The sequence below is a fragment of the Sorex fumeus genome, unplaced genomic scaffold (genome assembly GCF_029834395.1).
Source record: "Sorex fumeus unplaced genomic scaffold, SorFum_2.1 ptg000261l, whole genome shotgun sequence".
NCBI classification, from domain to species: Eukaryota; Metazoa; Chordata; class Mammalia; order Eulipotyphla; family Soricidae; genus Sorex; species Sorex fumeus.
The window spans coordinates 83434-154515 of NW_026606318.1; the positions used below are offsets into that span (position 1 = coordinate 83434).

At 51.8% G+C, this 71082-nt stretch overlaps 1 protein-coding gene across 1 annotated transcript; it reads right to left on the reverse strand.

Moving 5' to 3' along the window:
* Positions 1-18532: 18532 nt before the first annotated feature.
* CCND2 (cyclin D2) lies at positions 18533-40398 on the reverse strand. The gene is made up of 5 exons (XM_056109028.1): positions 39955-40398; positions 37862-38077; positions 34818-34977; positions 25843-25991; positions 18533-19237 (listed from the first exon to the last, which is right to left on the reverse strand). Exons 1-5 carry the CDS (start codon positions 40147-40149, stop codon positions 19088-19090), a joined length of 870 nt encoding a protein of 289 aa, XP_055965003.1. The 5' UTR covers positions 40150-40398; the 3' UTR covers positions 18533-19087.
* Between the last annotated feature and the right edge of the window lie 30684 nt (positions 40399-71082).

The following is a 71082-nucleotide window of genomic DNA, read 5'->3' on the forward strand; positions in this document are numbered from 1 at the left end:
CACGCCATTCTTCGAGGTTTGTAGTGGGTCAGTGGTGATACAGGGCAAGTTCAGTGCTAGGAGACCATTGTGGTAAGGTCAGCAGCATGCAAGGCAAGTGCCTACCTTCATAGGATCTCTTCAGGTCTGATGTCTTTGTTTCTTTTGTTGTTGTTGTTGTTGTTTTTCTACTAAAAACTGGTGTTTTATACTTCTTGTGATGGAATCAGAATAAGGGTATGCCCAGGTAAGTAAGTTATCCTAAAAATCTGTGGCTTACCCCATGAGCAGTGATCAGAAATGGTCTTTTCTGGGGCCAGAGTGACAGTACAGTTCAATCCCTGGCATACCATATGGTCCCCCAGGCATCACTAGGAGAGAACCCTGGGAGCAGGACCAAGAGGAAGTCCTGAGCACTGCCAGATGTGGCCCAAAATAAAACTAAAGAGGAAAAGAAAAGGGCAGAAATGTGCTTTTCTCACATTGTTACTCAGGGACAGGTACAGATCTGACAGATACAGTTTTCTGTGGTTTTTTTTTCTCTTATTTTTTCCTGTTTTAGTTTTGGAGGCTGGAGCGATAGCACCGCGGGTAGGGCGTTTGCCTTGCACGCGGCCAACCCAGCCGACCCCGGTTCAATTCCTCCGCCCCTCTCCCAGAATCCGGCAAGTTACCAAGAGCATCTCACCCGCACGGCAAAGCCTGGCAAGCTCCCTGTGACATATTCGATATGCCAAACACAGCAACAATAAGCCTCACAATGGAGATGTTACTGGGCCCGCTCGAGCAAATCGATGAACAACGGGAGGACAGTGCTATAAAGTGCTAGTTTTGGAGGCAACACCTAGTGGTGCTCAGGAATTATTCCTAGCTCAGGAGTGAGCCCTAGTGGCGCTCAGGGGACTACATGCAGTGCCAGGGGATTGGGACCAGGGTGGGCTGCATGCAAGGCAAGAGCCTAAATCCCATCAACTCTCTCTCCAGCCCCATGTGGATCTGTGGGTGCTGGAGTGGAGATGGGAGTGAGAGGTCCAGGCTCCAGTGTTTGCTCCCCTACAGAGCTACGTGGTCTGTGTGAAGGAGCACGTGAGTATTCACTGTATCACGGTCATCCCATTATTCATCGATTTGCTCGAGCGGGCACCAGTAACGTCTGCATTCGTCCTAGCCCTGGGATTTTAGCAGCCTCTCCTTACTCGTCCTTCCCAACGGTGCCTCATTGGAGGTTCTTTCAGGGTCAGGGGAATGAGACCCGTTATTGTTACTGTTTTTGGCATAGCGAATACGCCACGGGAACTTGCCACGGGAACTCTACCGTATGTGAGTATTAGTCCTTATTAATGCTGCAACGGTGTGTGTGTTGCAGTGTTCCATGATCCTGCCTTTGTTTCTCTCCCCCCCCCCACCATTCATCAGACTCCTCGGGGGTCTTAGTCAATGCTAATGCCAATATCCCTTATTTATATTTTCGATCGGGCTGGAGCGATAGCACAGTGGTAGGGCGTTTGCCTTGCATGCAGCCAACATGGCCGACCTGAGTTCGATTCCTCCGCCCCTCTCGGAGAGCCCGGCAAGCTACCGAGAGTATCTCGCCCGCACGGCAGAGCCTGGCAAGCTCCCCGTGACGTATTTGATATGCCAAACACAGTAACAACAAAGTCTCCAATGGAGACGTTACTGGGCCCGCTCAAGCAAATCAATGATCAACGGGAGGGCCTTATTTTTTATTTTTTTTTTTATATTTTCGATCACCGTTTCCAGCTGCACTTCTCATTTATTCAACCGTTTAACTGTTTATCTAGCACCCTCTCTTAGATCTCGAATAAGACATGTCTGGCCAATTTTATCCACATATGACCCTTGGAGGAGGGGGGCTTTGGGGTCACCGCTGGCTTGCTCAGGGCTTGCTCCTGGCTCCATGCTCAGGGATCACTCCTAACAGGACTCAGGGAAGCACATCCAGCACCCTGGATTGAGCCAGGTCAGCTGCATGCAAAGGCAAGCACTGGACTATCTCCCTGATCCTGATTTTGACCTCCAAAGACTCCTTGTTAAGTCTTCCCACGCTCAAATGGCAATACCATCTCTGCACCGTTGCTCCTATAATTCTACATACTTCTCATCGGCCCTCCCCACCAAATTTAGCACCGATTTCTATAGGCTCAATTATTCCTTGCATGTTGGATTGAAGCTCTTGTTTTCCCACAAACCTCTAATTACAAACTGCGCTGAAGATGAGGAAAGAGGAAGTCGCTGATATGCTTGGAATGTGGGTTCAGGGACGACGACAAGAGTGGGGGTTAGGAGTCAAGTTCCCTAAGTAGCATGGTGGCAGGGGGAGAGGGGGCGAATAATTCTAATGTAATCAAACACAGGCTTGCTTGTGAGCTGAAATTGCTGGTTATACGTTTCACCGGTCATTGAAATTTCAAGTCAAATGTTTGGTTATGATTGTTTCAAGTAAAGGGTTTTATTTTCCTTTTTTCTGATAGAATGACAACAATTGTGATCAATTGAAACCTGCAGGACTTTAAAGGTCTTGCACGGACCCCCTTCCCACCCGCTTTTGTTTCTGTTGTGGTGATTAGGAGTTGAGTACACCTGGTCGTGCTGATTACTGGGCCACATTCTTCAATTATGCTGTCAGAGATCAAAGGTGCCGGTGCCATCAGAGTTCACTAAGCATCGGGGTGACTCCAGAGATCAGACTCTGCCTGAAGAGAGACGTGCACTTTACCACTGAATTCTATATCCCTGGACCCCCTCAAGAGCCTTTACTGTGGCAGGGTTTATTTGGGGTTTGATTTTATTCAGGGAGGGGTGTTTGGTGTTTGTTTTTCAGTGTCAAGTCTGTAATAGAAACTCAATCAGTATTTGTCCCGTTAGAAATCAAACTGAAAATATGGGAATATTCCCCTCATCTGTGATTTTTTAATTTTTTAAATTTTTTGATTTTTTTTTTGTGATACCCAGTGATGCTCATGGGTTACTCCTGGCTCTGCACTCAGGAATCACTCCTGGCAGTGCTTGGGGGACCATATGGGATGCCAGGGATCAAACCTGAGTTGGCCATGTGCAAGGCAAATAAATGCCCTCCCTGCTGTACTATTGCTCTGGTCCTCATCTGTGATTTAATGAGAAAAAGGAAACAGGAAGATAGAAAACTATTGTAAGAGGGGCTGGAGCAGTAGCATAGCGGATTAGGGAGTTTGCCTTGCATGCAGCCAACCTGGGTTCGATTCCCAGCATCTCATATGGTCCCCTGAGCACCACCAGGAGTAATTCCTTAGTGCAAAGCCAGGAATAACCTCTGTACTCCTGTGCATCACCAGGTGTGACCCAAAAAGCCAAGAAAAGAAAGAAAAAAAACAACGAAAGAAAGAAGAAAACTATTGTAAGAAAAGAGAGACGTGCATTAAAAGACAAGAGTCTGAAGATGAAACTCAGACTGCTTGTATGTATTGAATTTGATCTCAGCACCACCACCACCCCCCCCCACACACACACACGGCATTTATGTCAAATGTTTTTCTAACGGGCCATTTATGTTAAAAAATGTTTGTGCTGAGGGCTGGGGAGATTATACAGTAGGCTGAGACCAAGCATTTACCTTGCATGTGGACAACCCCAGCTAAATTCTCAGACTGCATATGGTCTCCAAGCACTTCCAGGGGGCACTTCTGAGCACAGAGTCAGGAATAGCCTCTGAGCACTGCTGGGTATGGTCCCCCAAAAGCCAAAATCGATAAAGAAATGAAAATGCTTGTGTTGAAAAAAATGCTGGCACTTTTCTATTAAGAATTGACCCCCAGTACAAAATAGAAGATTAATACCCAAGAATAGCCAAGATAAGTACCAGGAGGATTACTCCATGGCCTAGAGGCCAGCCGGACATTCTAAGGGAAAGGGAAGCTCAGATAGAGAGGGGAGCACCAAATAAAGGGTGTTTGGAGGATCCTCCCAGGAAGGGAGATGCATGTTGAAAGTAGACTGTGGACTGAACATGATTGCCACTCAATGCCTCTTTTGCAGACTGCAACACCCAAAAGGAGAGAGAGAACAAGGGGGAATGCCCTGCCACAGAGGCAGGGTGGGATGGGGGGGTGTGGGAGGGGTACTGGGATCCATGGTGGTGGAAAATGGGCACTGGTGGAAGGATGGGTATTTGATCATTGTATAATTGAAACCCAAGCACAAAAAATTTGTAAATCTACAACTGTACCTCATGGTGTTTCACTAATAAAAATTTAAAAAAAAAAGAATTTACCCCCAGAAAAAAAAAATACACATACAATCAAGCAAGATGTCCTGCACAGAGAAACTCATCTAGGAACTGGCTAGCAGCAAACATGTGTGTATCATTCATGTCTGTGGAGCTCACACGTGCTAAGGCAAGCTGACATATTGTTGTAATTATTTAATTGAGCCCAAGCCGGAATGTTGGAAAGGAAATCTTGGTTGATGAGTGTGTGGTTTCTTGGTATTAGTTCTGCTTGCCGGATCAGGACACTTTATAATTCTAAGCTAAAGCTCTTTATGACTCACCAGAACAGAGAGAGGAAACGGGGAAGTTCAAGGGAAAGGAGACAGACAAGGCCGATGGCAGCAATGAGGAGGCGTTGAGTCTTGAACCCCACCCAACCCCCAAGAACTGTGATGTTGCACTTGTCCCAGCATCCTAGGTCCTTTGCGCTTTTCCTTCTGTGGCGTTCAAGTTGGCATTCAGAGTGAGTTATGCAAATTTAATGAAAGCAAGCCCTGGATTCTTCTCCTGGCAGGGATTGCCTGGCACCACCCACTGTCATAAGTGATTACATGCTGTACCCTGATGGCAGAACAGAATTTCTCAGCCAACCGAACATCGTGGATGCACGGCAAACCATCTGCTTTGTCCAGTGACTGAGAAATAATAATGTGACCGATGATCCAAGGGAGCAGGAGCTGCCCGCCCGACTGGGCCCCCATCCTCCATCCGTTCCGTGCCTGAAGGTGGAGGGAGATTTGTTTTGGCAGCAACTCCGCCGACATCTGACATCTGCCACCCAGTGGTCCCCATTATTGCTGCCCCCCAATCAGATCTGCCACTTGAAGGGCTTTGCCACTGATGGAGGGCTGAAAGATGCTTTCTCGCCTGCCGGGCTGCAGGGGCACTTCCCTGGATTTGGAGCCCCGCGGCCACTAATCCCTTTTCATGCCCTGCCTTCCTGCCTGTCACCAAGTGGGGACAGAAACTCCTCCAAGCCCAATTGCTGTTGGGAAGAGGAAGTGAATGGGAGAGGTAGATGCTTATGGTTCTGCCGCCGTGGTGTCGAGGATTCATCAGGATTCACAGAATGACCCTCTTCCATCTTTGGATATGAGAGAGAGAGAGAGAGAGAGAGAGAGAGAGAGAGAGAGAGAGAGAGAGGGCAGAAACAGACGGAGAGGATGGGTAGTTTATGATATTCTTTTTTTTTTTTTTTTGCTTTTTGGGTCACATCCAGTGATGCATAGGGGTTAACTCCCGGCTCTGCACGCAGGAATTACTCCTGGTGGTGCTCATGGGACCCTATGGGATGCTGGGAATCGAACCTGGATTGGCCACAAGCAAGGCAAACGCCCTACCCGCTGTGCTATCGCTCCAGTCCTATGAAACTCTTTAACTCAGAATGCCGGCGCCCAAGAGAGAATGCTTTCCTGGTGAGGTTCTGTATTTGCTCTATCTGTGCTCCCTCTTCCAGAAGAATCTTCCCCTTGATAAAGCCCCTTACAAACAGTATGGTCCCAAGATACTAAGGCCCTCGGATGCATAAAAGTCTAAGCCGGAGAGATGAAGATAGGGCGTTTGGACCAAAGAGTGTTGTTCTTCTGGTTATTCCTGGTCTAAGCAATAACTATTGCGGGCAGATAATAGTGGAGGCTAAGACCCCTGATCCCATGGTCTTTGAGGCTATGAAGCTGAGCCCCCGATCCCATGGTCTTTCTCTCTTATTTCTGTCTCCTTTTGTTTCATTATTTTTGGTGTTTGGGTCACACCTGGTATTTGGGTCACACGCAGGTATTACTCCTGGATCTGCATTCAGGAACTGCTCCTAGCAGTGTTAGGGGGACCCTATGGGGTTCCGGGGGTCGAACCCTGGTCAGCCGCCTGCAAGACAAGTACCCTCTCCTCTGTACTATCACTCTAGCCCCTCTCTCTCTCTTTTTTTTTTTTTGCTTTTTGGGTCACACCCGGCGATGCTCAGGGGTTACTCCTGGCTCATGCACTCAGGAATTACTCCTGGCGGTGCTCAGGGGACCATATGGGATGCTGGGAGTCGAACCCAGGTCGGTCGCATGCAAGGCAAACGTCCTACCCGCTGTGCTATCACTCCAGCCCCTCTGTCTCTCTTCTTGATTCTCGCAGCATCCCTGCTTCAAGCCTATTCTCCCGGGGCTGGTCTCAAGCAGTAAATGCTTGTGGTTCTGCTGCATGGAGTCACGGGGGAGGTTCCTCCATCAGGATCCACAGGAGAAGGCTCTCCCCTTCCACTCCTCTCCTCGGAGAAAAATGAACATCTGTGGGGACACCACTTTTCAAAAGAGTCCACAGAAGGTTCCGTATATTTGTGTCTACCTTGAGGGTCTGATCTTGAAGCTTTCTAGGGATGAGGCACTTGACCAGCCTGTCTCGTCTCATCCCTTAAATAGCTCAGAAAGGGCTCTTTTTGTTTTTGTTTTTGTTTTGGGGGGAGTCACACCCGGTGATTCTCAGAGGATACTCCTGGCTCTGCACTCAGGAATTACTCCTGGCGGTGCTCGGGGGACCATATGGGATGCTGGGGATCGAACTCGGTTTGGCCGCGTGCCAGGCAAACACCCTACCCGCTGTACTATGGCTCTGGCCCCAAAAGAGGGCTCTTTCTATTTTATGCCATTTTTATTTTGGTTTCAGACCACACCTGATTGCTCAGAACTTACTCCTGGCTCTGTGCTCAGGGATCATTCCTGGCAGAGCTCAGGGATGAAACTGGGTCAAGCCATGTGCAAGGCAAGCACTTTACCAGCGGTACTATCTCTCAGGCCCTGATAAAAGAACAAGCAGCGGCCATGGAATCCAGCCTGCCAGTGAGGGAGGGTGCTGGGTGCCGAGTCCAAATCTCACTGAAGTTTAACTCTCTTTCCGTGCTCTCCACAGCAGCCTTCTGTCACTCCCCGGATCCTTTGTGTGCCAATGGGTGTGATCTGTCCACGAGTGACCCAGTCAGCCGTGCACCCACAAACAGCAGGCATGGGGGTGGGAGGTACTGATCAAGAAGGTCAAGTGTCTCGATTCTCCCAGAGCACCGAGACAGTTCTATACAAGGACGTGGACCCCCAGCATCCTGGTCGATGGCCTTAGGGCCGGTTGAAGGTTTAAGGTATGAAGCAAATGAGGCAGTGGGAAGTGTCAGATCAAAGCAAACCTTCTGTAAAACCTCTTAGATTTGCAGAGAGCCGTTAAAAAGATAAATTAAAATGGAATATTATGCAACAACAAATAAGGATAAAATCATGCAAATTGGTGTAACTTGGATGGAACTGGAGGTTAGCAAGCCAGAGAAGGACAAATACCAGTGATCTCACTTATCTGTGGAATATCTAATAACAGGACCAGGTGTTGAAGGAGAGATACCTAAATTATTCTGCATCCTAGAAACGAGAAGGAAGTCAGAGAGAGAGAGAGAGAGAGAGAGTCAGACATAAAATGACCATGTTCATTTGCTGGGTATAAAAAACATGAGAACAACACCCAAAGACTGTAGAAACAAGGGCCCAGGAGGACTTGTCTATGGTAGGAGGTTTACCACAAGTGGTAAGGTGATAGAGGGCAGTTAGGATAGAGAATGGACCACTATGACCACGGGAGTTGGAAATGATCACTCTGGTCAAGAACTGAGTGCTAAAAGGAGGTAAAGGGATATGCATGCAAACCAGTGCCTAAAAGAAAAATGGAGAGAGAGAGAGAGAGAGAGAGAGAGAGAGAGAGAGAGAAAGGTGGGGTGGGAGGGGAAACTGGGGGGCCATTGATGGTGAGAAATGAAAAATGTACACTGGTGAAGGGATGGGTGTTGGAGCACTGTATGACTGAAACCCCAATCATGAACAACTTTGTAACTGTGTGTCTCATGGTGATTCAATGAAAAAAATTAGAGTCATTCTCAATCCTTTAAATATAAATAAATGAGAAGGATGGGGAAGGAAAGAATGGGGGGGAGTAAGAGGTAGATGGTCCCTTCCCTATCCTACCTGCTCTTCATCCCCAGACTTCCTGTGGCTAGTGGACTCTCTAGTGGAAAGGCCTCCTCAGCAGTGTCCAGGACCCCATGGGGGCCACTCCCAGCCATGCTTGGGGGAGCCTCTAGGTGGGTATGTGGGTCAAACTGGGGCCCTGATGTAATTCAAGGTACACACTTCAGCACTCTGAGCTCCCTCCTGACTTTTGATTGTCGAGGACCTGCGTTTGGAAGGGGAGTACTTGGGGCCACACCTGGCCAAGCTCAGAGGAGATTTCCAGCTCAGTGCTCAGAGATCTCTACTGGTGATGCTGGTGTGTATGTGTGTGTGTGGGGGGGGGCGTACTGGGATGAACCCCAGGGATTCCGCACACAGAGCATGCGTTCCCACTCCAAGAGCCATCTCTCTGACCCTGTTTCTCAACTGACCGTGGAAACTGACACTTGACTAACTTCCGGTTCTGAAATAAGATTTCACCGGAAGAAAGTGAAGCCTCTTGGACTATGCGGCCACATTTGCAGTCACGTGACACTTCGTACCACACACCCTACCCATACTCCAAGTGTGTCGCACTACATTTGGTGGAGTTCAAAGTAAGAGGCAACCAATCTTAGAGGGAAATTTTTTTCATATATATATTACACTTGCTCGAGCGGGCCCAGTAACGTCTCCATTGGAGACTTTGTTGTTACTGTGTCTGGCATATCCAATACTCTAGGTAGCTTGCCGGGCTGGACCGATAGCACAGCAGGTAGGGCGTTTGCCTTACAAGCGGCCAACATGGCCGACCCGAGTTCGATTCCTCCGCCTCTCTCGGAGAGCCCGGCAAGCTACCGAGAGTATTCGATATGCCAGACACAGTAACAACAAAGTCTCCAATGGAGACGTTACTGGGCCCGCTCGAGCAAATCGACGATCAACGGGAGGGCCTTTACCTTTACCTATATTACACTTGATCTTAGCCAAAAGGCCGAGAAGCGATAGCACAGTGGGTAGGGCATTTGCCTTGCACGCAGCCAACATGGCCGACCCGAGTTCGATTTCTCTGCCCCTCTCGGAGAGCCCGGCAAGCTACCGAGAGTATCTCGCCTGCACGGCAGAACCTGGCAAGCTACCCGTGACGTATTCAATATGCCAAACACAGTAACCACAAGCCTCACGAAGGAGACGTTACTGGGCCCGCTCGAGCAAATCGATGAACAACGGGAGGACCGTGACTGTGACCGTGACCGTGATATATATATATATATATATATATATATATATATATTCAAAAGCACACAAGGCTCAACCTCTAACAGCATGTTAGTGATCTCTTATAGAAGGGCTTAATGCCCCCTGGATGAAATACAACAATCTTCACCCTCTTTCCTCTAAGGATACTTTTTAGTAGCATCTTTAGTAATTTTCATAACAAACAATAAAAAATATGTTATTTCAGTTCTACTTTGAGCCAGGGATTGGGGTTCAGGATGGAAACATCCAGAATATGGCGGTGGGATTGGTGTTTGAATATTGGAAGTAATGAAATATTGTGAATTACTTTATAAAATTTAAAAAAATAAACAAACTGATATAAAAAAAAAATGGGGGGTGGTGGCTGGAGCTATAGCACATTGGGTAGGACATTAGCCTTGCACGCTGCTGACCGGAGTTTGATTCCCAGCATCCCATATGGTCCCCGAACACCGCCAGGAGTAATTCCTGAGTGCATAAACCAGGAGTAACTCCTGTGCATCGCCGGGTGTGACCCAAAAAGCCAAAAAAAAAAAAAAGAAAAAGAGCTCACAGTACCACAGGGACCTGCCTCCTAGTTACGAGTTCTGAGTGAGGAAGCACTACAGAAACCTCTTTTGAAATGTGTCTAGAACATTTCCTATTTGCTCAGGGAAGCCCAGAGAATTACTGCATTTCTTTTTTTTAGGGACGTTGCCTTTTTTAAAGCTGACAGTCTGGGCTCCGATAACCAGTACAGCAGGTAGTACTTGCTTTCCACATAACCTACCAGGGTTCAATCCCCCGCACCACCAGATGTGATTCAAACCCCACCCCCCTTCAGAGCTAAAGAAAGCTGATGGTCTGTCTCCCAGGGATCTTATCTTGCAAAAGGGCTATCCACCTCCAATCCACACACCTTGATTTGAAAGTCTCCTTGTGGTTGGATTCCTTTAGCAGCGAAGTGAGACTGTAACAAGTTCCTGGATTCTGAGGATCGCCTGAAACACTGTGTAATTCTCCTGAAACACTGTGTAATTCTCCGCAGAATTGAACTCAGATGGTTTTGGTATTCGGCTGGATGGTTCAATGGTCTAGGCCAGCAGGAGCAGGGGATAAAACCAAGGCTTCCTCGGTAGAATTCAAGAGATTGTGCAGTGCCAGGGATCAAACACAGGACTTGACATATGCAAAGCCAGCACCAGGGACCCCTGAGTTATCTCGCTGACGCACCCTCCACCCCTCTCCCCTCTCAAAAAAAAAAAAAATTTAAGGAAGTGATGACCGAAACCTAGCCTGGGGATTTGTACTGTTCAACACTTTAAACATCCCTTTTACCTTCTCTTGGGGTATTTACTCCTGAAACAAATGAACAAATAATAAGGGAATTGTTGATCTTGGCCCCAACCCACACTTAGTCCTCCTACAGCCTTCTGGAGTCTTAAAATTGGGGGGGGAGGTTCTTTTTTGAACTTTTTTTTTTTAAAATTGAATCATGGTGAGATACACAGTTACAAAGTTGTCCCTGATTGGGCTTCAGCCATACAATGTTCCGATACCCATCCCTGCCTTCACCAGTGTATATTTCCCACCACCAATGTCCCCATTTCCCTCCCCCCACCTCCATCCCCACTCTCCCTGCCTGCCCACAAGGCTGGATTTCATTCAGCGACACACACACATACACACACACATCATTTAGGGCTACACACACACATACACACACACATACACACACACAGAGACTACAGACAGCCTTTCTGGGTAGGCTAGATTTCATTCGGCGACACACACACACACACAAACATCATTTGGCGCTACATACACACACATACAGGCTACAGACAGCCTTTCTGGATAGGCTAGATTTCATTCTATCCCCCCGCCCCCCAAACACACACATACATCATTTGGCACCACACACACACACACATCATTCGGTGCTACACATACACACACATCATTCAGGGCTACACACACACACACACACACACACACACACACACACACATACACAGGCAGCCTTTCTGGATAGGCTAGATTTCATTCTGTCCCCCCCCCCTCCAAACACACACATACATCATTTGGCACCACACACTCACACACACACACACATCATTCGGTGCTACACATACACACACACATCATTCAGGGCTACACACACACACACACACACACACACACATACACAGAGGCTACAGGCAGCCTTTCTGGATAGGCTAGATTTCATTCGGCGCCACACACACACACACACACACACACACATCATTTGGTGCTACACACACACACACACACAGGCAACAGACAGCCTTTCTGGGTAGGCTAGATTTCATTCTGTCCCCCCGCCTCCAAACACACACATACGTCATTTGGCGCCACACACACACACACACACACACACACACACACACACACACACATCATTTGGTGCTACACACACACACCAGGCTACAGACAGCCTTTCTGGATAGGACAGACCTCACCCCGTTTTCCTGCAGTTCCAGTACTTGAAGCCAGGGCCTCCCACTAGACAAGTGCTTTACCATTGAGCTACACAGTTAGGAGGGCAGACACTTGGCAGTGCTTCAGGGTCCCCCTAGGGCTTTCCCTGAAGTCTGGGTACCCGGAAAGGCAGTGCCAGGAGCAAACCAAGGGTCTCCCACGTGCTCTACCACTTGAGCCACACACCTGGCTCATGCAGCGCTTACTCTTTGGATGAGCAGGGGAAAAAGGAAACTGTTCAATGTCATGTTCGGTTTGAATATTTGCTTCATGACAGAGACGGAGAATGGCAGGAAACCTCGATCCACCCCAGAAAGTATGATTTCGATGTTCCATGAATAAAAATGTAAGTCCCCAACCCCTGGGAAGTCATTAGAAGCCCCATTGAGCTCTTGGAGTCCCCCAAAAGAAAACTGTCAAGGTGTCCAGGTCTTCGTTCCATCACCGACTTCCGGGTCCAGAAAAGGGAACTTCCTGGTGAAGTTGGAGCGTTCGGCTTGTAGACAACCTTTCCAAGAGCAGGAAACAGACCTGGAGATGAACCATGCACCAGCTGTGAGGAGTCGGGTGTCTGTGTGTTCTCATCACAGCCCTGAGCTTCCAGCTGTGACTGGTGACTGTGGGAGTGGCAGAGTTGCGGGCGTATTCTTACCAGGGTGGCAACCGCCACACAGGGCTGGGAAGGGGGGAGGGGCGAGATCTTGGAGGAGACTTCCCAGGAGGGTTTGGAGAGGCCACTAGAGGCTGGGGAACCCCCCCTCACCCAGAGGTTCAGCCGACTCCCCCAAAGGTACTCCCTGTTGGCCCCCAACAACAATGAATATGGGGGCTGGAGTGATAGCACAACCGGGAGGGCGTTTGTCTTGCACGCGGCCAACCTGGGGTCGATTCCCAGCATCCCACAGGGTCCCCTGAGCACTGCCAGGAGTGATTTCTGAGTGCATGAGCCAGGAGGAACCCCTGTGCATCACTGGATGTGATCCAAAAAGAAAAAAAAAATACAATGGATACGAATAGCGGCAAAGCGGGACTTTCTTAGGGTCCCGACCTATGAAGTGGGGTTCCTTGAATGGGGTTTGGCTTCACTGGGACTTTCCCAAAGGCCAGTCTCATCCAGACTCTTGCAAACAGGTCAGGATGAAACCAGAAAGCAGCTTTCCAGGACTCTCACAGTCGGGAGCCATGCAGACAAATTTTTCTAGCAACACTACTGGAGTGATAAGGCTATCTTGGGCAGCTACACTTGGCTCCTGGGTAAGGAGCCGGGCTGAGGAGAGGAGGTCCAGCAGGAATTAGGGCAACCTGGAGATGTGTTCAAGGGCTGACCCTCCCACCCAGTACCCTTACCGCTTGCCTTAGTGCCCGCCACCAACAATAGCTGTGGCCTGGGACCACCCCAGCCCACATTCCTACCCACCCCCCTGCCTCTAGGTCCAGGTGAACCCCATGAGACCCAAGCCCCTTCCAAAGCTCCTCGTCCCCAGCCAAGATGACTAGTTGCTGGTAACCACCATCCTAAAACCAGTGACTGACCCAGGCTACACAGGGGGACAGAGCGTTTTTTTTGTGGGCGATCTCAAAGGATTAAGAAACGGCTCTAACTCCATCCATGGCGGTGACAACACTGCACCTAGACCCTGTGACTCTCAAGCCACCACCAGTTCCCACCAATAGAGTTCAGAGCCCAGGAAGACTTTGTCCCATTCTGCAGAGAGACAAATCCAGACAGCCAAGAGCGTTAGGTCAAGGTGAGTTTATTGTCCAAATAGCATAACCTAATTGCATCCCAAACCATTTTCAAATCCATCATATTTTTGTTGTTTTTGTTTTTTTAAGCTAGTCAGAATAACAGGTTATTTTAAAAATCACTTTAACACTGAACAGATAGGATCTCTTAAATGGCAGCTGACTACCATGTCACCATCATCAATAAAACATTATTTTTTTTCCTTCTTTCCATCCTAAAAACCTTGTTTAGACTGATCATGCTACTTTAGCATTCGCTAGCATTCCCGACCGAATAAACACCCACACCTCTTATAGAGTTACATTGTGAGAGAATAACATTGACTCTATATGGCATCACACTCGTTTTTTTTTTAAAGCAAAACAAAAAATAATAATAATAATGATAAAAAGAAGTTCAAGATGAGGAACTGTAACTGAGAAAGAGAGATCTGAGGTACACGGTAAATGAACTAATTGGAAAAAAATTCAATGGCCTAGAGAAATGCAGGGGAATCAGAGTTCCCACGCAGTAAGAATAAAACCCCATAATCATTAAAAAAAAAAAAACCAAAAAAACAGAAAACAAAATAACAACAAAACCCAAAATCAAGTGTTTTTTTTTTAAAGGACAGACATCTGTCAAAATATATGGGACACCATAAAGGGTACAGTCAGTAAGGCACTTTTTCCCCCAAAGTAGGCTGCAGCAAACACCCTACAAGATGTGATGACGCCTGCGTAGTATAGACCCTTGAGCTTGGCTTGTGCCAAGTAACAGGTGTAGAATCCAGCGAGTCTATAAAGCAGAGACACACACGTGGCATCGTGGTTCTGACTGAAAAGGACCCCCCAACCCCCCATCCCCACCCCACCCGCTTGTGGAGAATCCCGAATCCCACAGAACCATGCGGACCAGAGAAGCTTGTGGATGGTGCCCTCCTCTGCTGGATTCTTGCCTCCGCAACCCCCGGGGTCCACATGAACCCCAACCCCCCAATGCAGACAACTCTGGGAAACTGCTCCCGGCCCTCACCGAGGAAAGCGACCAGCGCTGGATGACTTCAGGGCTCGGCTCAGCACTCATTTCCCTTTTAAAGCTAATTCTCAGGGTCCGACTGTCTCAAAGATAAACACGGAGGAATCCTTTGGGCTCCCAAGTCCCACAGGCTCGAAACAGGACCTCCTGGAACTCCCTCAGCTTTTATTTACAGGAGATTAAGGTGTTAAGTCTCTTTTCCCCAGGCCTCTCGGAGAAACCATCTGATCCTGCCTGACTGGGTGGATCAGGCGAGTACCAGAGTTCCTGGGACAGGGAGGTCAATTATCCCCTAAGAGAAGCCCCCCCACCGCCACCCCCTCCCCATGAACCCATTCTGAGTGCAGAGACCATGTGAAACAGAGGGTGACAGAAAGACCTTGGTGGGGGGATTGCTGCAGGGGTCATGGAGCAGTCCTAGAATTAGAAGACCCCTGAAACGGTGGACAGTGGGGGGGGGGGAGGGACGGGCAGCTAACTGTGCCCGCAACACCAGCTTTGGGGCTGTTCAGAATCCGCATGGCATTCGGTCCTGCTGAGCACATATTTTTGGCATACTAGGAATTCCCACCCCCACCCCCCCACCCCCTTACAATTCGGCCAAGACTAGGGGAAAGGAAGAAAATTTGGCAAGTTAGGGGAACAACTGGGTACCCCCCCAACCCCTGCTGATTGAGAAAAACACCCCCCACCTCAGAGATAATGAAGGAGAGAAAAGACGTCACCAAAGTTAAAAAGATCAGAATTGGTGGAGAACCCCTTTTTAAATGTGGGAGATGAGAGAAACAGAAAAAAAAATTCAAATTAAAAAAAAAAAGAAAGAAAAAAAAATTAACAAATCCCAGGGGAGAATGGAACTCACTCCCTGGTCCAAAAACTCCTACCAAGGAAACCAAGATCCAAGGTCAGGGTTGTCTCACCCCAATAAAGCACATCCAGGGTGCTGCCTACCCCCACCAGTGTCAAGAGGGCAGGGATCTTCCTGACCAGCAAACCCAGCCCCAGGAAGGAGCTGAGCAGCCGTGTTCCCTGGCGCTCCAGGGAAAGCATCAAATTCCAGACTGCAGCCCTTTCTGGACAGGCCTGTTCCTTGGCTGTCCTGTGGGGTCCCTGGGAACTGATTTTAAGCCTGGCTGTCTCTTCAGGCAATAGGGCCATGCCTCCTCCATAGACTTTTGCAAGGAGGAGGACACTAAGCATCTCGGCTCTCCTCTCCGAAACGGCTCCCACACATCTCACCACTTTCTATTCCACCGGAAACTCCCTAGTAGATTTTAGGGTCATGCTAACTCACCAAGTCCAAAAGCCTTCTACCAAAACAATCAAAAACACGCACACATAAAAAAAAAAAAAAGAAACACCCTTCAAGAGAGACAGACTCCTCCATCTCTGGAGAGAACCGGCCCCTCGCCATCTCCTGTCCAATCCTCATCACACCTAATTCTTCCAATCCTGCCTGCTCAATGCCATCAAAACCCGAAGACCATTTCAGAGCCGCTCTGCCGAGATCTGGGCCGTCGGGGCACCTGCCCCGCTGCAGTCAAAGGTGGGTGCACCCGGCTACCTGCACCCCAGGGTGCTGCAGGCTCAGTTGCCCACACCACCATGAAGACTGAGAAAGATCTCTGAGAGTATCCGAACCTGGGCCTGGCCAGGTCCGGGAAGGGAAAAAAAGACGGGGTAAGGGATGCAAGACGGAAGGTCCTGGCAGGTCGAGGAAGCCCCCTGCTGTGGAAAGGGCTGGAGGGAGAGGGGTTTCCCAGGAGCCTGCTGGAATTTCCTTTCCGTCTCTACCTGCTCCCTGGCATACTGAGGTGCAGCCAAGTCTGGGTACCACGGCGGCTGCCGCAGTGGGGAGCGAGAACCCCTTGTTCTATCGTCACTTTCCCATCTAGAGGAGAACAGACCAGAGTCAAGACGGAAGCCTGCTGACCTTCTGACCTTGGTGGCCGGAAAGACCCCTGGGCTGAGACCCGGGGGGGCCCAAATCCAGGTGGCCTTCCACTCTCGGAGGGGGGGTCCGTTACAGCTCACCCCACCCCACCTCATTTCCAGCACCCTGGGCTCCCAAGCAGAAACTATAACTAACAAACTGTGAGGTATTATGAAAACAAAAATGTGAATCATTTTCTTTTGTAGCTATTGATTTTATCCAGTAAACCTGAGGTAAAAGAATACTCTGTCTTTGAAGAATGTGACCAGAGAGGAAAAATAAAATAAACTGAACCCAACAAAAGAAAAAAAAAAGCACCCCCCCCCCCCCCAAATAAAAGAAAACAAAAAACCCAACTGTGGATATGCTACCAAGAAAACAAGACTATGGAAAGGTTTTCCAGTATGAAAAACTCAAATCTCAACCATCGACTATTTCAGGACGTTAAGCAGTAAAATAATATATTATAAAAATGTTTATAAGATAGCAGCACACTGTAAAAACATTACAGCTAGGTACTGTTAATGGGAAGGATGAATGTAGCTTCTTAGCAGCGCAAAAAAAAAAATTAAAAAAAAAAAAAACCGAACACAATAAAATGAAAAACAAAATAGAGACCCTTAAGAATTTTCTCCATCTTTCAACCCTCAAACTACAAAACCAGGCAGAATCGGTGTATAAAATAAAGTTTTCAAGAAGCCCTGTTCTGGATTTTGCTGGTTTTCTTTTTTTCCCCCCCATAGAGAAGGCAGATATTTTAACACATAGCTTCATTACCTGTCAATTGTAACTGTGCAAAAAAAAAAAAATTATTGTTGCTCTAACCTCTTTGCCGACTGAATGCCTCCAAAGAAGTAGAGGGGCAGGGGGCGGGGATGGAGTAGTAATTCAAGTACGCTGAACACAATCTTGCTATGAAATGAACCGAAGAAAAATAAAAACAGAAACAAGCCAAAAAAAAAAAATAATGGAAAAGGGAGCAATGTTCCAGGCTGATGGGATGCCACTTTCCATGTCCAAAGGCGAAGGCTAGCGCGGTGGAAATGGTGACCCTCTAGCCATCCCAAAAATGCTAACAGAGCTTTTTAAATTTAGGCTTTGCTGAGGAATGTTGTGATGGGAATATCAGCGGAAAGGGGTGTCTCTAAATCCTGCTAAGGGCTCCCCAGAACTAGGTACCAGAGCCTGTCAGAGAGAGCCCAGAGGGGAAATAGAACCAAGCGTGGGGCAGGGACACCAGACGACGTGGGTCTGGGGTCTCCTTTCAGCACGATTTGCATAAACCATCCCATCTAATCCCTCGGGGAAACAATGTTTGAAAGTGCTTTTTCGAATGGAATGGTTTATAACAATGCTACACTGTTGACCAGACACGCCAATCAGCACCAAAAAAAAAAAAAAGTTTTTTTTTTTCCCTAATAAAGGATGCCAAGGTCACATTACTCTCTTTAACATACAAAGAGAAATGATTCCGTTCCAGATCCCACCCGAACACACGTGTTTTGGTTATGGCCCAATTACAAGATGGCCCCTTCGGGTACAAATAAGGAGGGGGGGGTGGGGGTGTCTGCGTAGAACCCAGTTTGGAAGAAGCAGCCATAAATGATAACTCAATGCAGGAAACCCAAGATCTTGGCACCTGGGTCCAACTGGCGAAATCCAACATCTTTTTTTTTTTTTTTTTTGTAGGTAGCAGCTATTGTAAACAGCAAAGGGTGTGGAATTTTGAGATGCGCCAATGTCTCTGTGTCAGTGCCTGCATTGCTTCCCATGCGTGGTGGGCAGCAAGAAAGTTGGTGCGTCTCCGTCCAAACTGGTCCAGGGGCATCGGACAGACTGATTCCTGCCCCCTCTCCCCCCCCCCCCCCCACCGCCCCCGACCTCTCCTGCTCTTGATTTCTGGTTCCTTCTGGAGTTCATTGCTTTGCAATCTCACTGTGTCATACATGACACATGCAGTTCCTTGACATTATCCTAAAAGGGATGTATGGGCTAGTTTGTGATATGAAAACAAATAATAACAACAACAGCAACAACAACAACAAAAAAAAAACAAAGAAAGCCTCCTCTAACTTGTCCCATATTGCAAGCATACATTTTTCACTAGCTACTCGCGGGTTTTCCTGTAAGCACTTGACTATTAACTGCTCGCATAAACAAGGGATTCCCTTTCTTGCTGTACTTCAAATAGGCACCAGATCACCAAATGCTTCGAACGATTCCGTTTTCTTTTTTATATAGGGCCCTTTTCTCTCACTTCTAAAAGATCTTTCAATAGGATCTACGTGGGGGAGGGGGTGGGGGGGGCAGACATTTTTTTCTTTGTTTTTTTTTCTTTTTTCTTTTTTTTTAAAGTTGCATCCTAAAAAACACACACGAAAGAACAGAAACATAACCAGAGAGGAGGAGAGAGCAGGATGGAAGGCGTCTCTCCCGCCGCCGCTGCAGGCCGGGGGCGCTCACAGGTCGATCTCCCGGACGTCCGTGGGGGTGCTGGCTTGATCCAGTTCCTCCTCCGACTTGGCCCCCTCGCCCTGGTCCTCGCGGTACTGCTGCAGGCTGTTCAGCAGCACCACCTCGATCTGCTCCTGGCAGGCCTTGAGGCAATCCTGGTGGGGAGAAGAGTCCCGGACAGCGAGGTGAGGGAGATGCCCCGGGCAGTGGGCAGTGGGAATGAACAAACGAACAAACGGGCACACACACACACACACACACACACACACACACACACACCCGGGGGCTCCGGGCAATGGGAATGAATGAACACACACTCACACCACACACACACACACACACCTGGGAGCCCCAGGAAATGGAAATGAATAAACACGCATGCGCACACACACCCCCACCACACACAAACACACCTGGAGGCCCCAGGTAATGGGAATGAACGAACACACACACACACCTGGGGGGTCTGGGCAATGGGAATGAAAACACACAAACCCCAAACACACAGACACACCTGGGGGGTCTGGACAATGGAAATGAACACACACACACCCTGAAAACACACACACACACACACACACACACACCTAGGGGCTCCAGGCAATGGGAATGAACAAACACACATGCAATGGGAATGAATAAACACACACACACACACACACCTGGGGGCCTTTTCCAACAGGAAGGAGTGGTTTCTACACACACACACACACACACACACACACACACACACACACACGGGGGCCTTTTCCAACAGGAGGAGGGAAGGAGTGGTTTCTCCACGTGGTGATGGTGCTGAGTACTTGGCCTGGGTACCACCCACTAAGCACTCAGGGAGGTGCTAAGGCAGCGGGGAAACCAGCACCTCGGCCAGCTGCCCCCGATCAAAGGCACGTGTCCACCTCACAGCCCAGGTCCTCTCATGGACATGAGCGACCCATAACCCAGGGGCACAACACAAGTGTCTTTGGGGAGTGGGGGGAAGGACAGAGTCCAGGCTGCCTGTATTGGACCAATCCTGCATCCCCCCTGGAGGCACCATCTAACCAACCAGCAACACTGCCTCGGGGAGGGCATTTGCCTTATACACGGGTTCGATTCCCAGCATCCTATAGGGTCCCCCGAGCACTGCCAGGAGTAATTCCTGAGTGCAGAGCCAGGAGGAATAACCCCGTGCATGGCTGCGGAGTGTGACCCAAAAAGCACTGCACTGTCCTCCCGTTGCATATTGTTACTGTGTTTGGCATATCGAATACCTCACGGGGAGCTTGCCAGGCTTTGCCGAGCGGGGTCGAGCGATAGCACAGCGGATAGGGCGTTTGCCTTGCACGCAGCCGACCTGGTCAGCCCAGGTTCGATTCCTCTGCCCCTCTCGGAGAGCCCGGCAAGCTACCGCAAAGCAAAGCGAAAGCAAGAAAGCAAGAAAGCGGGAGGGTCTTGACACTTTGAAGCTTTCCCACCCAAACCAGCCCCCCACCCCCACCCCACACGGCTCCACTCTGGTGCCTAGCAGCTCCAATCTTTCCAGGGGAGGGGCCAGAGATGGAGTAGGATGAAGGAGCCTGCTTGAACCTGGAAGGAAAAAGAGACGAAGGGCAGAAGGAAACTGTGCCAAGCGTAGCCATGGGCCCAGAGCGAGCGTACAGCAGGTGGGGCGCTTGCCTGGCCTGTGGCATCCCATAGAGTCCCTCCAAGCACCACCAGGAGTGATCCCCGAGCACCGCCTGGTCTGACTCACAAACTCAAGAAGAAAGCGAAGGTGGGGGTGGGAGGAAGGGGAGTGGGGATGAGGCAGGTGCCACCATTTCAGAACCTGGGGGTCTGGAGGGGGGGGGGAAGGGTCTGCAGGACTTGTAGCGTCACTTCACCAGGACTAAGGTGACCCTTTTGCCACCCCCCCCCCCCCAGCCCCAGGCCCTGCGCTTGAGGCCTGTGGCTGAGTAACTTGGCAAGCCTGCTTCCAGAACTCTCTCCCGTCTCGCCTCTCCCCTGTTCAGCCCAAGGGATGGGAAAGATCCGCCCCTCCCCAGCCTTCAGAGGCAAATCAAGGACTAGGAGACATGGGGGGGGGGGAGTGTGGCCATTTGGGGGACCCCTGCTTCCCTCTCCCGGAAGCACCAGCCTTGGGTGCTGACACACGCCCTCCCCGCCCCCACCCCCCCCCACCCTCCGTGCCCCCCGACTTCCTCCGCTGGCTGGCTCCAGCCTTGCGCACTGCAGCCCCGCGGCCGGCCGCATGAATGGGCCGACGGAACTGGGAGCAGCAGCCCCCCGTGAGTGAGCATCCCTCATTATCCCGGCCTCCCACGCCGACACAAAGGGCTGAATGAGCCCGGAGCCCCGGCCAACTCAGGCAGAGACAAGCTAGGAAACTATCTCATGCTGCCTTTCTTCCCGGGCTATTGGGTTCGTTTCCTTGCATACCCAATGAGGCCCCCCCAACCCCGGGGTGTGTGTATGTGTGTGTGTGTTGTCGGGGAAAGCGCCTCTGATTCCGCTCCCTTCTCCCCCAACCTCCCCCCCCGCCCCGCCCCACTGTGCAAGCTGGCTTTCTAGACATGGCATCTTCAGACCAGACTCCCCACCCCCCCCGACCCCCGCCACCCTGAAAAATCCCCGGACTCCGAATATGATGAGTAAGAGAGGAGTTCAAGAGTGCTTCCGGCTAAGGCTCCTCCCAAGAGCGCAGATTGGAACTGGGGGGCCCTTCAGATAGTTTGTGTCTTGCAACTGCTCATGGTTCTGTGATTATGATCAAACCCCACAACGGGGTTCCTCAGATGCCACGGTGACACCTGAACAATGTGACCGGGAGGGCTGGGATGACAGCACAGTGGTAGGGGATTTGCCTTGCACGTGGCTGACCCGGGTTCGACTCCCAGCATCCCATAGCGTCCCCCGAGCACCGCCAGGAGTCATTCCTGAGTATAGACCCAGGAGGAACCCTGTGCATTGCTGGGTGTGACCCAAAAAAAGCAAAAAAGCCAAAAAGCAAAAATAAATAAATAAAAAAGGATGCGACTGGATGTTGGCATCTTGCAATGGCCCAGGAATGACACTCCAGGTTCTCTCTATGGGGGCGTGGCCACGCAGGGCCCAGCACCTGGAGAAGCCAGACAGCCTTCATTTTTGACTTTGGTCCTCTGGGAACTGCTACCTGCCTAGCTGTGTGGCAGGCAACCCGATGACGTGCCCTGGGATAACAGCGGCTGCAGCGAATACACAAAGGTCCACGGGAGTTTTCACAAAGGCCCCGAGGGACCCCAGGATGTTAAAGGCACTTGCAGGCTGGTCTTTGTACCCCGCTCGCTCCTTCCTGCCTCTCCCCGGCGCCTCCTCTTGGCTTCCCTCCCCAAGGGAACGGGGCTGAGTCACCACTGGGGCTTGTTCAAGGGGTTCTATAGACAAGCGAGCGGTGAGATTAAGCGTTGGCATGAAACCTGACGGATGAAGAGCCCCCGGTCGTTCCTGGGGGCAGGGGGAGGTGTTTGTGGGGGGCAGAGACGGCTTCTCCAGGGAACCAGGAGGGTGGGTGAGACCCCACCCCCGTTCAAAGACACGGCCCGCATCAGAAGCTCAGAACCACCCTCCCCCTCCCCCACTCCCCACGCAGAAATGGTCTCTCTGGCTCATGCCTGCTTTTAGCAACACTTTGGAGTGGAAGGAAAAAGTCCTTAAAATATAATACCCGCTGAAATTTTATTCCCTGTCAAACTGTCGGGCGTCTCACTCAGTTTTGTCGCCGGAACGGAGCGTTCCCGGTTTATCTTGGCACCCGGGGGACCCACTGAGAACCGTTTCTCAGGAGCATGTGGGCACTGCTGGGGGTCTCTGAGCAACCCTGCCAGGAGCCGAGGGTACCCCCCGCCCCCCCGCACCGTCTACATCTGATCCCCCTCAGCCCATGGGCAGGAAAAAACCGTGCACTGGGGATGACATCCGGGCAGCATGAGCTTGGGGCCAGGGCAGAGCTGGGGTGGTCCTGGGGTCAGGGCTGGTCGGCGACATGGATTAGTAGCTCTGCCTGTACCTTCAGTGCCAGGAGGCCTTTGAGGGTCATGGCCTGGCCTGCTGAGACCCCAGGGTCTTCCAAGTGGACCCGTGTGCGTGACAGGGACGGGCTACTTAGAGCAGCGTCCCAGGACGGGGGTGGGGTGGGGGACAGTGAGGTTTGGGCCATTTTCCCGGGGTTCATCTCTGCCCCTAAGATACCACACTGCCCCACTTCCTGTCTGGGTATGAGAATCCCAAGCTGGACTTGGCCGGGGTCACTCTGCTGCCCCATGCATCTGGACTCAGCCACTAGAGTCCAGGGGCAGCCGGCCCGGCCCAGGGGTGGAGACTTAGTGTGGGGCCACTAAGCTTCTTCAGAGCACCTAGTGACATCACACGAGGCTCTAAACTGATTACTTTTTTTTTTTTTGCTTTTTGGGTCATACCCGGCTATGTACAGGGGTTACTCCTGGCTCTGAACTCAGGAATTACTCCTGGCGGTGCTCAGGGGACCCTATGGAATGCTGGGAATCGAACCCAGGTCAGCCGCGTGCAAGGCAAACGCCCTACCTGCTGTGCTATGGCTCCAGCCCCTCTAAACTGAGTTTTGGCTGCACCCAGGGGGGCATAACAGTTTATTTCACATGGGTCCACTTAGTTTTCTTTTGGTGGCGGGACACGCCCAGGGGCCCAGCTTGCTTTCACACAGCTGACCGGGGTTTAATCCCTGGTACCCCATCCATTCTCCGCAGCCCTGCCAAAGACTGAGCACAGAGCCACGAGAAAGCCGTGAGCACTGACAGTAAGTCCAAACCCCAAACCCAAAAATAAATACATAAATAAATAAATAAATAAATTTATGAGACTTCTTCCCTTTTTGGTGGCGCAGACGCCAGGATTACTCAGTGATGCTCAGGACTCACTCCTGGCTCTGTGCTCAGGGATCACTCCTGGCAGCGCTGGAGGACCATGGTGGGGGGGGGAGGGCGGAGTCAAACCCAGGTCAGCTGTGTGCAAAGCAAGTCACCTTAGCTACCACTCTCACAGCCCTAAGACCCAGCCCCTTGCGGGCCAGTCAGGGTGCAACGCTTGAAGTCTGAAGTCGGGGCTCTTGAAGGTTTCACCAGTCGGGTATACCGGTCGGGTCTCAGGAGTCCACGTGCTGGCCGGGATAGGTCCTGTCCTTGCACCCCTGACCTCTGTCTTTCCTCCCCAGCCTACCGTGTTTCATTTCAAACATGGTCCACTTGAAACTCTGGGACCCCTGGTGAGAAGGGCTGGGTGGGAGGTGGAAGGAACGACCCCCTCTAGACCGGTCACCGGTATCTGATATCTGAACAGAGTATCTGAGCGCTGTGAGGAGGGCCAGCTGCCGGCTCTGGCTGGCTTGCAAGCTTGAAGAGCAAGAGCTGCGGATGGTCACCCCATGGGTGACCCCTGCTTGCTCACAACCCGTGAGGGATGCTGGGGAGAGACGTGGGAGAAAGCTGGAGCGGGGATCAGCCAATGAGAGCTGAGAGCAGGTCTATAAATAAGCAGGGAGCGTCCTGCTGCCTCGGGGGTCAAAAGCTTGGAGCTGACGTTTCTGTCTCTGGGGGTCAGGGAAGGGGTCCTCCCTCCTAGGGGCCCCGGAGTCCTGCCTTAATAGGAGATTTGCAGAGAAGGAAGGAAGTGCTGGCCCAGATTCCCCCCTCAAGCACTCGGCGTGGTTCCTCTGGCCCCCACGCCCCCCACCCTTCCCTGGGTGCCCACAGTGAACCCTTGGCACCCCCCACAGCCCCCCCACTTTGAGAAACAATGCTCTAGGGGCCCAGAAAGTGTGACGCATCCTTGGTCCTGCGAGGTGGGGAAGCGCGCCTTTCGCATCTGGATTTGAGAACCCCCGTTTTTTGTTTTTGTTTTTTGGGTCACACCCAGCAATGCTCACGGGTTACTCCTGGCTCTGCATTCGAGAATTACTCCTGGCGGTGCTTGGGGGACCCTATGGGATGCCGGGAATCGAACCCAGGTCGGCTGCATGCAAGGCAAACAAACGCCCTACCTGCTGTGCTATCTCACTCCAGTCCTGGGAACCCCAGTTTTGAGAAGCCGGTTTTGGAGTCGGCATTTAAGAAGCTGATGTAAGATTGACTTGGGGAGGCCCTACCCTGCCCCCACTACACCAGACCCTCCCCAGGACTCCTGAGCACCTCAGAGCCCACAGCCTTCTCTCCAGTTTCCTTCCTTCCTTCCTTCCTTCCTTCCTTCCTTCCTTCCTTCCTCCCTCCCTCCCTCCCTCCCTCCCTCCCTCCCTTTTTTTGGGCTTTTTGGGTGACACCCAGCAATGCTCAGGGGTTCCTCTTGTCTCTGCACTCAGGAATCACTCCTGGCAGGGCCCTATGGGATGCCAGGGATCGAACCCAGGTCAGCCGCAAATGCCCTCCCTGCTGTCCTATTGCCCTGGGCCCTCAAGGTGCCTTTCAACCAAGGCATGGGAGGGAACAGCAAGGGAGCAAGATCAATTCGGACCCAAACTCGTTATCACCAAGGGCAACGGGACAAAGATGAGCTAGCTGGCAGGGGCGTGTTCCCTGGCTCCCGGGTGGGGACCAGGAACCAGAACCGACTTGGAGACCCTGGGTATCACCCGGGGCATTTCTTCTACAAGGTGGCAACCAACCCCTCCCGCCATCACTACCTTGACCACTGAATTCCCCTCCCCCCCAACCCCTGCCCAAGCCAGCCAGCCAGCCAGCCGCGTTGGTCCCGGGAGGAAATGGCCACCTACCACATCGGTGTTGGTGACCTTGGCCAGCAGATCGACCAGGGCATCGCCGGTGAGCGAGCTCACGTCCTCATCCTGCTGCAGCCCGCAGATGGCGGCCCCCACGCTGCCTGTGGCGATCATGGACGGCGGGTACATGGCAAACTTGAAATCTGTGGGGACAAGAGGCAGGAAGTGAGTGGGCAGCAGATCCTCAGACACGGGCGGGTGAGGGGCTAGAGAGTCGAGGGGTACCCCCCTCACTAGGACAGCCCCCATTATTGATGGGATTAAAAAAAAGAGGTGCTTGGAGCAACAGTAGTGCAATGGGTAGCGCCCTGCCTGGCATGTGGCTGACTGGATTAGCTCCTCGGTACCCCAGAGTGCTCCCGGGGCCCGGCTAGGAGTGATCCCCGAGCCCTGTTGGGGATGCCCACCACCCCAAATGGGAAGAGAGACCGGCTAGAGAGAAGTGCAGAATGAGGATGGATTTTGTGGGGCTCGAACCCCCAACGCCTCGGTCTCCGAGAGCTGCTCTGAGCAAGGATTCCTCCTAGGCCACCCGAGAGGTGGTGGCCGCCACTTTGCCATGCTGCCAGCAGGGGGCGATAGACATCCCTGCCAGCCTCAGGTCACTGGTGGTCACTGGTGATCACTGCTGCCCGCAATGACTACCGTGTTCTACCCTCGCTACGGGTCACTCCCTGCCTGGTCCACACACCATCTCCCCGCAAGCTGTCTGAGCCCTCTGAGGGTCCAGGGTGTGCTCCCGAGGTCCTGGGCTTGTCCTTCACCTCAGCACAGTCCAGCAGCGAGGGCAGCAAAAGAGGGGAGAGGAGGGACAGACAGTGACAGGCAGAGAAGGAGGCCTGGGACACACCGCACAGCCCTGGGGACCCCCCTTCTGTCCTATACAATGCTTCCTGATTACTCTGGGGCCGCACCCGGCGGTGCTCAGGGCTTACTCCTTGCTCTGTGCTCAGGGGCCCCTGCATGGACCCTCTCCAGGTCAGACCCCTGAACAGCCCGCCTGCCTGCTGTCCAATGGCTCTGGCCACACGTGCTTTCTTTTTTGCCACACCCAGCGATGCTCAGGGGTTACTCCTGGTTCATGCACTCAGAATAACTCCTGGGGGTGTTTGGGGGACTCTACGGGATGCTGGGAATCGAACGCGGGTCGGCCGCTTGCAAGGCAAACACCCTCCCTGCTGTGCTATCACTCCAGCCCCCACATGCCTTTTTTTTTGGGGGGGGGTGGTGGTTTTGGATCTCTCCAAGGGGAACTGTGGTACTGTGTGATGTCGGGTGGAGGAGGGGACCCAGGAATATGGCATGCAGAGAGTCTGCCTGGCGTGTGCTCAGACCCATGAGCACTCACCCCACAGCCCACAAGCGACCCATTCTGATCACGGGGGAGGTGTGGTTAGAATCATGGGAGACCCCTGCACCCTGCTTCCATCGCCTCAACCCCGTCCTAGGAAGACAGACTCTCTGTCTGTCTGTCTATCTGTCCGTTCCTGGCCTCTCCTTCCTGAGGCCTCAGCAGGGACCCTGGTGCATAGCCAGCCCGTGGCCCGCTAACTCCCCGCCACCCGTCTCCCTGCCCCCTGCTCTGCGGTAGGTCCCTCTCACGTGGGGTCACCAGGACAGGGTTCCCTGCCCAGTCACCTCGTTAGTTTCCCCCTGTGACATTCATGGTGCCGCCAGGGTGGTGGCCAGGAGCTGGCCCGGGGCCCTGCACAGGCTGGTGGCCTGAGCATCTGGCAGGGCGGGGCTCAGCCCTGGAGGCGCACCTCCCCCGCCCGGGTTTGTGAGCACACTGTGTGCAGAAACCAATTCCCATTTTTTTTTTAATTTTTAGCCAATTAATTAAATTCTGGAAGCCAAGGGGATTAGATGGGTGGTCTAGCAGTCCAGCCAGTACCACCCAGGCTTAGGGCCACCAGGAAGAATGAAGGGGATGGACGCCCTCCCGGAAGCGCCGTCTTCCTAACTGCCCAGAACTGGGGAACGGGAGATACATGACTCCGATCACCAGCCAGGCTAGCCAAAAGAGGTGAAACGCGCACACTCCAAAAGGTAGACTGAGGCACTCCTGAGAAGTGAGCACCCCTCCCATATCCCGTTTATCTACAAGGGGTCCCACCTGTTAACTCTCAAGGGTCAGGAAATCCATCCAGGAACCAGGAGATTGTCATTATCATTACATTTTGCTACTGTGTAACTAAATGGGACAGGATGAAAATGTCCGGAAGGAGGGGCCCGAGGGACAGTACAGCTGGGAGGGTGTTTGCCTTGCATGCGGCAGACCTGGGTCCAATCCCCCGCATCTCATCAGGTCCCCCAAGTACCGCCACAAGTAACTCCTGAGTGCAGAGCCAGGAGTATCCCCTGAGCATTGCTGGGGGTGACCCCAAAGACAAAAAAAATAAAATAAAATAAAATCCCAGAACTTCAATTAAAATGGAAAAAAAAATGTCAGGAAGAAGCCTGCAGTTAATTTAGTTGTAGGAAAAGTGTGTGTGTGTGTGTGTGTGTGTGTGTGTGTGTGTGTGTGTGTGTGTGTCTGGGGGAAGAAAGGACACACAAACACCCAGTGGTGCTCAGGGCTTATTCCTGGCTCTGCACTCAGTGATTGGTCCTGGTGGGGATCAAGTAGTGAGGAACTGGAGCCTCGAACCCTGGTCAGCTGCATGCAAGGCTGTCCCTCCCTCCCAGCCCCAGTGTGAGGGACTCCTGGATCCCTTTGACGCACCTGGACCCCACAGCCTGAGTGGCAGCAGACCGAGGGCATCCGCCCATCGCATTCAGCAGAGGAAACTAGAGACGGGACTGCCTGCTCTCACAGGCTTTCAGGCGGGGTTCCTGGGGACACGGGGTAACCCTCTCCTGCTGCCCGGGAGTCACAAGGTCCCTGCTAGGGGCGAGGAGGGGGCTGCCCACCATCAGGGGCTGCCCCAGGGACAGCCCCTCCCCAGGGGAAACAGCCCCGAAGGCAACACTGCGGCAAACTCAAAGGGGATGTGTTTGTTTCTGGTGCTGAGTCAACCTGCCCCTCCGGCAGACCGAGGGGAATTCCACACACTCCAGCAGCTCTTGAGAGGGAGTGAGAGGATGACTTATAGCCTCGTGCACTTGTGCCCACCGCAAGGACCCTACCCAAGTGCACCCGGCCGTGAGGAGGCATCGCAGGCTGGGGGGTTTCCTCTCACACGTGGGCGAAACGGGAGACACTTTGCACACGCATCAGAGGCAACTTTAGGGTTGGCTCCACAGGCTGGAGCATCTGCTTTGCATGCAGAAGGCCTCCCAGCATTCGGTGCCCTGCCCCCACCCCACTGTAAGACGCCCCGAGCTATGCCAGGAGTTATCTCTGAACCCCAGGAAGCTGGAAGCAGATGTGATCCCAACAGCTGCCCTTGAAAAAAGGGAATATACATATGTATATATGTGTGTGTATATACACACACACAGTGTATATATGTATGTATATATGTATATATGTATATATGTATGTATATATGTATGCATGTATATATGTATACACACACTATATATACATAAGCAACTAAGATGTATGGAACAAAAATCCCTCAAAAAAGCTTCTAGGTCTCCTGTTCCCAACTTCCACCATACTCTTTCTTTTTTGGCTTTTTGGGTCACGCCCGGTGATGCTCAGGGGTTTACTCCTGGCTCTGCACTAAGGAATTACTCGGTACTCGGGGGACCCTAGGGGATGCCAGGGATCGAACCTGGGTCAGTCACATGCAAGGCAAAAAGGCCCTACATGCTGTGCTATCACTGCAGCCCCCATCACGCTCTTGTGTGGAGTGAAATGTCACAGCTTGTGTTTTTGTGTGTCAGTTGCTCGCTGGGGGTGGGGGGATGGGAATTGGTGATTTCCCGAGTACCCCACAGTGCAGAGATCACAAACTGTCTTCCTCCCCGCTCCAGGTTTGCATGGATATTTCTCCCCCAAAGACCCCATTCAGAACACAGTCACTCCTGTTGTTCTGAATGGAGTGGGTGCCCACCAGTCACTTCTCCAGAAACTTCCCCGAGGGATGGAGCACTGTCTTCAAGGGCAGAGGAGACCTTGGGGACCACTCACCCAGGTCATGGGAGGAGCCAAGAACTCCCAATTACAGGAAGGGGGGCAGGTGGGCGCCTGATCCCCACCCCCACCACCTCTGGGCAAAGACAGGCAAGAGACCCTCTTTTCTGAGCCTCATTCAATTCACCCCCAGTTCAGAGGGATCTCCTGATGCCCCCTCAGTGCACAGTACCACCAGCTCCATTGTCACTATGGCCAAAAACCCTGGCTCTGTGCTCAGGGATGACTCTTAGTGGGACTCAGGGGGACCCTAGCAATAGCGGGGACTGAACCTGGGTTGGCGCATGCAAGACCAGCACCTTCTCCCACTGTTCTACCTCTCCAGCTTAGCCCCACTGGAACTTTCTGTGGGACTCTGGGACTCCCAGGTGGTCTGTTCGGCATGGGCAGGCAGAGCTGCACCTTGTGCCCATCCCGAAACCTGCTGGTTTGTCGGGGAGTGGTAGGCTGGGGGGTATCACAGGAAAAGGAAAAGGGCCCCCCCATCGTTCTAGGTAAGAAGCTCTCTACGGCCCTGCCGTACTCTTAGTTTCCACCCGGCCTGTTTGAGACAGAGTTGACAAGGGGCAGAGCCCACCTTCTGGAAGCTGGACACAGCCTCCCTTCCTCCCGGGCACAGGCAGCGGAGGGGGACCCCGGAGGGCTCTCTGGCCGGGTGATGTTCACTCCCCTGGAAGGCAGTGATGGAAGATGCACTTGGAGGTGGACATCGTCTCTGAAAATGGCAGTCGGCACAGAAGAAAGAGCCCCGGGGTGTCCAAGAGATGGGGACCAGTCCTGGCCACGCCCTGGGCCCTACACAAACAGTTCCCAGTTCTGGACCAAACAGATTTTCAGACGAGATCTGGCGCTTTCAGGGGGCTGGAGAGATAGCACAGCGGGTAGGGGGTTTGCCTTGCACATGGCCAACCCGGGTTCGATTCCCAGCATCCCAAATGGTCCCCTGAGCACCGCCAGGAGTAACTCCTGAGTGCAGAGCCAGGAGTAACCCCTGTGCATCGCCGGGTGTGACCCAAAAAGCAAAAAAAAAAAAAACAAAACCAGATTTTCAACCCGGGTTTCCCAAGGTGCAGTTTAAGGCGGGATTGCTTTGCTCTTGTCCACCACTAGGGGGCGAGATCCTGGTGCCCAGGTCAAAAAGAAGGAGTCCCCAGCTGGGACTTAACCCCCATCCTGCCAGGCACATCTGTGAAATCAGCCAGGACCTCACTCTCGTCCCCACCCTTTGCAGGCCCTGCTGGGGTGATGTCAACTGGTAGGGGAGAGGATTGGGAAGGGGGGAGGAAGGGAGCCCTTCTGGTCCCCCAGCCCTCCTTCATCTTATAGTCAGAGGGGGCCTGACAGAGTCCCCTAAAGGCACCCCCCACTTGTCTCCAGGGGAACACTCAAAATAGAGCTCCACAGCCTCTCAGCTGGACAGTGGCTTCTCAGCTGGTGATTGCACAGTGTGCGTGCGTGCGTGTGCGTGTGCGTGCGTGTGTGTGTTCAATTCTGGCTTCCTGGCAACCACCTACAGAACCTTCATATCCAAGCAAGGGCCAAACCTCTCTCCCAGGATGAAATGTGGGGAAAACGCTTTTGTGGAATATAAAGTAACTATTTATAATAGAGAAAAACACCCAAACACCCAAGGATAGTAAAGATAAAGTCCAGGAGGGTGGCCCCCAGGGCTTGGAAGCCGATTTCATTGCTGGGGGAGAAGGCAGGTGGGATGGAGAAGAGACCACTAAGCAAATGATAGTTGGAGGGACCGCTCAGGATGGGACATGCATGATGAAAGCAGGCTATGGACCAAACATGATGGCTGCTTAGTGCCTATGTTGCAAACCATAACACCCAAAAGGAGAGAGAGAGAGAGAGAGTTAGAGGGAATGTGTCTGCCACAGAGGAAGGGGTTGGAAAGGAATGGGGGTGGTGGGAGGGACACTGGAACCATTGGTGGTGGAGAATGGGCACTGGTGGAGGGATGCGTACTCCAACATTGTTTGACTGAAACGTAATAACGAGAATTTGTAAGTCTGTAACTGCACCTCACTAGGATTCATTAAAATAAAAAAAAATGTGGGGAAGTGTCTTTACGTAAAGGGAGGGGGCAGGGTTGTTCCATCCTTGCTGGATCTCAGGCCCAGGGAGTCTCAGGGTGGGGGCCGTTTCGTGCATCACCTGGAGGGGGGAGGGGTGTCTGCAGCCACGGGGAGGAAGGGGAAGTGCTCCTCCTCGCCAAGCTCCGACTCAATGCCATTGGCTATTCTGGAACCATCTGCCAAGGGGTCATGGACAAGATCCCCCTCCCCGCCAACGCTGGGATGCAAGTCTCTGCCTCCTCTATCCTTCCTTGTCTGCAGAGCTGGGGGGTCCCACCCTCAGAGCCACAGCCCCTGGTGTAAGCACTGTAGAGGCGCAGTTCATTTCCTCAGCTCCCGAAACTCCAGGGGAGGGAGGGTCAGGAGGGGTGGTCTCAGGGAGGCTCCACTCCAGACCCCACACACCAAGGATGGGTTGGGAAAGGGGTACCAGGCAGCAGTCTGCCCCCAGGAGCCTTTGTGGGCCGGGCAGGGAGAGGAAGGGGACACCCCTCCATCTGCTCCTTCCGGAGAGCTCTCCGGAGTCCCCCAAACTCTTCTGGTTTGGTCCATGTATGCAGGTTCCCAGCATGCACGGTGCACGCACATACACCCACGCACACACCACGCACACTGCCCCCCCCCAAAAACACCCAGAGACATACACCCAGGCACACACACATTCAGTCAAATACGCACCCAGGTATGTATGCACACAGGTGCACCCCCGGGCACCTGCACCTCTCATTCACATCTGCTCACTGGAGCAGCTGGTCACTAGCTCCTGCCGTGGGGTCGGGGACTCCTCCAGGCTCCCCAGCAGGACAGGGGGGCGGGGGGAGCGGGGGACTTTGGGGAGGGGGCGGGGCGGGAGGAGTCCCCAGCAAGCGCGGCTCCTCCCTGCTGCGCAGCGCCACCTGGTGGTGGTTCTAGGACTGGCCACTCTGGGAAACGCCAGCCGGGCAGGCAAAGAAACGCCCCTGGAGGGGCCCGGGAGCAGGGGGGTGGGGGGGCGGTCCCCCCGAGGCGCTGGCGCCAGCCCACAGCTCACGCAGACTTCCTCTGCAGCCCCGCCTGGACCTCGGTCCTCAGTCTCAGGATCCCAGCTCCCTACTCTGGCCCCAAAGTTGGCAGTCACTCCAGGGATCTGGGCTAGAAGGCCGCTGCCCCTTCCTGTGAGGCCGGGAGCGGGAAGGGGGGAGGGGTCGGACCCCAGAAGATGGGGTGGGGGTTAGCGAGCCAGGCCAAGTGGAAATCTGCCTCTCAAGCCCTGGGCAAGCTTGGGGTGGGGTGGGGTGGGGTGGGGGGTGAGCTGTCCACAGGCCCGAGAGGAAGGGCAGTTAGCTAGTGACCAGGGGCTGCCCAGGGACTGTCCGCTGCCCGGAAGCAGAGGATCCGTTACTGCCTAAAAAGTAGCAGGAATGCCCAGGGTCTCTGGGGTAGGGACCCCCCCTCCCTCCCAACTAGGCTGCAGTAAGGTTGACTCAAGGCTGTCCAGGGTCCCTGGTGTTGTTGGCTGACAGCTGGGCTAACGGACCGGGCAGGGCCAGGAGGATTCTAACCCCCCCCCCCACACACACACACACATTGGGTCGTCCTGCATGTATGGCTCCGTAGAGCACCAGGTGTCCTCACTTCTCTTCCCCACCACCCCAAAAAGCTGCTGGCAGGATCGTACCCACTGGTCAGAAAGGTAAGGCGGTCTGGCCCAGGTCACCCAGGCCGAGAGGTTAGCCAAGGTCACCCAGGGTGAGGGTCTGAACTTTTGACTGTGAGCACAGCCTGAGAACCATTGCATCTGGACCCACTCAAGAAGGTCACGGTGAAACGAGTCCTGACAGTCCTCCCCACCAAAACATAATGTCCATCTGGCTTACTGGAGCTGACCCCCTCAGTGACCTTGGCGGCAGGGCAAAAGGATCTGCAGGGGCGGTCTGTTGGAGCACGGACCCCGGAGACCTGGGAGGGCGACGACCCTTCCCTCCTGACTGTCCAGGGGAAGTTTCCCTCAAAGTGGCCCCCCAGGGGTGAAAGCGGCCAAGACAGGGTCAAAAGGCTCGCGGGGCAGTAACTATGTAGCAACCGGGGTCTGCGCTTGGCAGGTGGAGCTTTGCAGAGTCTCTGGGGGTCCTGACGCTGGGAGCCCCAGATTTACCCCCCCCCCCCCCCCCCCCCCCGCCCACAGCCAGAGGGTCGGCTCTGGAGCATAAGGTCACAGGGTCAAAGGATTTCTTTGGTCCAGTCTGTTCATCCTGATAGAGGGCCCTTAAACCAGTTGCTCCCCCCTCCCCTTGAAATTTCCTCTTGGGTTTATCCCCATGACATCCTTTGCTTCCGCATGAGATCTTTTTTTTTTCCGCTTTTGGGTCACACCCCCCAGCGATGCACAGGCACAGGGGTTGCTCCTGGCTCATGCACTCAGGAATTCCTCCTGACGGTGCTCAGGGGGACCCTATGCAATGCTGGGAACCGAACCTGGGTCCGCGGGCGTGCAAGGCCAACGCCCTCCCTGCTGTGCTATCGCTCCAGCGCCCCCCATGAGAAACCTTAAAACCCCAGCAGAGAGCCGGTGCAGAATCTTCCCACGAAACACGAGACCCAAGGATATTGGCGCATGCTGCACTCTCCCGACCACCACGACGCCCCCCACTCCCAGCAGCCACGCGTGAGTCCTGTCTGCAGTGGAAAATGAACGATTCTAGCCCAGCCCAGGAATCCATCGAAGCCTCGGCCCGAGAAGCGGGCCCACCCACCGCTTCCCCTGGGAGTTGCCGCCCCTCCCCTCGCTCCGCCCCGCCCGGCCGCCCCCTGCCCGCTCCTACCGGTGGCGCACAGCGCGATGAAGGTCTGGGCGTGCTTGCGGATCAGCGGCAGCTTGTCGTTGGGCTGCGGCAGCTTGCGCAGAATGTGCTCGATGAAGTCGTGGGGGGTGACGGCGGCCAGGTTCCACTTCAATTTGCCCAACACCACCAGCTCCCACTCCTGGGCGGGGTAGAGGAAGAAGGGGAGCCAATCAGGGTCGGGGGCCAAGCTCCACGCGCGGACGCACGCCCACTCACTGGCCCCCCCGCGTGACCCCTAGTGGTGCTCGGGGACCACGCCTGTGCCAGATCTGGGGGGCGGGGAACGGGTAGTCTGGGGTGCCAGGGAATCAGAAGGGCTTCCCGGCTGTTTACCCAGTCACTGGATTTGAATGATCCACCCACCCACCCGCCACAGGGCCATTTGTCCCAGCGCCCCTAAAGCTGTGAAGCTGCTGATGGCCCTCTCTTTGGCCCCACTGAAGATCATGAGGCCTGAGGCCTGCTGCCAAGAATTCATTTTCTTCTAGTTCTTTTTCCCTCCGGAGCAGTTTTTTGGGGGGAGAGTGGGGGGGGGGGTGCTCGAAGGGCCATGCCTGGGAGCTAGTGCTCGGGCCTGTTGACGTGGGGCTGCTGGGACCTGGGTGGGCTTCCAGACACTGGGCATGCGTCCTCGGAGTCCTCTCGGAGGCCCTCAGTGGTATTCCATTTCCTCTCCAAGTCCCGTTTTTTTCTCCCCCTCCCAGGCCTGACTTGGGGGCAGAACACCCTGAAAGCTGAATCTGACATCTGGGCCAGGTCACGGCGGCCCTTGGGAAATAATTCACTGGTTCTGTCTTTAGCCCAGCATGAAGTGTTCTTTTCTGTTTTTTTTTATCTTGGTAGAAAAAAATGATGCATACCAGATACAGCTCGAATAAGGGTGCCTGACCCAATTCCACAGCCAGCATGGGGTGGGTGCCCCGAGGGGCTGCTTTTCTCGGCTGTTTTGAAATTTCCCCTGGCATGTAGTGCAGGAGACTTGGGGAAGGGCCCCAGCACCACCAGGGCCTTGGCACCCTGTGTCTCTTGGGTGTTAGTCACTGACGCATCTGGAGGGGAACCAGGAAGGGGCTTATCCAGGGTCATGGAGTCCTCAGGTCTGATGTAGGGAGGGGACCAGGGCACATCCCTCCCCTTTGAGCATCTCATTTCTCCCTCTTTGGGTTTTTGGGGGAGGAAACATAGCCATTATCGATGAACCCTTGGGGCTGGCTTGCCGATGGCTTCCACCCATTCATGTCACCCAAGCGCCCCTGTTGGCTTCATCTTCTCCAGGGAGCACAGAGCCAGGGTTATGTAGCGAGAGCTGCTGTGAGGCCTAGCTGCTCCCCCTTCCCTTCCCTTCCCCTCCCCTCCCGGGGGACCCATTTTCTCCCATTGGTGAAATCCAGCTCCCAACTTCTGGATGAGATAAGGTATGGGTAATTAATTGGCAGGCTTGCTTAAAGCAATCAATATTCACTTGCATGGAAAACTTGAGTGGGTCCCGAGGAATTCCTCAGCCCATCCTCAAGTTCCAACAGAATGAACCAAAGGCAAGATGATCTTGTGTGTATATGGAGTCTCCCGTGTGAAGAACAGAGGAAGTGGTTCCCATGTCGAACGTCTAGTTTGTTTTCCTTCTTTTACCTTCTGTAAAGTCACCTCTGCAGGGCCGGGCCCAAAGGAAGATCCAACAGCAGGAAAGGTGCTTGATTTGCAAGTGGCCGCCTGGGTTTGATCAATCCCCCAGCACCCCACATGGTACCCCGAGCTCTGCCAGGAATGATCTCTGGGTGCAGAGCCATTAGTCAGCCCTGAGCACCACCGGGTGGGGCCCAAATCAAAAAAAAAAAAAAGAAAGAAAACCCAGCAATATACTACAATTTACAATTGCCTTTTGAAAAGTTGGAGTTAAAAAAAAAAAAAAAACCTTGATAGGTTTTAAGAAAAAAAAAAGTCTTGAAATTCCAGCCCTTCCTTCTTATTGGGTGCATGTGAATAAGAAACACTGGTCTTGCAGCCTTTTGAAGGAAGCAGATCTTCCAGAAAAAAGCACCTTTCCGGGCCTCTGGGACCAAACCCCAAGCTGCTCAAATCTGGCAGCGGTTCAAAGGTGAAGTCATTCATGCCCCTGGCCGCATTCTCCAAGGCCGCTCGCGCTTGCACATGTCTGCCACTAGGTGGCGGCACAGCCCCAGAAAGGAAGGCCTCGCACAAAGGGCTCAGTCTGGGCCGCCCGTCAGAGCCCCGCGGACTGGGGCCGGCCTTGCCAGTAAAGGAGGGGGAGGGAGCGGAAAGAGGGGGGCCCCCTTGTGCAGACCGCGGAGGGTGGGCCTCGGAGCAATCTAGCAGCCCCGCGCTGTGCGCCACATGGACGTCTTAAAGGAGTGCAGGCTGGGTGGGAAAGGGGTGGAGGGCAGACGGCAGAGAGGACCAACCATCCTCGCAGCGGCTGGCACTCCTGCCTTTGTAGAGGGACCCCAGCCCCAATCTCAGAGTCCTCCAACCACTGGCTCTTTTGCAAAGGTCTGGGAACTGATTGCTCTATCTATCGTTTTTTCAGATGTGCAGGCATCTCGAGACGCTCTATCACGAACTTGGGGTTTGGGGCTTCTGAGACCACAAGCCCTGGTGAAGCAAAGTGGAGCTTTTTCTCAGAATTTGGCAACTGAAAAATTTGGGGGGGTTGAGTCATACATGATGTCACTGTGTTTCATGTCTCTGGACACGGGAGCGCGTGCGAGCGCCGGCACACACACACAAACACACACACACACACACACACACACACATCCATCTCTTCTACTCATCTCGGTGAACGTCCTATTCATGAATGTGGCATCTCACCGGGCAGAAGTCTCTGATGTGAAAGGGTTAACTCCCCCAAAGTGTGAATGTTCCCAATGGTTCCCCCCCCAAAGTGTGAATCTTCCCAGTGGTTGTGGTGATCCTGCAGCCCCCAGATTTTTTTTGCAGGGGATGCACTGACCAGAAGAGAGAGAGAGAGAGAGAGAAGGAAGGGGGTTGGGCACTGTCATTACCAGCAGCTCCTGTGGCTTGATGGAGTTGTCGGTGTAAATGCACAACTTTTCAGCTGTCAGTGGGATGGTCTCCTTGAGCTTGGAGGCCAGAAACATGCAGACGGCCCCCAACAGCTGCAGGTGAGTCTTAGGGGTGGGGACCCCCGCCAGGAAGCGATCCAGGTAATTCATGGCCAAAGAGAAGACCTCTTCCTCACACTTCTGCTCTTCGCAGACCTGTACAACAGAGGGGTGGGGGTGGGAAAGGGGTTGGGGTGCGGAGAGAAAATAGTTATCAAGGGAAAAGTGGGGGGAAATGCGTCCTTTCTGGAAGGAGTCAACTGTTATTTAATTCGGGGGAGGGAGGAGAGTCAAGAATGAAGCCCCGGAAACAGTTCATTCCAGCGGGGCTCTGACCTAGGTGTCTTTTTTTTTTTTAAAGTATTCTTTGGGGGAAAAAAAAATAAAAAGGTGAACTAAAGATGCCTAAAGGAGCGGCTGGGGGTCCCAGAAAGGCGCGCGCAGACGCCCGCAGCCCCGCCGCGCCGCTCTTGGCTCGGCGCTTCTGCGCTGGCCCCAACTCACTCACTCTCTTTTTCGGATTTCGTCATCTTTTCAAAAAATCAATAAAAATATTCTGGACGCTCCGCGGGTGTCCTTCTTGGTGCCGTTCGAACCCTCAGACCCTGCTCTCTCATTCCCGACAATTGGAAAAATTGTGCGGGGGGTTCCTGGCGGCCCAGGCGCCGCTTTTGGAGGGGTGGGTGGGGAGCGGCGGGGCAGAGGGGGGAGGGTGGGGTGGAGGAGGAGCGCCGCCGCGGCGGCCGCAGGAGTCGGAGCAGGGAAGGGGGGGGACGGCTTCAAAAATTAATTAAAAATCAAGGAAATACCCTAGAAAAGACTTTTCGGCGTGAAAACCCCCAAGAGGAGCCAGGCTTCCCGAAACGCAGGTTCCGGGGCCCGGAAAGGTCTGCGTCTGGGTCCCCCGGGGCCCTGGACTCCCCGGGGGAAACTTGGAGAGGTGAGCGCCGGGCAGGCGAGTCGGCGGCGGTGGCGGCCCACAAGGGCAGCGATCGGGGAGCGTGGCGGGCACTGGGGGGAACAATGGGGCGCGGGGAGCCCCCAGGAGGAGTCCTGGGGGGCCGCCACCCGTTTTAGGGGCGCCTGATCTCCTCCCCCCTCCCCTGCTCCCCCTCCACCCGCGCCTCCCCCACCCAAATCTCCGCACCCGGGCAAACGGGAGCGGCTAACTGTAAGTAGCCCGCACTTGGTGGGCGCGGGGGACCAGGCCGCCGTTCTGAGCGGGGTTAGGGGGGCGCACGGGGTGCCCAGGGGCGTGGGGGCACGTTTCTGCAGCGCTCCCAAGTCGAGTTTTGCAAAGCAACATGGCGAAACCACGGCAGGTCGCGAGCGGTGCCTACGTGGGCACACGCCGCCGCGCACAGAGCCGCAGCCGGGGCAAAGACGGGGTCCTCTTAGGGTGCCCCGAAAACACACGCTTCTGGGCTGTAACTTCCGGGGCGCCTGAATTTCCCCGTCCTCCCCCCTCTCTCCTCCCCCCCCACTTCCCTTCTCCTCCCCCTTCCAAGTGCCAACGCGGAGTCGCGACCACATGTGGGAACCTGAGTCCAGCGCGCATTTGCTTGAGGCCCATTTGGGGAGGGGGGGGCGCTGCTTTTAAAAAAAAATTAAAAAAAAAACTTTGCTCCCACTTTCAAACTCTTACTCCCTTCCCCTTGCACCGAAAGCTCCCCGGGCTTCTGCAAAGGCAGGTCCGGATTTGGAGGGGGGGTGGGGGGGTGGGAGAGGCACGCGCGGCCCGGGATGCTCCCCCACCCCCACCCCGCCCCGGGACAGTCGCGTCGCGCCAGATCACCACCCCCCACCCCCCCACCCCTCCCCTAGGGAATCTTGCATCCTGCAAGGCTCGGAGCCGAGCCACGCGTTCCCCACCCCCCCACACTCCCCACCAAAGGGCGCGGGGTCACCTCGCGCGCCCAGGAACGGGGGAAAGGCGCGCGCGCGCGCGGAGTTTGGGGAGCCCCTCTGCGTGGCGGGGCGGGCGCGCGCGGGACTCGGGGCGCGGGACGCGGTGGGGGGGAACGCAGACTTACCTCCAGCATCCAGGTGGCCACCATCCTGCGCATGTAGGGCTGGATGTCCTTCTGCACGCACTTGAAGTAGGAGCACTGAGGCAGGTAGCGCTCCTCGACGGTGAGCAGGTTCTGCAGGACGCGGTCGTCCTGCAGCAGGGTGGCGTCCCGCACGGCCCTGCGGACCGGGTCCACCTCGCAGCACAGCAACTCCATGGCCAGCCGCTGCCCACGCGCTCCCCTCCGCACTGGAAAAAGTTGGGGGTTTTTTGGGGGGGAGGGAGGAGAAGGGAGAAAGGGAGAGAGGGTTCTCCCTCAGCTCCTCTGGCTAATTGGGGATGGGGGAGGGCGCGGTGGGGTGAAGTTGAAGGGCAGAGAGAGAAGTGGAGGAAAAGAGGAGGGAAGGGTTGGGCGGCGGAGGCGAAGAGCCGCAGAGGCTCCGAACTCTCCGGCCCTCCCCTGCGAACTGGGCTCGCTCCCGACTCGCGCGGAGCTGGGCTCTGCGAGGCAGTGACGCAAACCGGCTGGGCAGTTCTCCTCCCTTGCAGCCTCCCTCCCCTCTCGGGTTCCTCCTCCCGCCCCTCCCCTCCTTTCAATCTCGCCCTCCTTTCCCCCTCTCGTTATTAAGGAGTACAGCAGCTGGCCCGACCCAACTTCAAACGCGGCCCCCCGCCCCCCTCCACCCTGCTCCCTAGCTCGCCGAGGCCCGGGTCTGGGGGCGCGCGGGGCGGCGCGCGGTGGGTGGGGGGGTCGGGGGGGGGGGAAGAGACTCCCGTTTATTCGCTCTTCATTTCGTCCCTTCGGTATCAGAGCCAAGAGGACACTCTTGGGCCCCTACAAAACGGGGTTGGACACTCCTGGTCCAACTAGTTTAAGATGAAGCCGGGGGGGAGGGGGGGTGAGCGCAATTTGGAAAAAAAAGTCCTAGACGTGATTTTTAAAAAAAGTGATATATATTAAAAAAAAAAAAAGCAATCTCTTCATACCCAGAGATACAGGCTGTGCCCCCCGATCTGTGTGTCTCTGATCCTTTCCAAGTTACTTCCCAAAACGTGGCCCCCGCTCCCCTCGCCGCCCCCCTCTGTGGGCGCCCATGTGCGCGGAGGCGAAGACGGGGAAGGGGTGGGTAATCGGGAGGGAAGGGGGGCGGCTTCCCGACGTGATAGAATGTGACTCTGGAAAAGCCGCCGTCCCGGGCTGGGGGGCGCTCTGGGCGCCCCTGGGAAAGGCAGAGAGGCGCCCGGGGCCGCCGCAGAGGCCGGGGGCGGGGGGCAGGGCCACCGGCGGTTCCTCCGCGGCCAGCGGCCACGCAGGAAAAAGCCGCTTCCTCGCCCCTGCCTCTGATGACAAGCGGCCCGAGGTGTCTGCGCCGAGCGTGGCCACACTGATGCAGCTTTCTAGGAAACGGCCCGGGAGGGGGAGGGGAGGGGAAGGGAGGAGGGGGGCGGGGGGGGACCGAGGCCGCGCGCCCCCGCACCCCTTCCTCCCCTCCGAGCCCCGGGGGCTGCCCACCCCGGGGGTCACGCCTCGCCCGCCGCGCAGCAGCCGAGACTCCGGACATGTGCTCGGAGTTGCCTTTGCGGGGGCGGGTGGGGAGGGGGGGGGGGTGTCCAGGCTGCTTCTCCCAGCGACTCGGTGGCGTTTCCTTCCCTCCTTCCACCTCCCCTCTGCCCCCCCAACCCCCCCACCCTGCATCCCTCCCGGCCCTTCAGTGCCATTTCACTTGGGGGGCGCGCGCGGGGAGGGGGGTGTCCCTCCACCCCCACCCCATCCCCCACCCCGCGTGGTGGCCGAGCTGGCACGTGCAGCCCGCATGGCGTGGGGCTGGGGCTCGCTGGACACCCCTAGGTCCCGCCGAATCCCTCTGGCACTGAGAATGGGGGGCCCCCCCGAGCTGGGGCGCCGGGAGCCAGCGCCGGGGTGTGGGTGGGGGGGTGGGTAGACGGACAGGCGGAGGGGGGGGCGCGCGGGCAAGCCGTGCGCTCGGTTCCCTAAAAAGGGGGGGCGCACACCCAGGGAGAGCGGGCGGAGAGCGAATGAAAGCAGAGGTGCAAGCGCTGGACGCGGGCAGGGCCGCCCCTTCCGAGGCGGGCGGGGCGGGGAGGGGAGGAGGGGTGGGGGGAGGAGGGCTATCGCTTTAAAAGGGTGAGCCGGAGTTTGGGGCGCCGGCTCCCCTCCCCCGATTTGCATAGCCAATGGCTCCGAGCCTCCCGCTACTGCGCGCTGATTGTTACCGGGCAGATTACTTTTTTTTTTCTCTCTCTCTCTTTTTTTTTTTTTTTTTTGTAGGTCGCGTTCCCCGCTACATCAAAAGGAAGCCGAGGCCGAGCGGAGGGGCGCGGGCCGGGGGCGCCCGGGGGCGCGGGCTCGGACCTTATCTAGCGCCCGGGGGGAATTAAGTCTCCGATCTACTGTATGGAAAGAAAGGGGAGGGCAGGGGGCGGGCGAGGAAAAGGTCTAATTGCCCGGGAAGCCTTTAGCTTTGGGGAAGGGGTGTGTGGGGGGGTGGTGGTGGTGGAAGCCGAGGTCGCCGAAAAGATGGGGAGGGGTGGGGGTGGGAGAGAAAAAAAATAAAGCCAGTTGCAAACTCAAAGTGAAAAGGCCCCTCGGGGTGCGGCGAGCGCCCCTCGGGAGACCGGGCCGCTTCCGATCATCCCCACCTATTGATCTTAGTCAACGTGGGACTTCCCACGCGGCTGATAAATACATTCATTTTAAGACCCCGTAAAGCAGTGACTCAGACTTCAACTCCGCCACCTCGAAGGGAAGCAGAGAAAACGCGGCTGCAAGGGCTGGGGGGCCTGGGGGGAATAGGGGTGGAGATGGGTTTAAAAAAATTTTTTTTTTATTTTTTAATTTTAATGATCAATCGAACCCGACAGGCAAGGACAGAGGCCGCCAGGGTGCTCAGCCTCTGGACCATGCTAGTTAATAAACTAAAACTAGCGTGGTCTTTTCTCTCCTTCCTTGCAGGGAGAAAAAAAAAAAGCATCCCTGGCTCTGCTGGGTCTCCCGAAAAAAAAAAAAAGAAAGGCGGGAAGGGGGAGGGGGCGCGGGGAAGAGGCGGGTGGTCGCCCAAGCGGCTTCGCCCACCCTGGGGAGAGAGCCTGGGTGGCGGGTCCTCCAGGCTTTGCAATCGCAGCCTCTGCCCCCTTCTCCGAACCCCTCGCCTAGCTCCCCCCGCCCCCCACCGTCTAGCTTTACGTTGGAATTCCAGCGGGGAGCGGTGGCCCCGCGGAGGGGAGGGGCGCGGGCGGACGCCCCCCCCCCACATCCCAGCCCGCCCCCTCCTCGCCGCCGCCGCCCGGCTCGGTCCCTGAGACCCGAGTTCGGAGGCTCCCCGCGGGGCAGGCTCGCCCTTCCTCGAGTTCCCGGGTCCACTTGCCCCTTCCGATCGCCCGATCCAGAGCGAGCAACCTCGCCTGGAGTCTGCGCCCCGGTCGGGGTTCAGTCTCCAGCCCCCGGGTGGGGCGCGAGAGGGGTGCGGAGGCTGGCAGGAATGTCCCGGCGGCGAGGCCAGGGCTGGAGGCTGAGCTGTGTGTCCCCCCCACCCACCCACCCACCCCGCGGGTCGCCCCCCGGACCACGTGCGACAGCCCGGCTCGCGCTGGTTAAAAAACACGCGGGACGTCAGGCGCGCTGGCTGCTTGCGCTAAGGCGCGCGTTTTCCATGCGGGCATTTGCAGAAGGCCCCCCCCCCCCCCAACCCCTGTGCTTGGGCTTTGAAGTCAAAACTGGGGCTGGGGGGCACCAAAAAGGGAGGAGAAGTTGGGTGCTTCCCTTTTTCACCCTCCAAGAAAAAAAATATACATATATGTCTATGCATATCCTATATCTGCCAGCCTTCTCAGCATGTGTGATAAAACGCAAGTTTTATTGGACTCTTATTCCCTCCTTTGTGGGCTCGCCGCCCCCACCCCCTACTTCTTCGGTCCTGGAGTTTCGGTTGGAAAATGTACAAAACCCTGTAGGTGCAGGGTGCAGCCGGGTGTTGGGTGTTTATAGGCACATTTTTTTGCAGGAACCTGCAGCGCTGGGCACACAGGCTCACCTGGCGGGTGTCGCCACGGAGCTGGGCACCCTGGCAAGTTCGAGCCCCGCGGGCGCTCGGGCAGGACTGGGGAGGGAGTTTGGGTGTCGTGAGTTCACGGCTGGGTGGCGATGATGCGGGGGCATTGCCCTTGCCCCAGCCCCCCACCCCCAGTAGTGCTGTGCTTACGGGGGTCCTCCACTGAGGAACCAAAACGCAAAACCCGACGGCTACCGGCTAGTGGTCGGGGGCCGGCTTCAAGCTCCAGGGGTTCCCTCGAGCAAGAGAAGTAGCGTGGGCGCCGGAGGATGGGTAGGGGGCACTGATAGGGAGGAAGCAGAGAGCACAGGAGGGGGGAGGGCGACGTATCCGGGGACGAGAGGGAAAGGTCTGGGATTGAGGGGCGCAGGGGACGCGACGCAGGCTGGGTGGGGACCCGCCGGGCGCGGCGCGGGCACGCGGCGATTCCACGACCCTCAAGCCGAAGTCCCCTTCCGGCTGGACGCTCCCCCCGGGGCGCTGGGGATGTGCAGGGGCGGGAGGGCCTGTCGGATGGCGACTGCCCTTTGGATGGGTTTCAGCTGGGACCCCCGCAGGGCGCGCCCACCCCCGCGTCGGGTGTCGCAGGCGCGCGCGGGGTGCGTTAGAAGGCGCGCCTGGGCCGTCGGCGCACCCACGGGCACCCACACCTTCACCCGCTTGGGGGCGGGGGGTGTGCTGGGGGGAAACGGGTAATTTTTCATGATTATTATTATTTTTTTTTTTAAATTGAAGAACCGAACTTCCCCCTCTTCCTGTCTGATTCAACTGCAGGGACACGCCTCGCGAGGCCGAAAATAGTTCTGGAAATACATTCGCTTTCGGGGGGCGCGGGGCGGGGGGGGGGGTAAAGAAGCCCCAAATCGTAAATAAGAGGAGGGGTGTCCGATAAAGATCGGGGCTGGGGGCGCCTGGCCCGTGTCCCGGCGGAGCCCCCGCCAGCAGGGAGGGAAAGAAACGGGCCGTGCGGGTCCTTCTGCAACCCCCACCCGCCTTGGCTCAGCCCCCCTCGGGGGCGCCCCCGGGAGGGGCCCGCTGGGCGGCGGAATCGCGCCTCCGCCGCCGGGGAGCCACCACGCGGCTTTTTCGCGGAATTTTGACGTCACCCACACGTGGGGGAAGGGGCAGGGAGAGCGAGAGGAAGCGGCGGGGGAGGTGGCCGGCGGCGGGGGCCCGGGCTGGGGTGGGGGTGGGTGGGGCGCGCGGCGGGGCGGGACCCCGCGTTCCGTGGCCCCCCGGCCGCTTGCGCGCGGCGGGGGTCCAGGAGCCCCAGGGGAGACCCTCCCCGCCTCTCCCCTGCCCCAGCCCCCAATTCCTCCCCCAGCATCACCACCATCCCACCCCTACACACCCCCATCCCCCCGGAGTTTTTTTTTTTTTTTCATTTGGAAGTCGGGCGCCGAGCTGGGCTCCGGAAAAAGCTCATTTCTTGGGGTTGTGGTCCAGTTCCGCTGCAGAGGGGCGGCGGGCTGGGGAGCCGCGTGCGCGGGGGACCGGCCGCGACGCCCCCCGCCGCCGCCCCGCGCTGCTCTCCCGTCTCTCGGCAAAAAGAGTCGGGGAGGAGGTTTTCGGTTTTAGTTTTGTTTTATTGTTATTTTTTTTAATTTATTTTAAATTTGCTTTTTTTTTTTACCCCACGCGCGACCGAGTCCTCCTCGCGCCGCCCCCTCCCACGGACACGCCCCGCCCGCGACTTAGATGCCCCGCGAGGGGGGCCGGCTGGACCCTCTCGGGGAGGCCTCTCGAGGGAGGATGGATCTGGGGCGAAGTTCTGCTAGATTCGGGCCAAAGGCGTGGAGAAATAAGCTTGTCCCAAATAAGGATGCCGGGAAGAAACGGGGCAAAAAATGCGGGGCGACGCCCCCCTCCCCCTCGCCCGCTCCCTGGGCACCCACACCTTAGCTGGTCGCCTGGAGAAACTTCCAGAATGCAAAGGTTGACCACTCCCAGCTGCAGACACACCTTGCTTTCCCCCCCTGAGCTTTGAGCACTGGCTTTCTGTCCTGGCCATTTGGAGAGGGGGTGGAAGGGGACAGTTATTTTATTTTTTAAACCCTTGGCGACCATTTCGAGATGATTCTGAAGTTAACCCAGAGCTTCGGCTCAACTGAGCCTGAAATATTAACACGTGGACTTGCTTTTCCTTGTAATAAAGTGGACAGTTGCAAGGAATTGGTGGCAGAGAGTTAGGGGCTGCTTTGGAAATGTGGATTTAAGGGGCGAATTTTACCTGTTTCAAATGGAAAGGAAAGGCTTTCTGTTTGAATTAGATATGAGATGTGACAATGTTTGTGTTTGTTTTTTTTTTTAAAGATGACAATTTGGTTCTAAGCAGAATTTTTTTCCCTTTAAACAAACATATTCTCTCTGTTTAAAAATTATTTTTAAAATTCTGTTCTGTTCATGGTGGCTGATCTAACCCAAAATATTTGGTTTCTTTGTAAAAAAAAAAGTTAAAATTAATAAAAATGCCAAACTTCCTTGTTAAAGCTCAATCTGAATGGGCTGTGTTTTGAGTTCTCAGACCAAAAAAAAAAAAATGAGTTGAATGCAGAAGTAAAAAAATAGAATTAATTATTGAAAGGTGGAGGGCAGAAAGAAGATAAAGGAAATTTTTTAAAAAACCAAAAAAAATACAAATTAAATGTTCGCCCCATTTAATTTCAGATATTTGTTTTGGGAGACTGAGTTAAGTAGATTTGAATTCTAAGTTAAATGTCAAGACTACCCCCAGCAGGAAAAATTAAAAAAAAATAAAAGGAATCAATAGCCGCTTTTATCGGTTTTTTAAACACTTCAACTTTGTCCAAGTCAAAAACCATCCTTTTTAAAAATGCCCAGGTTCCCAGCATAATTGAATATTCTTGATTTCATGGTCTTGTTCAGTTCTGTATTAGTTACAACCAAGTTAAAACAGTAGTAAATATTTTATTCCTTATTTTTCTATTTTAGTTTTTGATCTTTAAACACAAAGATTGCCAGCATCTGTTTGTATGATTTGTAACATCATTCTCCAACATACTGAATTCATATTCTCCGAACTTTTAAAAACTAATTAATAAAAACCGAACAAATCGTTTTCTTGTTGAGGCTTCTATATTTCCTGATAGCAAATTTCAGCAGGCAGAAATTGTTTTCTTGGTGGTCTCTGGAATTCTTTAGAAGTGTGAAATTTGGAAGTGTGAAACAGGTTGTTTTAGAGTTTGATAAGCACTGCCTCCTTAGGTAGTGCTGTTTCTATTTTAGAGTTGATCTGAATGCAGGCAGTTTGTGTGAGTACACTAGATAGTCCAAGCTAGGTTGAATTTAGGTTCTTAAGAGGAATCCATTTCCTCTTTGCTCAGTTTTAAGTAAGGGCAGTTGCTTTTACAGGAACTTAAAACAAAGTCTGTGCCTATGCATTATGTAAACAACTTTGAAGAGCACATATCCAGGGCAGAGGGGTTTATGTGAAAGGTGAAATTAGAGCAGAAAATCCTAACTTATTTCTGCTGTTAACCATCTCAAATCACATTTCCACTGTGGTCCCACCAGCTATCAACCAAAGAATTCTTTGTGATATCCAGAGGTTGAGTTCCTTCAAGTTCTGTTAGATAACGATGATTAATTCCTCTTATGTCCCTCCTCCTCTGTTTTTCAGAGTGTATGTACAACATTCATTTTATTTCTCTTGAAAAACTGTTATCAAATGGTGAGGGATGAAAAATGGAAAAATGAATACTAGAATTCACTGGTATTTTTTTATCTAGAATTTATTATTTTTTATTCTAGTTTTATTTAAAACTAGAATTTTTTATCCTTAGTATCCAGTGAATTCTTAATCACTTCACTTAAGAATTCACTGGATACTAAGGATAAAAATTAGATACTAAGACTGAGGATTTTTCTGGGAAATACAAATCAAAGATAATTGTATTTCACACTTCTGAAAACTGAAAATAAAATCACCAAAATGGGGCATGCAGGAGTTTTTTAAAGGAGCAAGAAAATACCTTTCTTCATTTTTCAGATCTTCATCGCAGTCACATATGTTTCCATTTTTGAAAGCAGCTAGTTAGACTGTCGGCAAAGCAAACCTAGACCAAAAGTTTTTCCTGGTGTTAAGAAAGATGTTTTGAAGCAAATGGCTTAGGTTAGTTTACATCAGGTTTCCGATGAAATAGCTCACATCTGGCACCCCTTGACCACTGATTATTTCAGGATAGTGAAGCTTTTTTTTATTTCTTTTTTAATGTTTTTTGCAAGGGGAAAGTCTAGATCGCAAATTGGATCAGTGCAGGCCATTTTGTGTGTGGCTTTTTCTAAAATGATTTCCACTCCCCCAAAATATCCAGGAGAAGCCCATCAGATCTCCTTGTGTGAATCCAATAAATAGCACAATTTTCTAGTGCTTCCCTTTGAGCCCATCTTCTTCTGACGTTTCTTTATTTAAATAAAATGTCATAGGCGATTAAAATTTTCCCTAACATCATATTGAATGAGGCTCAAATTTTCTTCCCTTTGTGCAAAATTTTTTTTTAAAAAGGGGGGAGGGATCATATAATTACTCTTTTGTAGTGTAATTACCAGCAATTTCATGTCATCTAGCAAATGATTTAAGTAAGTCGGTAATGGAACCCCTATGAAATTTGCTACACTGGGCAGGAAAACGATGCTTCAGGAAATCAAAGTCTGACCTTCCATTTAAACACCCAAGCCTTTCCCCAGGTTGTCTTAGCAGTTTCAAGGCGTGGAAATCTTCCTCATTTCGAAAAAAGCCTCCTTCGGTGCCGTCTTGGTCATTCCATTTTAGCCAGTCACAGCATATGTCTGGGTCTGGGAGTCTGCGATTGAAATTCTATATAGTATTCATCAAGGTTATTCATGCTGAGCGATCACATATGTGTTAAACTGATATCATTACACGTCTGTGCACAGGGACTTAAGAGTTGGTCGCAGGGCATGCCTCGGATTTGTAAGGTAGAGTTTAAAAGGTTTTAATGGAGGAGGCAAGGAGGCAGAGCTCTCTATGTTTGGGGGAAATGCCTTTTGCTTTTGTGATTTATTCCTTCACTTATTTGACTGAAAACTGAGACCTTCCATCCCTAACAGTCGGAACCTGTGTGCTAGCCTGGGGCCAGGGTGTGTGTGGGGGGGGGGGGGCGTTGAGGGTGGATGTATTTAATTCTGGGCATCATGGAGATAGAGTGGATGTTTTGGAAGGCAAGCAGGAAAGAAAAAGTTGAATAATGTAGCCTCTGTCCCTGAGAAGCACACTGACTAATGATTAAGCATGGGAAATTACTGATGTCCCACAAATGAAATTAAAAAAAAAAAAGGACTCTGGGACCACAAAGAGGTACCATGTTTTCATGCTGCCTTAAGCTGGTAACTTGGACATTTGTCTTGACTTTCAAACAATCTGGTCAAGCCATCACGGCTGGAGCTGCAGGGCTTGATTTTTGTGTTGAATGTACTGACATTTCTCTGCGATTATATTCTTCCTTTGTTTATAACCTGTTGGGATGAATTGGTCATTTGTTTCGAAGCTTAATCAGTCCTTTGAAAGTAGTCAAAGATGCAGATCTCTAGGTTTTTTTTTCTTTTTTAATCCATCCTTCACTCAGCATTGTTTTCCTGGAGGGACTCTATTTCCTAGAACATCTGGTTCTCCTCCGACAGCACCCTTCCTGACCGGACAGTATTGATTAGCGTCTCACTCCTTTAGTTAGAGAAGCTAATATCCGAGTCACTCATTTCCTTGTCCTTGGGCAGTCAATCATTGAGAAGCAGACTGCCGACCTCTGAGGAGAAGCTTGGATGTCTTATAAAAAAAAAAAAAAGAAATGCCACGGGGCTGGAGCAATAGCACAGCAGGTAGGGCATTTGCCTTGCACGCGGACGACCCAGGTTCGATTCCCAACATCTTACATGGTCTCCCGAGCACTGCCAGGAGTGATTCCTGAGTGCATGAACCAGGAGTAACTCCTGTGCATCACCGGGTGTGACCCAAAAAAGCAAAAAAAATAAAAGCAAAAAAAAAAAGAAATGCCAAAAAAAATTGTTTTGTCCTTGTTATTGGTCTCATGGCTTATTGAAATGGCTCATAACTTAAAAGTTTGAATATTCACCTTCTAGTTCCCATACTGTTTGCCACCAGTAGTGGTGAGCTGGGGACAGCTTGAGTCTGTCCATTTTGGAAGTTTTTGAAAGCTCCTAGTCTCCAGAATTCAGTGACTAGTGATCATCTTTCAACGCTAACGATTCCAAATTCTCAGTCTCTTTATAACCATCAAATGGGCATCATACACTCTGGTTTTTTTTTTAAATTTTTATATTTATTTATTTATTTATTTATTGCTTTTTGGGTCATATCTGGCAATGCACAGGGGTTACTCCTGGCTCTGCACTCAGGAATTACTCCTGGTGGTGCTCAGGGGACCATATGAGATGCTGGGAATCGAACCCGGGTCGGCCGCATGCAAGGCAAACGCCCTACCCGCTGTGCTATCACTCCAGCTCCTGTGTTGTTTGTTTTTTTTTTTTTAAATGGTTTACATGCCAGTTCTTTCCTTGTGGGCGTATGGATAGTCTCATTCGCTTAGTATCTGAAAGGTGGTAATATTTTGCTGATTGGAACCCTTCCTCGTGGAAGTGAGCTCAGGCTGGTTGTCAGCTGAGTATTATTTTCCCAGATCCTAAACCGGCAGGATGGCAGTCTATTCCAGAATGCCTGAGGAAATCTCTCCCCAAAGCTTAAAAGAAGGTGGTCTTCCTCCTGCAAGTCCAACCCAGCCTGCTTTAGAGCAGGTACAGAATGGACTTAGGAGTCTGGCTCCTAACTTGCAGTTCCATCCTGATGACAGCACAGAGCCTTGGGAGGGGGGATCTCTAAATCGACTCATTCTTATTTGTCTGTTTATTTATTTTGTGTCACACTTGGTGGTGCTCAGAGCTTATTCCTAGCTCTGCACTCAGGTGGTCACTCTTGGGAACCATTTGTGGCTCCAGGGTTTGAACCTGGATCAGTTGATTTCTTTTTCTTTTTCTTTATTTTTTTTTTAATCGAATCACTGTGAGATGCAGTTACAAGCTTTCATGTTGGAGTTTCAGTCATACAATGATCAAACACCCATCCCTCCACCAGTGCACATTCTCCACCACCAATGTCCCCAGTATACCCCCCCCCCACACACACACCCATTTCCAACCTTCTCCCTGCCTTCATGGCAGACAATTTTCCCCATACTCTCTCTCTACTTTTGGGCATTATGGTCTGCAATACAGATAGATCAGTTGATTTCAAGGCAGGCGCTTCTCTGACTCTACCCAACTGTCTCTCTGGCATAAATGAGGCTCACTCTGGGCTATGGTACATTGCTGGAGCATCAGGAAGCTCTTTGGAGGGGAGAAAGCAACTCTTGTCATACCCTCAGCGTTAAAAAGACTGCCCTCCTCACTTTCTGGTATTTTCTAGTAACCAGGAACGAGCAAGTAAAGCTTTCAAAGCTTTCTGCAGTGCCCCACTTCCCACCCATCCTCCCCAACTCACTTTTCATTATTTCGACCCTCTAAGAAACTTCCTCCATTGGATTTCTTTCTATGCCATTAAAATCCACTTAGATGCAAGTTACTTATGAACTTGTGCATTTGTAGGGATGTTTCCTTCTTAAAATGTGTCTAAGTTGGGGCTGGAGCGATAGCACAGCACAGCCGGTAGGACCTTGCACGCGGCTGACCCAGGTTGATTCCCAGCATCCCATCTGGTCCCCTGAGCACTACCAGGGGTAATTTCTGAGTGCATAGCCAGAAGTAACCTCTGAGCATCACCGGTTATGACCCAAAAAGCACACAAAAAAAAGTCTGTCTAAGGAGAGAGAGAAACTTGCAGTAATTGGCAAAGAGCTACCTTTACGGGCTGTGTTTGGACAGTGTCCCAGGTCATTTTCTTAGGGGTGGGCATTTGGGCCACATTTGACTCTTCCTAAGATTTACTCCTGGCTCTGTGCTCAAGGGCCATATGCCATGCCAGACATGAAACGGGTTGGCCATGTGCCGAGCAAGTTCATTACCCCCCTGTTCTATCTACCTAGCCTCTAGGTCATTTGTGCTTGTTGTTTTGTTTTGATTTGGGACTCCACCCAGCGATGCTCCGGAGTTACTCCTGCCTCTGCACTCAGGAATCACTCTTGATGGTACCGAGGTACCATATGGGCTGTGGAGATCGAACCCCAAGTCGGCAGCATACAAGACTAGAGCCATACCTGCTGTATATCTCTCTGGTTCCTCTAGGTCCTTTTTCAAAGTTGACCAAAGTTGGGAGTAGATGCTAACTAAGGGTATCAGCAGTGTAACTCGAAGACTTGTATGAGTTATGGGTCTTGTATCTTTTGGAGATGCAGAAGAACTGCATCTCCAATGCTCTTGTATCTTTTGGAGATGCAGAAGAACTCCAGGGGTCTTCCAGTTCCCACCACGCCACCTATTTCTTAAGTTATTTTAATTTTTATTTATTTATTTATTTTTTATTGATTCACCGTGAGGTACAGTAACAAAGCTTTCATGTTTGAGCTTCGACCATACAGTCATCAAACACCCATCCCTTCACCAGTGCACATTTTCCACCACCAAAATCCCCAGTATCCGCCTCCCTCCCATCCATTCCACACCTCCCTCTGCCTGTGTGGCAGACAATTTGCACAATACTCTCTTTCTCTACTTTAGTTACCTTCGATTTTGAGACCAGTCCCACCACCACTCATACCTGCTGAAAAGGCAATGCTAGACAATGTATCTTGTATTGCTTGTTTTGGACACAGTATAATGTCATGTGGCTGCAAGAGTGGCTGCGTGCTCTAGGAATTCTAAAATTTTAAGAATTAGGGTCTGAAGAGATTGTTGCAGCAAGTTGCTCAGGTCCAAGGTTCATTTGTGTGTCTCTGGATCATGGCCGAGTGAGCTTAAGTAGATGGTGGCCAGATGTGGCATCATCTCAGAGTCCCATCAGGGCAGGAGGGAGGGCCCACTCCTCTCTGTCCTGTGAGGCCTGGCATCTGCCGCCACCACCTCTCATACTTGGAGCTTGTCACTGACTTCTAGAAAATGGCGGCCATTGGATCTCCTAGAGGGCAGGTGGAGGGACGGCACCTGCCCCCGTCTGGAGCAGCCCAGCTGAAATGGCCTATTGCAAAGTCTGGGGCCATCTCTGCAGCAAGTTGCTCGGGTCCGAGGTTCATTTGTGTGTCTCCTCACCTATTATTTTTTAATAGATTTAAAAAATTTTTTTTAATAGATTTTTTTTTATTGAATCGCTGTGAGATAGGTCCTTACAAAGTGGTTCATGATTAGATTTCAGTCATACAGTGCTCCAACACCCATCCCTCCACCAGTGCACATTTCCCAGCACCAGATCCCTTTCCTTTCAGAACTTAGTTCTTTTTCAAAGGGATCACTGTCACTGTCACCATCCTCCTGTTGTTCATTGATTTGCTCACGTGGGCCCAGTAATGTCTCCATCGTGAGACTTGTTGTTACTGTGTTTGGCGATACGTCACGGGTAGCTTGCCAGGCTTTGCTGTGCAGGTGAGATAGTGTGGGTAGCTTGCTGGGCTCTCCTAGAGGGGTGGAGGAATCGAACTCAAGTCGGCCGTGTGGGCCGCATGCAAGGCTAACGCCCTACCCACTGTGCTATCGCTCTAGCCCCAAGTGATCATTTTCAATTATTACTATCATAGTGGTTTCTTCTCTGTCCTAACTGCTCTCCACCCCCTCCTGCTTGTGGCCAACTTGTGACCTTCAGCCAGTGCTCCTGTAGGCCATTCCTTTCTAAAATGCCACATGACCTCATCCCCAGAGATACCTGCCTGGGGCTTAATCTTTCCACCCAAGCAGGGAGCCCGCACACATAACAGCAATGGGGAAGAACCCTACCCATCTAATTGACAGCTTCCCGGCACAAACTCAGTGGTATCTATGAAGGAAAGCCTCATGTTTTAATGAATAGTTGGGGGGAATGACATTACACTCGTAATTTCACTAAGATTACAATAGTATTTAAGATTTGGGATTTTGGGTTGTTTTGTTTTGTTTTCTGAAGGGTCACTCCCAGTGATGCTCTGGGCTCTGCTGAGGAATCACTCCTAGTGGGGGCCCAGGTAAACCATCTGTCATGCCTAAGATCGAACCCAGGTGGGCTGCTTGCAAAACAAGCACCCTACAGCTCTGTACTTCTGCTCGGGCCCTGATATTTGAGTTTTAAGAAGGAAGCAGTTTAAAAAAAAAATCAAAGATGGGGCTGGAGCAATAGAACAGTAGGTAGGGCATTTGCCTTGCACATGGCCGACTTGGGTTCGATTCCCAGCATCCCATATGGTCCCCTGAGCACCACCAGGAGTAATTCCTGAGTGCAGAGCCAGGAGCAACCCCTGAGCATCACTGGGTGTGACCCAAAAAGCAAAAATATAAATAGATAAATAAATAAAAGTAATTGAAGAAGTGATAGGCAGATCTGGCTTTTATTTATTTATATTTATTTCTTTTGAGGGGTTTTAAGCCACACCCAGATGTGCACAGGGCTTAGAACGGGCTCTGTGCTCAGGAATCATTCCTGGCAGGGCTTAGGAGACCCTTTATGGGGCTGGGAATCAAACTCAGCTGGACCACATGCAAAGCAAGCACCTTACCAGTTGTACTATCTGCCCTCCTGGCTTTTATTTTTTTATTTTAAATTAAAAACATTTGTGTGTGTGGGGGGGGGAGGGGAATCACACCCAGTAGTGCTCAGAGGTTCCTTCTGCCTCTGTGCCCAGGGAACACTCCTGGCAGAGCTCAGGGGGCCATATGTGGTGCAGTGATCAAACCCAGGTAGACCATAGGCAAAGCAAACATCTTACCAGCTGTACTATCTCTGCCCCCCGATTTTATTTTTATTTTAAATTAAAATCATTAGGTGGCGGTGGTGGGCGTGAAGTGATAGTACAGCGGGTAGAGTGTTTTGCTTTGCACACGGCTGACCTGGATTCAATCTCCAGCATCCCATATGGTCTCCCGAGCACCTCTAGGAGGAGTGATTCCTTTTTTTTTTGCTTTTGGGTCACACCTGGCAATGTTCAGGGATTACTCCTGGCAGTGCTCAGGGAACAATATGGGATGTTGGGAATCAAACTCAGGTCAGCCTCATGCAAGGCAAACGCCCTCCCCGCTGTACTATCGCCCCAGCCCAGAGTGATTCCTGAGTGCAGAATCAGGAGTAACCCCTGAGCATCACAGAACTCACTGTCACTGTCACTGTCCTCCCCTTGTTCATCGATTTGCTCGAGCGGGCCCAGTAACGTCTCCATTGGAGACTTTGTTGTTACTGTGTTTGGCATATCGAATGCATCACGGGGAGCTTGCCAGGCTCTGCCGTGCAGGCGAGATACTCTCGGTAGCTTGCTGGGCTCTCCAAGAGGGTGGAGGAATCGAACCTGGGTTGGCTGGGTCGGTTTCATGCAAGGCAAATGCCCTACCGCTGTGCTATCGCTCCAGCCTCAAAGAACATCAAATAATAATTTAAAAAAAACACACGTTTGTGGGGGGTGTGTGTCACACCCAGCAGTGCTCAGGGATTACTCCTGACTCTGTGCTCAGGGATCACTCCTGGTGGGGTTTGGGTTTCCAGATGTGGTTGCTGGGGATTGACCCTGGATCAGCCTATCAGCAAAGCTAGTGTCTTACCCACTCTACTATCTCTCCGACTTGTTGCATTTAAAAATCAGAGTAGTTGTGTGCAAGTCGTTAAAGTTTGAGAAAGAAACTCCAGTTACTTCTTAGAACTATAGGGACTACAGGTTACTTACACGCACAGCCACTCAGTGACTGTGATGATTTGGGGTCACACCCAGCTGTGTTTGGGGTACGTTAGAGTTTGGGGTTCGACTGAGGGTTCCTGCATGCGGAGCACGTGCTCCAGCCCTTTGAGGCATTTTTCCAGCATCAGTACTACCCTAGTATTGAAATTGTACTCCTTAGCCTCTGAACTAAAAAAGCCAAAGATTCCTTTCCCTGAAAATGCATCATTATAATACTTCCCCTATTTTTTTTTCCTGTTCTCTCTGTTGATATTTTATGCTTTCTCCAAATTATCTTTTTTTTTTTTTTTTTGCTTTTTGGGTTACACCAGGCAATGCACGGGGGTTATTCCTGGCTCTGCACTCAGGAATTACTCCTGGCGGTGCTCAGGGGACCATATGGGATGCTGGGAATCGAACTCAGGTCGGCTGCGTACAAGGCAAACGCCCTCCCCGCTGTGCTATTGCCCCAGCCCTTCCAAATGATCTTTAATTCTTTCTTTTTCAGTTTAGTTTTGTTTTGTTTTTGAGTCACACCTGGCAATGTTCAGGGGTTACTCCTGGCTCTGCACTCAGGAATCACTCCTGGCAGTGCTTGGGAGACCATATGGGATGCGGGGGAACAAACCTGGTTCGGCTACATGCAAGGCAGACGCCCTCCCACTGTACTATCTCTCCAGCCCCTGACCATTAATCCTTAAATGCTTTGTTCTCATGAATGTTGTCGACTTCGGGTCTTTGTACCCAGGGCCTTACTTTTAATTTTCTTTTTTTTTTAATATATTTTTTATTTATTTGTTGAATCACCGTGAGAACAGTAACAAAGCCTTTCAGTTCAAGTCTCGGTCGGTCATACAATGATCAAACACCCGTCCCTTCACCAGACCCTACTGCCTGTGGCTTTTGCATCTCCAAATAGATTTTCCTTTGGTCCATCTCCTGTTTTTTTTTTTTTTCCCAGAGAAATGTCATGATTTGACTCACGAAGCAGTTCTGTGGCCAAGCTCCATTCTCAGACTGGTCTCCGCCCACTACTTGGTGTCTGCTCTCTGCAAACAGTGCTATCCACTGAGCGTTTTTTTGGAAACAATCAGGGACAATTGTGGACGTTCCAGCTCCCTGAGGTGGCAGTATCCACTGGGGTGAATAAGAGGCTGGCTTTAAAAATAATGCAATGGATAGACCAAAAAATGTACTCTCCATACAGGTTTTGAAAACCTCAGTATTCTTGGAACTCTAAGAAGGATGTATGCGTGACGATGCCCGTGTTGGGAAAGGCCGAAGAAAGCCCTTCTCATGCCTAGCACCTTGCTGGCTGTGGACCTTAGTGCAGGCAGAACGGGATACTTCAGGCTGCGTTTGAAAACTGCTTCCCAGAGCGATGAAGACAGACTCACCCCCATCCAGAGCCCCCTTGGCTAAGGCGAGGGGACGATATTGTTTCAAGGCATTTAAGGAAATATTTTATCATCAGATAACTACAAACCAAACTAAACAGACACTTTGAGGGGTTGCGTACAACCAGGAAAGTAGACTTTATGGAATTCGGGAACGGAACCAAATAAATAGCAGCAATAGTAGGAACAACGACAAAGCCTGGCTTTGTGTGTGTGTGTGTGTGTGTGTGTGTGTGTGTGTGTATGTGTGTGTCTGTCTGATCTGCAAAGTTATTACCTGATACCGTTTTTTAAAATGTCTGGTTTTCAGTCCAAAGAAGTAAGATGCATAACAAGAAAGATTGGCTTTGCACACACTGGGAAGAAAGGAGGCGATAGAAATGATCCCTGAGGCAATTCAGATATTGTCCTGATAAAGACCCTAACTCAGTTATTTTAAATAGAAATATGTTCCAAGCTCTCAAGGAAACCATTTATAAGTAACCAAAGCCCAAGAAAGAGAGAGTCTCTGCAAGGAGACAAGTTATTGTAAAAGAATTCTGGGCTTGAAAAAAATCTCTGAAATGAAGACATTCACCTGTGAACCTCAAAAGCAAATCTGAACCAGCTGAAGAAAGAATGGGCTAGTGTGAAGATTATCCAGCCTGAGCAATGGGGAGAAAAAGGAACGAGGAAAGAAACAACTGCAGAGATGCAGAGATCAGTGGGACATCAGCAAGCATACTAAATACATATGGCAGAGGTACAGCTGGAAAGAGAGGGGGAAGGGGGGAGAGCGAGAGAGAAAGAGAGAGAGAGGGAGAGAGAGAGAAAGGGAAGGAAGAAGGGAGAGAGAGGAGAGCAAAAGAGATAGAAAACTCCCCACGGATTGTCAAATCATAGTCATACTTTCAAAAGATAGAAATTCTTTTTTTTCTCTTTTTCTTTTTGGGTCACACCCAGCTATGCACAAGGGTTACTCCTGGCTTTGCACTCAGGAATTACTCCCGGCGGTGCTCTGGGGACCCTATGGGATACTGGGAATCGAACCCGGGTTGGCCGCGTGCAAAGAATGCAAACACCCTACCCCATGTACTATAGCTCCAGCCGGAAGAGAGAAATTCTTGAAAATAAAATAGCGGCTCATAACATGCAGGGAAAACTCAATGAATGTTGATTTACCATTCGAGACAAAGAACACTAGACATAAAAGCACTCGAAAATGTAACTCCATAGGCAAGTATAAAAGTCTATTTAACAGGGGTGGGTTTTTTTGGTTAAAGTTTTCTCCTGAAAAAGCCAATAATTATAAAATTATGTTGGCAGGTTTCTAATATACAAATAAGTCATTGCATGGCAATTATTACATAAAAGAATGAGAAGGAAAAGTGGTCTTGTATTATAGCAGTAATTTTGTATGCTATTGCAATTAAGTTGGGATTAATCAGAGCTACATTGGTTTTTAGTTAAGATTTTAATTGCAATCTCCAGGGCACCCATTAAGAAGATAAACTTTTATTTAGAAAAATTTTTTAATTTATTTATTTTTGGTTTGGGGGCCATACCTGGCTGTGCTTGGGGCTTACTCCTGGTTCTGTGCTCAAGGATAACTCCTGACGGGGCCCAGGGGGATCCTATGGGGTGCCAGAGAATGAACCCAGGTCCCAGCAAAGCAAGGGCCATATCAGCTGTGCTAACTCTTCTGTGGTTTTTTTTTTTTTGTATTTTTTAACTCTTTTTTTTTTTTTTTTTAGATTTTTATTAGTGAAACACCATGAGGTACCGTTGTAGACTTACAAATGTTTGTTTTTGGGTTTCAGTTATACAATGATCAAATACCCATCCCTCCACCAGTGCCCACTCTCCACCACCACCGATCCCAGCATCCCTCCCACCACCCTCCCTGTCCCCCCCATCCCACCCTGCCTATGACTCTCTGTTATTTTTTTTCTTTTTTCTTTTCTGGGTCACACCCAGCGATGCACAGGAGTTCTTCCTGGCTCTGCGCCCAGGAATTACCCCTGGCGGTGCTCAGGGGACCATATGGGATGCAGGGAATTGAACCCGGGTCGGCCGTGTGCAAGGCAAACGCCCTACCTGCTGTGCTATTGCTCCAGCCCCTGACTCTGTGTTTTAACAGGGGCCTTCCCTAGCTGTGCTCAGAGAGGAGAAGAGAGAGGGTTGGCCGGAAAGTTCTATGCTCAGTCCGGGAGGTGTTGGGATTGGGTGACAGTGAGTGTGTGAGGCCACCAGCAGCCACTCCCAGTTTTGCTCTGGTTTAGAGCCACTGAAGGTCATACTCAGGAATTCATACATGCCAGACATATGAACCTACACTCCAGACTCTCTTACCAACCCAATAGACTTTCTTGGAAAAGATTATTATTATCATTAGGGTGGATTTTTTTTTGAAGTCCCACCTGGATGTGCTTGACGGAACTCTTGGCTGGGTGCTCAGGGGTGGCTCCTAGGGAATTGATCCTGGGTCTCCCACACGCAAAGGATGTGCTCAGCCCACTGAGCACATATGTATGTCCTTCCTTATAAGTACTTGTATTAAATCTAAGTGGCCTCCGTACTGGAATCGCAAGGAAGTTAGTTATTGGCGGAACTGATAAAGCATGAACCAATTATATGCGGATCCAACAAGAGACAAACTTTATTCTGGGCGAATCACCATGAGATATACAGTTACCAGATTGCTCATGACTGGGTTTCAGTCAAGTGATGTTCCAATAGCCATCCCCTCACCAGGGTACATTTCCTACCACCAGTGTCCCCAGTTTCCCACCCGCCACCCTCCTCCCTATGGCACGCTCTTCCCCCCCACTCCCTCTCTCCTCCTTCTCTCCCCCCTCTCTGTCCCTCCTTCTCTGTCTCTCCCTCTTCCCCCCCACCCTCTCTCTGTTGTTACTGTTTGCAATATAGATCACGATCACGAACACGATCATCCTGTTGTTCGTCAATTGCCTCGAGCAGGCACCAGTAACGTCTCCTTCGTCCTAGCCCTGAGATTTTAAAAAGTGCCATATTCAAAGCTCTTTCAGGCTTAGGAGAATGAGACCCATCATTGTTACTGGTATTTGGCATATTGGGTACACCACGGGGAGTTTGCCAGACTCTGCCAGTCTGGCCACGGGGAGTTTGCCAGACTCAACCGTGTGGGCAGGTTACATTCAGTAGCCTGCCAGGTTGTCCAAAGCAAGAATGAGATAGTAAGCTGTATATATCTGCAATATAGATAGCACTGTGTAGCACTGTCCTCCCGTTGTTCATCGGTTTGCTCGAGCGGGCACCAGTAACCTCTCACAACAAATTGTGAGACTTGTTGTTACTGTGTTTGGCATATCGAATACGTCACGGGGAGCTTGCCAGGCTTTGCCGTGCGGGCGAGATGCTCTCAGTAGCTTGCTGGGCTCTCCGAGAGGGGCGGAAGAATCGAACTTGGGTCGGCCGTGTTGGCTGCGTGCAAGGCAAACGCCCTACCCGCTGTGCTATCGCCCCAGCCCCAATATAGATAAAAAGGTAAGGTAAAGGTAAAGGCCCTCCCGTTGGTCGTCGATTTGCTCGAGCGGGCCCAGTAACGTCTCCATTGGAGACTTTGTTGTTACTGTGTTTGGCATATCGAATACTCTCGGTAGCTTGCCGGGCTCTCCGAGAGGGGCGGAGGATAATGAGAGGTTATTATGTATAACCCTTTATCTACTTTCAGCACTCGGCCCTTGTCCAGAGTCATCATTTCGGCCTATCGTTGCCTAACTGGTCCTGTCTCTGTCCTCACTGCCCTCTCCCATGCCCCTCCACTTATGGCATGCTTCCCTCCATGGGCCAGTCCTCCTGGGCCTGACTCGTTTTTACTGTCCATGGGTATTAGTCTCATTATGCTTTTTAAAAAAAATATCCCACAGATGAGTGCAGTCCTTCTATGTCTTCCCTCTCCTTCTGGCTGAATAATATTCCATTTTGTAGATGTACCATAGTTTCTTCATCTATTTGAAGAGACAAACTTTAAAGTCAAAGACACAATTAAGTATAAAGTAAAATGGTGGAGAAATACAAACCTTACAAATATTAACTTACAGAGGGTTAAAGTGACTATGCTAATACAAAACAAAGTAGGTCTGGAGCTATAGTTCAGCAGGGAGGGCGCTTGCCTTGTACAGGGCTGATAGGGGTTCAGTCCCCTGCACCCCATGTGGTCCCCTAATCCCTGCCAGGAGTGATTCCTGAGTGCAGAGTTAGGAGTAACCCCTAAGCATCACCGAGTGTGCCCCACACACCACACGAAAAAAACAAAAAACAAAAAAAAGCAGACTTTAAGACAGAAATGATTACTAGAGACAAAGGAGGAATTTTTAGGGGCTGGAGTGTTAGCACAGCAGGTAATTGCCTTGCACATGGCCAACCCGGGTTCCATTCCCAGCATCCCATATGATCCCTCGAGCACCGCAGGAATAATTTCTGAGTGCATGAGCCAGGAGTAACCACTGTGCATCGCTGGGTGTGGGCCCCCCACCAAAAAAAAAAAAAGAAAAAAAAAGAGCAATCTCTAATGACAAAATACTCAGTTCATCTGGAAAAATCCAACAACCATCACATAGTAACCTAACAAATGAGCTTCCAAATACATAAGAAAATTCTGCTTTATGTTGATCAGAAATGTGCCTCTCTTTTGCTTTCAGTCTTTTGTCATATTTCTGTCCTCTGGAACAACATTTCTCAACCAAGGATCATAGCCCCTGGCTTCCTTCCTGCCCTGTGCACGCTCAGGATATTCCAAAGTGCCAGAAGTGGAATTGCACAAATGGTAGATCATGACTCTAGATCCGGGGTCAACAAGGAGGATGGGGTCAGGGGCGCTGGAAGGAAACAAAGTTGGAAGAGAAAAAAGGTTGAGAAGCACATGCTAGGAAGAACCTTACTAGCAAGTAACTCTTTTGTTATTGCTATTGTTACTGTTGTTTTTGGGCCACACCTGGAGGTGCTCAAGGCATAGTCTTGGCTTTGCATTCGGGGATCACTTCTGGCAGACTTCGGGGAACCATATGGGATGCCAGGGATTGAATCTGGGTCAGCCAAGGGTTCGGTAATCGCCCTACCAACTGTATTATCCTTCTGTCCCAAGACACTGTCACTGTCCTCCCGTTGTTCATCGATTTGCTCGAGCGGTTAACAAAAGCAGAATTTTTCAAAATAGGAAAACAGCTCCCAGAATTAAAAATCTATCACCTTTTTTGGCTTTTCGAGTCACACCCGGCGATGCACAGGGGCTACTCCTGACTCTGCACTCAGGAATTACTCCTGGAGGTGCTCAGGGGACCATAAAGGATGCTGGGAATCGAACCCGGGTCGGCCATGTGGAAGGCAAACATCTTACCTACTGCGTTATTGTTCCAGCCCCCCAAATATATAACTTTTAATCTTTTACATGATCTTTGTCTTATCATTTTGGGTAGAATTCAGATACAGAAGAGGGAGTCCTACTTTCACATAATTTCAGAGTTGGAAAGAAATGGAGATCTTTGTGCCCGGATCTTCAATTTCAGAAATGAGTAAGCTGAGAACTAACGGTAATTAAATCAATGAGCTTGTTAGTGGCAGACCAACATCCACAATTTAGTTTCTGAAACACCTTTTCTTTTTATACTAGCTTTTCCACCAGGGGCAGTAAGAAAGGATTCTTGAGTTTGGGCAAGAGGGACGTTACATGACTCGTCTTTCTTTCAACTTCTCAGTGGTTATTCAACACCCTTAAATTTCCTTTGGGAGGAAAACAACACTAAAAATAGTTGGTTATTAAAATGCATGGATTTTCATCTTTTTGGATCACTTTACAGATGCCATTGGGCTACACTAGCACGCGACAGGGACAAATGGAGATGTTACTGGCCGCTCGAGCAAATCGACGACTAACGGGAAGTTAAGTGATTAAGTGATTGGATCACTTTATCAAGCTTCTTATCTCACCTGTCCCCCTCCCCAACACTCAACCAGACCTTGGATACAGCATCTCAAAAAAATAAGAAATTGATGGGCAGGAGAGATAGTATATTGGGTAGGGCACTTGCCTTGCACGTGGCTGACTTGGGTTTGATTTTTGGCACCCCATATGGTCACCTGAACACCTCCAGAGAGCAGGGAGCACCTCTAGGGAGCATCTCCCTGAGTGCAGGGCCAAGAGTAAGCCCTGAGCATCACTGGGGGTGGCTCAAAAAAAAAAGAAGAAGAAATAAGAACTTTCTATTAAGCATTTACTTTTCATCAGGTACTGTGATAAGCACCTTGCCCACACACTTCTCTATGTAAGTGTTCAAATAAGTTGCTCCCTTATCTGGAAAACAAGCAGATGGTAGCACATGATCTTCATTGTTCAGTCATCTCCAGCGTTGGGTGATTGCAGGCAGCTTTCTTTATTAGGATGTTCTTATGATTGAGGCAGCTTCATGGTTTTTTTTGGGGCTGGAGCAATAGCACAGCGGGTAGGTAGGGCGTTTGCCTTGCACGCGGCCGACCTGGTTTCTATTCCTCCGTCCCTCTTAGAGAGCCCAGCAAGCTACAGAGAGTATCCCGCCCGAATGGCAGAGCCTGGCAAGCTCCCCGTGGCGTATTCGATATGCCGAAAACAACAACAACAAATCTCACAATGGAGATGTTACTGGTGCCCGCTCGAGCAAATCGATGAACAACAGGAGGACAGTGCTACAGTGCATGATTTTCCTAATGAATGGTGGGAAGGTTGCTGTGGAAGAATTCTCTAGAGGGACCAGAGAGACAGGAAGGCATTTGCCTTCCATGCAGCCCACCCAGATTTGATCCCCAGTATCACATGTGTTACCCCACGCCAACCCCCACTAGCTGGCAGTTGTGATACCTGAGTACAGAGTCAGAAGTAAGTCCTGAGCACTCTGGGGTGTAGCAAAACAAACAAACAAACAAAAAACAAAAACAACAACAACAACACAAAAATACCACCAAGGGGGCCGGAGCAATAGCACAGAGGGTAGGGTGTTTGCCTTGCACGCCCTGACCTGGGTTCGATCCCCGGCATCCCATATGGTCCCCCAAGCACCGCCAGGAGTGATTCCTGAGTGCAGAGCCAGGAATGACCCCTGAGCATCGCTGGGTGTGACCCAAAAAGCAAAAAAAAAAAAAAAAAAAGAATACCACCAAGCCCTAAAACCCCCCTAAAACCCCCAAAATAAAAAAAAAACGAAATCAGAGGTCAGTTCTTTAGACCTGTCCCCCATCCAGGCTGTGACTGTGGCTTCCCCTCTACTCTCCGAATGATGGGCCAAGATGATACTACAGCAGGGAGTGCGTTTGCCTTGCATGCAGCCGACCCCGGTTCAATCCACGGCATCCCATAGGGACCCCTGAGCACCGCCAGGATTGATTCCTGAGTGCAGAGTCAGGAATAACCCTTGAGCATCGCCCGGTGTGAGCACCCCCCCCAAAAAAAAAGCAAAAAAAGAAAAATCAAAATACAATGATGTTCCATTTCCCATAGGATTTGTTCCCATAGGATTTTCTGTGTCTGTTTCTCTCTTTTGCTTCTCCCTGTGAGCCTTTAAATTTTTTTCTTTATCCCTTGCCTCTTCCTTGCTGGGGAGTTTCCAGGATGAGGGGGACTGGCTTGCTCCCCTGAGTGCATGTGGTAGCCCTGGGGTTCGGACTCTAAGCTCACACTCGCAAGTGCTTTGGGTCATGGAATCATTTTCAAGGCACCCGCTGGCCCCACCGTGACTGCTGGATATACCTTGATGCTTCTTATTTCACCAGGGGAACGGAGAAATCAAGTAACTTGGAAATATTATGTATCCGGGTGGCCTTGGCAAGTCTTTGGCTCTATTTCATTTTTCTTTCTTTTCTTTTTATTTTTGGGTCACACCCAGTGATTCACAGCAGTTACTCCTGGCTCTGCATTCAGGAATGACTCTTGGCGGTGCTTGGGGAACCCTATGGGATGCTGGGAATCGAACCCAGGTCAGCGCATGCAAGGCAAACGCCCTACCTGCTGTGCTATCACTCCAGCCCCCTATTTCACTTTTCTACTCTATCATGATTCTTGTCTCTGAAAATCGACTTGTTCTAATGTTCCCACCCTTGCTTAAGACCCACCTAGCCCAGGTCCCGTCGTCTCCTTTATCGCTTTCACCTAGCCAAGGGCTCTTCCTTCTCCATCTGTCCCACAACTGTTGTTCACCTAGGGTGGCCCTTTGGGCTTCATATCCTAGGAGAATCTTCTGTGCTTTGGTGCTGAAGATCGAGAAGTCTGGGGGCAGAGCTAAGGCCGGAGTCCTGTGCAAGCTTGGGGGAAGTTCCTCAACCTCTCTGGGCATCAGTTTCCTCAACCCCAGGCTAGATATGCTGGTAGTACCCAGCCGTGGTTCCTAAGGCTGTTGTGAGGATCAGTGTGTGAAGGACGGTGTCACAGTGTGTCGTGCATCTGAGAGCAGCACTTGCCAAACAGCACCCATTGCTGCGTCTAGGGGGTCTCCTGAGGGGGCCGCACTGCTCAGCACGATCCTGTCCCTCTTGCCCAGAGAGAGGGAGCCAGTGCGTGAACTTTGACCTCTGGCATTTTCGTTGCCCACAGCAGTCTAGATTGTGTGATTATTTTTTCTTTTTGGGTCACACCTGGCGTTGCACGGGGGTTTCTCGTGGTTCTGCACTCAGGAATTACTCCTGGCGGTGCTCGGGGGATCATATGGGATGCTGGGAATCAAACCCGGGTTGGCCGTTTGCAAGGCAAACGCCCCGATTGTGCGATTTTTTATTTATTTATGTATTTATTTAGATTTTAATTTTTCTTTTTTTGCTTTGTGGGTCACACCCACCGATGCTCCGGGTTACTCCTGGCTCTGCGCTCAGGAACTACTCCCGGCGGTGCTTGGGGGGACCCTATGAGATGCTGAGGATTGAACCTGGGTCGGCCGTGTTCAAGGCGAACACCCTACCCGCTGTGCTATCGCTCCAGACCAGATTGTGCGATTTAAGCTGCTTTTTTCACCTTTATCCTTTGCAACGAGGAATATGAAGCTCTTAGCACAACAATCGATGGGAACCCTCTTTCCCCACTAACCCCCCCAAGCCTGAGAACTGTCCTAAATGATACTCTACATGATTACTGCTCTTCAAATTACCAACAACACCTTGTCATCAGCCTGTCGGGGCCTTGGGAGCAAAAGACAAGCCTGACTTAGGGATGTAGCACAGCTGTAGAGTATTTGCTTCTCTGGGTTCAAACCTCAGCACTGCAAAAATAGACAAACACTGGTGGAGGAATGGGAGTTGGAACACTGCATCACTGCATCCCGACCAAGATCAGCTTTGTAACTGTGTATCTCACAGTGACTCAAACAAAACACAACAAAACAACAACAACAAAAAAACCCCAACCAAATAAACAAAAAAACCCCTCAAAAATAAACAAAAATATATAGAAAAGCATAGATAACCTACAGCAGTCAGAGGTGTGCCTCAAAGGGGCAGACCACATACATACCTAGCATGCGTGAAGCCCTGGGTTGGTTTGTTTTTACAGGTCGCACCTGGTGGTGCTCAGGGTATACTCCTGGCTCTGGGTTCAGGGATCACTCCTGGTAGAGCTCAGGGGATGAAGCCCTGGGTTTGATCCCCAGCACGGCAATAAATGACCATCCTTATGGGGTGCACAGGACCAAACCCAGGTTGACCTCAAGCAAGGCAAGGGCCCTCCTGTCTTACCGCCTCTCCAATACCCAAGATTCTGAGTTTGACCCCAGCACTGCATGCCCTGCGTCCAGCATCCTGGTGTCCCCGCTGCACCCTACAGCCCTGACCACTTCCAGGACCTTCAGACCTGAACTGCCAGCCTGAGTGTGACTGAGATGGTCCCCAGGGCCCCCAAACCCGTCAATCACTCTGTGTGGTTCCGATGAAAACAGCCACCAACAAAACCCCCCACACTGACAAAGTGTGGCTTGTTCCACCTGGTCCAGTGTTGCCACCAATTACTTTCTCAGCCATCTTCGCTTCATCCTGTGCTTCTGCTTCCTCTTAGCACTTCCGCACGTTAGGGATCTGTGAGGCCAAAAGAGGTGGCAGGAGGTGGGGACAGCAGACCCTTGGGGACTGCTCTCTTCACACAATCGTTCTTTCCTCTCTCCCGCTTCTGACTTCTGGCCACCACACCCTCTGCTACAGGGGAAGAAGGTGCTTATTTATTTATTAATTAATAATAATTATTGGTCTGGGGCGATAGCACAGCAGGTAGGACGTTTGCCTTGCATGCAGCCGACCCTGGTTCGAGTCCTCCGTCCCTCTCAGAGAGTCTGGCAAGCTACCGAGAGTACCCCGCCCACATGGCAGAGCCTGGCTAGCTCCCCATGGCATATTCGACATGCCAAAAACAGTAACAATAAGTCTCACAGTGGAGACGCTACTGGTGCCCGCTTGAGCAAATTGATGAACAATGGAAGAACAGTGCTACAGTGCTAATCACGGTCCTCCGTTGTTCATCGATTTGCTCGAGCTGGCCCAGCAACGTCTCCATCGTGAGACTTGTTGTTACTGTCTTTGGCATATCAAATACGCCACGGGGAGCTTGCCAGTCTCTGCTGTGCGGGCAGGATACTATCAGTAGCTTGCCCGGCTCTCCGAGAGGGACAGAGAAATCAAACCCAGGTAAGCCACATGCAAAGCAAACACCCTACCCGCTATGCTATTGCTCCCACTGTTACCACAGATAACCCACCACCTTCCCAACTGCCGCAAAGAAAGATCTTTGATTTTCTTATTTGAGTCATTATTATTATTATTTTCTTTTTGGGTCACACCAGCGTTGCACAGGGGTTACTCCTGGCTCATGCACTCAGGAATTACTCCTGGCAGTGCTCAGGGGACCATACGGGATGCTGGGAATCGAGCCCAGGTCAACTGCGTGCAAGGCAAACACCCTACCCATTGTGCTATCTCTCCAGCCCTGAGTCATTATTTAAAAACCAAAATATAGCTGCAGTCGGAGGTCCGTCCTGGGTCCAGTCCCTTGCACTGTAAACCAAACCAAAAATAGAATCACGCTACCCATGATTTTGTGACTTGTTTTTGTTTTCTTTCTTTTTTTCAGTTAACAAGAATCTCTGGAAGTCTTTCTCTGCCTGGACACCCATATCTCCTCAGTCATTGTAAGAGTCCGATGTTTCTGTTTTGTTCTGAGGCCACAGCCAGTACTTCTTGGGGGCCACTCCCAGTTAGGTGTTCATGAGTTTATTAGTGCTGAGACCATGGGGTTTAGGGGATTAAACTCAGGGCTCATGTGTGCCAAGCATGTGCTCAGGGAAGAATCCATGTTTTCCTGTTGGTTTGTTGGTTGGTTTGGTTTGGTTTTGGTCTTGGAATCACACTTAGCAGTGCTCAGAGTTGACTCCTGGCTCTGTGGTTCTGGTGGGTTTGGGGGGCACTGTGGGATGCCAGGGATCAAGCCTAGGTTGGCCACATGCAAAGCATGTACCCTACTCACTGTACTATCTCTCCAGGCCCCAGAATACTTTTCTTTCTTTCTTTTTCTTAATTGATTCACCGTGAGGTACAGTAACAAAGCTTTCACGTTTGAGCTTCGATCATACAATCATCAAACACCCATCCCTTCACAGTGCACATTTCCCCCACCCAAATCCCCAGTGTCCTCCCCCACCTATCCATTCCACACCTCCCCCTGCCTGTGTGGCAGACAATTTCCACACTACTCTCTTTCTCTTCTTTAGTTACCTTCATATTTTGAGCCCAGACCCACCACCACTCATACCTGCTAGACAATGTGTTTTGTATTGCTTGTCATGGATACAATATAATGTAACTAGGAATTCTAAAAGTTTAAGAATTAGGGTCTGAAGAGATTGCTGCAGCAAGTTGCTCGGGTCCGAGGTTCGTTGGTGTGTCTCTGGATCATGGCCGAGAGGGAGCTTAAGTAGATGGTGGCCGGATGTGGCATCATCTCAGAGTCCCATCAGGGCGGGGGTTGGCGGGGAGGGCCCATTCCTCCCCTGTCCCCTGAGGCCTGGCATCTGCCACCACCACCATTTGTACCTGGAGCTTGTCACTGACTTCTAGAAAATGGAGGCCGCCGGGGGCAGGCAGAAGGATGGCACCTACCCCCGTCTGGAGCAGCCCAGCAGAAACGGCCTATAGCTAGTCCAGGGCTGGCTCTGCAGCAAGTTGCTTGGGTCTGAGATTCGTTTGTGTGTCCCAGAATGCTTTTCAATGATAAAAATGTATTAGACAAATAAAGGTGTTGGGAGGATCCTCCCAGGATGGGAGAAGCATGCTGAAAGTAGACTATAGACCGAACATGATTGTCACCCATTGCCTCTTTTTTTTTTTTTTTTTTTTGCTTTTTGGGTCACACCCGGCGATGCTCAGGGGTTACTCCTGGCTCATGCACTCAGGAATTGCTCCTGGCGGTGCTCAGAGGATCATATGGGGTGCTGGGAATCGAACCTGTGTCGGTCATGTTGGCTGCATGCAAGGCAAACGCCCTACCTGCTGTGCTATCACTCCAGCCCACCCATTGCCTCTTTTGCAAACCACAACACCCAATAAGAGAGAGAGAACAAAAGGGAATGCCCTGCCACAGAGGCAGGGTGGGATGGGGGGGTATGGGGGGTGGGAGGGATACTGGGATCCGTGGTGGTGGGAAATGGGCACTGGTGGAGGGATGGGTATTTGATCATTGTATAATCGAAACCCAAGCACAAAAATTTGGAAGTCTACAACTGTACCTCATGATGTCTCACTGAAAAAAAATAATAATAAAACCTGAAAAAAAATGTATTAGAATTGAAGCGCTTCTTACAGTTCACTCCTGACCGGTTTCCCTCTGGGAACATTGTATCATCTCACATGGCTGCACTTCCCTCTCATGCAACAGCGAGTATTCCCAAGAGGAGAGAAGCAAGACAGAACAGAAACATCACGATGAGCTTCCTGCCTCCACTCACCTTATGGGCAGTTGGGGAGATGACCCATTGTCCTGACTCTCACGTTCAGAGAAGAGAGATGGAGAGAGCGCCAACTCAGGGTCCTGGGCTGCTTCAGGAAGGGGAAGCTTGCAGGGTGTCGGGTGTGGAGATCCGGGAGGTCTGCCTGAATGAGGTGGCGCTGCATCCAGGCTTGGAGGGTGGAGGGCTCTGCTTCTGTCTGGCGGAACTCTGTTAGACTCCTGGGTTGGGAGCAGGACGGGACGGGGCTCTGGGCAGAGGAGACGGTGCTCAGGAGTGGATGTGGCCCTGGCGGTCCTCAGGGGTGTAGAGGAGGCTGGTCACGATCACGATCACGACCATCCTGTTGTTCGTCGATTGCCTCGAGCAGGCACCAGTAACGTCTCCTTCGTCCTAGCCCTGAGATTTTTTAAAAAGTGCCATATTCAAGGCTCTTTCGGGGTTAGGAGAATGAGACCCATCATTGTTACTGGTACTTGGCATATTGGGTACATCAGGGGGAGTTTGCCAGACTCTCCCGTGTGGGCAGGTTACATTCGGTAGCCTGCCAGTTTGTCCAAAGTAGGAATGAGATAATAAGATGTCGCGTGCCCGCAAACGCGGCCATGCACTTCCGGGAGCTGGGTTTTATAGTCTCTGAGTCTTGGCCGCTGATGGGATTACACGGCGCCAGGGGGCCAGTTGGTGGGTGTGGCCCCTGCCTACTGGAATTTGGAGGATCTGGGTGGAGGATGCTCGGCCCCGATCCGAGCAGGCTTGGAGATCTCAGCCCTGGGACCCGCGTGCCTTTGTTTCTCTGCCAGTACCTTCATGCATGTAGAAAGTGGTCTCATCATGTTTGTGGCTGGTTCTGGAAGTCTTCGGCTGCCAGGGCCCTGGTCGGGGCCGGGAGGGAAACTCAACCCGCTCCCCTCCAAGGG

Excerpts from the sequence above, each read along its gene's own strand:
- CCND2 (XM_056109028.1), bottom strand. The coding sequence starts at position 40,149 with ATGGAGTTGCTGTGCTGCGAGGTGGACCCGGTCCGCAGGGCCGTGCGG. Across the intron at positions 38,078-39,954 it reads TGGCCACCTGGATGCTGGAG|GTCTGCGAAGAGCAGAAGTG; the intron begins GTAAGTCTGCGT and ends TCTGTTGTACAG. Across the intron at positions 34,978-37,861 it reads TCAAGCCACAGGAGCTGCTG|GAGTGGGAGCTGGTGGTGTT; the intron begins GTAATGACAGTG and ends TACCCCGCCCAG.